Source organism: Sceloporus undulatus, chromosome 4, assembly GCF_019175285.1.
Source record: "Sceloporus undulatus isolate JIND9_A2432 ecotype Alabama chromosome 4, SceUnd_v1.1, whole genome shotgun sequence".
Taxonomy (NCBI): Eukaryota; Metazoa; Chordata; class Lepidosauria; order Squamata; family Phrynosomatidae; genus Sceloporus; species Sceloporus undulatus.
In genome coordinates, this window is record NC_056525.1 from 170,540,856 (window position 1) to 170,602,320 (window position 61,465).

General features: G+C 39.9%; 3 protein-coding genes across 4 annotated transcripts in view; 2 read left to right on the forward strand and 1 right to left on the reverse strand.

The window, feature by feature from the left end:
• Window positions 1-6,303: 6,303 nt before the first annotated feature.
• GCM2 (glial cells missing transcription factor 2) lies at window positions 6,304-13,928 on the reverse strand. Its single transcript, XM_042461781.1, has 5 exons — window positions 13,839-13,928; window positions 11,963-12,215; window positions 10,324-10,436; window positions 9,077-9,202; window positions 6,304-7,176 (listed from the first exon to the last, which is right to left on the reverse strand). The coding sequence occupies exons 1-5, from the start codon at window positions 13,926-13,928 to the stop codon at window positions 6,304-6,306; spliced, it is 1,455 nt and encodes a 484-aa protein (XP_042317715.1).
• Window positions 13,929-22,079: 8,151 nt separating this feature from the next.
• Window positions 22,080-29,914, forward strand: SYCP2L (synaptonemal complex protein 2 like). The gene is made up of 10 exons (XM_042464419.1): window positions 22,080-22,085; window positions 22,267-22,404; window positions 22,690-22,809; window positions 24,117-24,221; window positions 25,152-25,176; window positions 25,765-25,850; window positions 25,972-26,060; window positions 27,907-27,941; window positions 29,456-29,598; window positions 29,858-29,914. Exons 1-10 carry the CDS (start codon window positions 22,080-22,082, stop codon window positions 29,912-29,914), a joined length of 804 nt encoding a protein of 267 aa, XP_042320353.1.
• A 16,774-nt stretch (window positions 29,915-46,688) lies between these two features.
• Window positions 46,689-61,465, forward strand: part of LOC121927681 (synaptonemal complex protein 2-like) — a 22,175-nt gene continuing 7,398 nt past the window's right edge. The window contains exons 1-11 of one of the 2 annotated variants that reach the window (XM_042461500.1): window positions 46,689-46,748; window positions 47,646-47,805; window positions 49,279-49,328; window positions 52,836-52,944; window positions 53,760-53,839; window positions 54,286-54,355; window positions 56,563-56,697; window positions 57,361-57,479; window positions 57,618-57,712; window positions 59,450-59,549; window positions 59,642-59,712. In XM_042461500.1, coding sequence (XP_042317434.1) covers window positions 46,719-46,748; window positions 47,646-47,805; window positions 49,279-49,328; window positions 52,836-52,944; window positions 53,760-53,839; window positions 54,286-54,355; window positions 56,563-56,697; window positions 57,361-57,479; window positions 57,618-57,712; window positions 59,450-59,549; window positions 59,642-59,712 — 1,019 coding nt within the window. In that variant the 5' untranslated portion in view covers window positions 46,689-46,718. The remainder of the gene's footprint in view (window positions 46,749-47,645; window positions 47,806-49,278; window positions 49,329-52,835; window positions 52,945-53,759; window positions 53,840-54,285; window positions 54,356-56,562; window positions 56,698-57,360; window positions 57,480-57,617; window positions 57,713-59,449; window positions 59,550-59,641; window positions 59,713-61,465) is intronic. The other variant, XM_042461501.1, reaches the window with a different exon arrangement.

The following is a 61,465-nucleotide window of genomic DNA, read 5'->3' on the forward strand; positions in this document are numbered from 1 at the left end:
CAGTGTAAGATTAAAAACATACATATTAAAATCCATGTAATCCAAATAATAATCATCATGGGCAGAATGCAATAAATGGGAAGTCTTATTCGTGGCTGAGCGTTTGTTTTTCCGGGAAGGCCTGCCAGAAGAGATCCGTCTTAATGGCTTTTTAAAAGCGCTCTAGACTGGTTATTTGACGGATCTCATCCCGCAGGAGAGTTACATCTGTTTTTCGTTCGGCAAAGAAAGGAGGAATGTGCATCCATCCAAACTGGGCTAATGCCTTCATCGTCCTCTGAGGTTGAGAGTGTGTGATTGCTCAAGGTTACCCAGTCAGTTTCCAAGACTGAGGAGGGATTCAAAGCCTGATCTCCCAATGCTCAAACCACTACACCACAGTGGCTCTTAGGCTTATGCTGACCCTCCCTTAGGGTTTTCTTGACAAGATTTCTTCAGAAGGGCTTTGCCTTTGCTCTCCCCTGGGGCTGAGAGATTGGGACTTGCCTAAGGTCAGATGCCAGCAGAGTTGTGCGTCTCATGCCATCACATGTTGTTGCATGCTTTCAAGTCATACCCAACTTATGGCGATCTGAAGGTGAATGTATCACAAGGTTTTCTTGGCAAGACTTGTTGAAATGCCCAAATGTGCTGTTGTGTGTGTTTTGGAATGGAGGGGAGGGGGTGGTTTGGCCAGAAAGGGATGTACATTTCTGCCATCTGAGATACTCTTGACCTCAATCCTACAGAATCCTGGGATTTGGAATATGGCGAGGCACCTCTGACAGACCATGTTGAGTACCTCACCAATTTTATTATTATTTATTATCTGTCTAGGAATAATGCCAAAATGTCCTCCATTTTGATCATGCCTAAGAAGCATGCATTTATATTAACCTTTAAAAAAATCATCAAATGTTGTTGCGTGCCCTCCATTTTTAAAAAATGTGTCCTACATTTGAAAATGTTATCCTACATTTGTCCTGGTTTGGAGGTCCTGACTTATGGCAACCCTATATATAGAGACAAACACTATACTTGTGCACTGATGTTTATGCATTCAAGTTTACTTGCATGTTGTTCTCCATCTATTTACTTATATTAATCATGTCTGCCGTTTGGGACCGGTTTTATAGATGCCCACTTGACCTTTGAAACAACATCTTGTTATTTATACAAAAATGTTCCTGAAAGCAGAAAAGCAAACAATATATAGAGATCAGTTAGCACATCATTTTGGCCTACAGACAAAACAACAGTCACATATCTCATTCTTGCTGTGAACTGGAAACTAATTGAAAGATAATAGGCAAGAACTAAAGGTCCATGAAGAACAACATGGTTTGCATTTCTGCAAGAGAAATGGAAAACAACACCATCCTGATGCACCTGCACCCTTGCTCATGTTTCACTTTGGCATGTCTACATTATTGGACTCCCAACTTTGTTCAGACCTACACTAAATACAGATTTTTTTAAAAAATCAACTTCAGCATGCATCTCCAGCAATTTAAGAAACAAGTGACAAAAAGGAGTTTTAACGATAAGGTTGAATCTTTTTAATATCACATCTTGAATGCTCTTACTGCATGCTGTCTCCTTGAGTATATCCACACTGCAGATTTAAAGCCCACTGACACCACTTTAACTGTCATGCCTCAATCCTACAGAATCCTGGGATTTGGAATATGGCGAGGCACCTCTGGCAGACCATGTTGAGTACCTCACCAAACTACAAATCCCATGTACAGTGGTACTCTATAGGGTAGAGCAGTGATGGCAAATGTTTTGTAGAGTAATGGCAGTTAAAGTGGTGTCAAACTGCTTAATTCTCCAGTATAGCTACACCCTTTGTTTTCCTTCACTAGATTCTCTTCCATGTTCAGGGAGCAAGAAAGAATAAAAGCCCTTTCTAATTTAATGCTGAGAGAGATAATTGCCAGAGGGGCACAAAAGTGTTTTTTCCTAGATATGTACATTAGTGTACTTTATATCGGTGTTACTTAGTACCTGAGAAGGAAGAAAACGTTTGGATCTACAGACTTGACACTGTGGTGCCATGGAATTTCTTGGACAAAACTGTTGCTGCCTTTAGCACCATCCTCTGAATTTTATGCCCAATCCCTATAAATTCTTTAAGTGCAGTTGCATAGTGTTTATCATTCCCATTCCAAGCCAAAATGATTGCTGCTTTTTATGATTATTTTATTAAATCTATTTCAGTTTTGTATCTACTTCTGGGACCCATGTTCTGTCTGAAAACAATGATGTTCAGTTGCATTTTTCACCTGTAGGAGGGAAGGAAGGAGATCTAACACTACATTGGCTACTGCTGAATAATTTGAATGATCCTTCCATGTCTGCTGCCAAGCTGGTTTTACATACAGTCTTGTCAATTACAGTTTGATCTATATGGTTGTGTCCTATGGGATAATCCTCATTTGACAACTGCTATACAACCCTTTTAATGGAAGAAATTGATTGACTGCCAGATTTATACTTTGGATCAATTGATTGATCTAGACCAAGAATTTTTGTCATTTTCAGTACTGTGATCTACTTATGAACTGTTACAGTATTTGCAATATTTGAAAGCCAATGTGATGTAGTGGTTTGAGTGTTGGACTGAAGCTCTGGAGACCACTTGGCCATGAAACCCACTGGGTGAACTTGGGCAAATTATGTCAAGGAAAAAGCAACATGGGATATACAGTGAATGAAATAAAACATGTATGTGAGAGTCAGGGTGACTCAGCAGAAGCCAATTGGGAACCACACAGGTGTAAATGATAATGGAATTAACAAGTCCTGAATGCCAAGGACAAGAAATATAAAGTGGATAATTGGACACACCTGACAATTGTTAAGTGGTCAAGGCTGAGATGATGAAATCATTAATTGTAGGATGAACCAAGAGAACCAATGAGAATGATGTACACGCCTACTGGGTGAAAACAGACAACAGTGGGTGGTACCATGCATTGACTATAATAATGACTATGCATCCCAATGTATTTTGTGGGTAGTAGTGGGTAGGATAGTGAGGAATAGAGTATTGTTGTGTTGGATAGTTTTGGAGCTGTATATAGTAGAATAAAGTGGATCTTTTATTTAAGACTACTGAGTTGTCTGGTGTCTTGGGTGAAGCTACAAGAACCAGCTGGATCCTGAAGAAGGGTGAAAACTTCTGTGGAAGCAAGAGTGAGAAGGCTTGGAGAGTTTGTCAGGGCCTTCAGCCTATTCTCTGTAACTCTGCTAAGCTATAACCACTGGCCAAAACTGGTCAGCACGGTGCACAACCAGGTGGTGAGTTCAAGCCAGAGGTGAAGAGCTACAACTCCCATCATCCCTGACAAATTACACTGTCTCAGCCTCAGGAAATGACAATGGTAAACCTCCTCTAAAGAAATCTTGCCAATAAAACCCCATGATGGGTTTGCCTTAGGGTTGCCATAAGTTGGAAATGACTTTAAGACACACACCAATACCAATAACAGTATTTACAATGGCAACACCTTTTGACATTTCTCTATGGATCATCAGCTCTGAATGCTTTGGTCACCCTTGCTGTGTTTAAAATGTCGTCATATCCTCAAAGATACTGAAACCAACAAATCTAGTTTATTAATGACTGCAGGAAAGTACTAAATCTGATGTTAATAAAGGCATAGTTCAGTAGAACTAAAAGTTGGATTGTTCTGTGCAAATTAACCAACAGAAAACTGTCCTGCCTTCAATATCTAAAATCTCTTTACAGCTCAAGCTACATTTGGTCCCACCAAAATTGATGTTTCAGCTGTATCTGACACCATGATGCTTTTAAAAAAGAAATTGTTACAACTAAATGTTGACAATGTAATGTAGATAATGCTTATTCATGGCATATGATGTGGCTGTTTTGGAAGTGTTGCAGCATATTGTTTCAGAAAAATCTTTGTCATTTGTAGATACACATGTTCTTCTAAATTATGTTCCTGTGATGTGGCATTCAACTGAGGATCAAAGTGTTCAGAGCCTGTACGCATTTACTGTGGCAAAAAGACTTACATCCCAAAACTGGAGAGATAAACATTCATCATCTGTCATTCAATGGTCAGAAGATCTGACTGATTTAGCTACTCCACAATGCATATTCTATAGAAGTCAAAGAAATGTGTGTGTGTTTCAGAAATCTGATCAGCTTACATTTATTATTATTTGTTTTATTTTATTATTATTTTATTTTATCCCACTTTTCTCCCAATATGGGGACTCAAGGCAGCAAACAGAAGATTTAAAACAATACAATTTAAAAACCATACAGCATTAAAATGTATAAATATAAAATTTAAAAACCAATTAAACCATTTTAAAAGTTAAAGCAGTTATGAGTTAAAATCAAATGTTACAATATAAACCTTAAAATTTAAATGGCACAACTTTCTCAGACCTTATTGATTTGCAAAGGCCTGCCGACACAAGAACATCCTTCCCTGCCACCGGAAGGACAGCAGGGATGGAGCCATCCTGGCCTCTCTAGGGAGGGAGTTCCAAAGCTTGGGAGCAGCCACAGAGAAGGCCCTCTCTCTTGTTCTCTTGAGCCTGAGAAGCTGGTGGGACAGAGAGAAGGGCCTCTCTGGATGATCTCAATATTCTGGGGGGCTCGTACAGGAGATATGGTCCTTCCAATAGCCTGGACCCAAGCTTTATAGTTCAAAACCAGCACTTTAATGTTTATGCCTTTGAGGAAGGTTAGGCTGACCAAATATGACTGGACCAGTAAGTAACATATATTAATGTACAGTGTGCTCGTATCATACACGGGTGCCTTTTATGCAGCTTTCAGCTTATGCTGAAAGCTGCATAATGGAACTAACAATGGTGTGCGCCCCACACTGCACATCATGCATGAGCCCTATTATTTTCAACGGGGCTCAAGCATACACACTTTTTGCCTTAACGTGGGGGTCCGGAACAGATCCCCCCGCATAAGGCAAGGGCCCACTGTATATGCCTTTGAAGAAGGTTAGGCTGACCAAATACTGTATGACTGGACCAGTAAATAACACACTCTCAGCCTCAGAAAACCCTATAATAGGTTCACTTTAGGGTCGCCATAAATCTGAAACATGTTCTTTGATGCTCTCATGAGAAACAATTCGCCTTTTTCTTTCTTTCCTTTTCTCCTTCCTCTTCCCCTTCCTCTCATCCTCTCTCTCCTCCTCCTCTGCCTCCTCCTTTTCTTTTTGCCAGAAAAGATGTGGTGGGAGCTGGGGGGGGGGGGGTTCGGGGCAGGGGAAGGAATCTGAGTCAGAAAAACAGCCTTTAGACACCATGTTTGGATACAGGGCTACATTTTGCCCACCTCTGACCTAAAGACTTCAGAGTCTAACCACTGCATCACCTGGCTCAATAGTTCAATAAAGATAATCAGTGCTGAAGACCCTTATAGGCATTATGCAAAAAAAACAAAAAGCCTTTTTATGCTGTAATATAGAATACACAAAAATAAATCCACTTTATTAATTTTATCACTCATGATAAACCTGCCTCCTATTTAGAAGTATTATGAACACCAAAGAAGTTACACATCTACTCAGAAATAAGCCCCTTTGAGTTTAGTGGAATTAACTCCCAGTTTAAAGTGTCCAAGATTGTATTACCATACGTATAGTGTGTTTTTGTTCCTTATCTTGGATAGCTTTATATTTTGCATAGGCAAAATTGATTGAGATGTTCATCATTGCAGAGAATATAAATTGCCTTCTATAAAAAACATACTGTGCTCACAATAAAGCAGTCATGGTAATAAAATACAATATTCAGTTGCATTACTGTATTTCTTGGTTTCATCCTAAAGTTAACATTTGGATGAGTAGTTCAGAATTTATTATCATTACAAAATACACTTTTTGTTTGATTTTTATTTCACTTTGTTTTGGCTGTTTAGCTGTTTTGTTTCTGAAAAATATTGAAAAGGCTGTATTCTTTAAAAATAACCTGAGAAAGTACAGGTTGGACCAAAACTTAGTCATACTTACAACGGACTCACTAAAATTGATGTCTTCAGCTAGTCATGACTAACACAGAGATCTAATTCACAGAACCTGCTTGTTCTGTTATATATTACACACTGGAATAATTTGAATTTGCCATGTTTTTGCTACTGGGTGATTTTAAAAACTTCATCTTGTGCTACATTTAGAATTAATGACCTGAGCCACAGTGTTGACCAAATCTTCCAATAGATTTCTATTTTAATTTTTTTTATAATATCTTAGTCAATATCTTTTCTTCATTATATTTTCTATAGAAAATTATATCTAATATTGCCATATCTGGGCCTCAGTATTCAGTGTTTTCAAATCCAAATGTCTCTTCTCCATAAGCATTATAACTCTTCTCCATATCAGGATTGATTTGACACGTTTCCACCGGTATTACATGGGCAGCCTTACTAGCAGTCAGAAAGTGTTCCTCAGTTAAATTTGATTTGCCTATTGCCCAGTCTTCTTGAAAGTTTATCTGTGGACAGACGTCTTCTGAAATGCTCTCTGCCATGGAACAGCTCAGAAGATCTTTGGCATCGTGCACATTGTCAACATACCTCAACACAGGAGGCTTGTAGGCTTCAAGGGACATCTTAGTTGTGGTAGTTATAACAGTCTGTAAAGCTGGAACCTCCAGGGAGGAAAGACTACTATATCTACAAGTATATTCTTCACTATAATGGGGATGGCTAGCACTGGCTTCACATGGCCCATAGCTAATCCTTTCCCCACAGTTAGTTTCCCCTAAGGTTTGTCTCAATCCATTATATTTATGGGTGCTGTCAGAGTTCTTTTCATGGACATTTAATGAATTTACATGATACTGGAGTCCATTAAGCACAACATGGTCAGGATCCATTGGAATGTTTATGACATCTTTATGAAATGTTGGGCACAAGCTAGGACCCGCATAGCCAGGAAAGGTACACTCATAGCCAAAGCTCGGTTTAGATGTGCAGATTTTGGGGCTTGTGTAGTTCTGGAATGGTGTTATCACATTCTCTTGGAGGCTCGCAGGATCGTATGTAATGTTGTATGGTTCCGTACTTTGAAACAAATGGTGTGACTGAGCTAGAAGTGGCAAGCTGGTATCAGTGATTATGCCTTCTTCACATGCCAGATGATGAATGTAATGAAAGTGACTGGCATTCTCATTACATCTTCCTGTCTGAAGAGAATATAAATAAGAAGACTTCAGAAGCAATTCTATGTGCAGTGTTAAGGCATATAGATATTTTAATTGTTACTGGTTACAGTTTTAAAATATTTTTGTGCTATGATTTCTTTTTATAACACCAATCTGCTTCTGATTCAGACAAAATCACAAACACTGGTCTGAACTGGAATGATTCAGACAAATCGGTTATGTTCAAATAAAAGTGAGAACCAGAGTTTTAAGCCAATATTTAGCAAAATTAGTTTGGATGGATGCACCAATACAAATAAATTGAGACCTCATATCAGAGATGCACAGTGTACATTTTCACAAGCAAAGTTATGCATTAATTATATGATTCTTATGTAGAATGGCAAAGTTGCACCACTGAACCAAGACATCAAATGCACAATTGCTGGTCAATCGGTATTCAGTGTTTTCAGTCTTGAACTGAATGTGGCCTTTTCACATTGGGCAAAAACATCCAGCCACCTTTGTAAGGGATCTTACACATGTCTAAGACACAAAATGAATTCCAGTCATAATGAGTTTCCAAAAATAATAACATTTCTCTGAAGTGTCCCATGTAAGGAAAACACCAGAGAGGGAGGGAGAACTGAGTGGGTGCAGTTTTGTTACGCTTGCAATCATAGTGGATGTTTCTACCACACCTTCCCTATGCCAGTGAGGACAGGACATATCCAGCATTCAGTATTCTTTGTCAGTTCTTTCTCCAAAAAGCTAGACCGGTAGAATCAATGTGATGTGGGAGGGTGTAACATTTTGTGTTTGCTTGGAAAAAGTCTGAATACCTTTTCTGTACCACTATATTCTCCAAAACTATCACACACATTCGTTTTGTGATACATTCAGTACTTTGGTGTCATTTGAGCAGAACACAAAAGTCTTAAACTGTTTTTAATTGCTCATACTTCCCTAGCTCTTGTACCTATATGCCTGAAATATTACTTATTTCATACCTAGGGACACCTTTATGATTTATGCCATTTTCCTATATTCCTTCCCAAACCACATGGGGGGGGTTCAAATCAGTCTTTCCCACTTGAACTCTCCCCTTCTATCTGTAATTCTAAATCCATTTTTTCCTGAAATTTTGCAGATTTCTTAACTATAACACACACACACACACACACACACACACACGTACCACAGTATGTCATTTTCATAATGACTGCCGGGGCGGGGGTGGGTGGGAATGTGACAGGGTATTTCTTTCTTTGGAAGAAAAAAAGCCAACCTCAAACTGTAAAACTGTCAACTTGTGAAAACAACTATAGAGTACACCTCTTTATCTGAAACCTGGCAGGCTTGATCCTTTCTGAAGATGCACCTATTCTTGCAAGTCTCATCTACTTCTCTTATCCAAGAAATAAGGAACATTGTTGACAGTTTTATTTAAATTGCATTACTATTATTATTTTAAAGTCATATAGCACAAGTAATTTGACTGAAATTTGGCATATGCAGTTCTTATCTAACAGGCTTCTGTGCCTGCACTTTTCATCTAATGCTGACAGACATAAAAATTATATAGCTGTTTGTTGATTTCTAATGATAGTCACTAAATGGCAAGAAGATCTGTATTTCCAGTCTATAATCCTGATTAGACCTCTGAAGTGGTCCAAGCCAAACTGGCTATTTTCTGAATTACTGAATCTATCTGGAAATAATGTTTGTGTCAACGTGGCATCTATGATATTTGTTTGTTTGTTTTCTGATCTCACTTGCTTAATTTAGTGGTATGCTAAACTGTCATTCCATGCATTTATTTTACATGTATGCCTGCATGCATTTGTTACATACATTTATGCATTAACATAGTGGCCCACATAAACATTTAAATGTGATATTTCCATCAACATCTCTAATGATGCTACTGATCTATATTTACCTGAAATTCCAGAAGCCTTTTTTTCTGTGATGAGTGAGAAGATGGTGATTGCTTTTTAAGGGCACTTCTTCTGACCTCCGTCTCGGATTTACTCTCTGGTCTTGGGTGGTCATGCAGTCCCTTGGCCTAAAATATAGACACAAATATTGTTCTTAATGTTATTATCATGTATGATTATAGAGCTATCCATCCAGACCTTACTGGAGTGCTTAGGTATAATTCGGATTGACTGACATCCAAAAGACCCAATTTAATTGTTTTTAGTATCATGCATCATTATCTCATCTTGAATACCACTAAAGCCTTTAATGTTTAATTTCTTCACTAGAAATGGTTGTGTTATTAAATACTGAGTCTGTCATTGATAATAGCCAAGGCCGCCTGACCCACAGATAGTTTGGGGCACAACCCAGCTGCAAGTTCTCTTGTAAAAGCCTCATACAAATTAGAGTTGAGGAAGGTAAAACTATGGCAGAGATGGGCAATTGATGGTCCTCCAGATGTTTTTAGGCCACAGTTTACAGCATATCAAGCCAGCATAGCTTGGGGTGAAGGATGATGGGAACTGCAGCTCAGTTGCAGCTGCAAGTTGCCTACCAATTGATGGAGGCTGGATCAGAGATGGCAACAGTAGGCAGGAGACAAAGACCTACTTCAGTCATGTGTATGGGCAGGTCTAGTGAGATTTATGACCTTTTCTCCTCCGGTCTGAATAGAAACTGCCTGCCATGCAAGGCTGGGAGTTACAGAATGATATTTAGAGCCTCTTGTTGTGTCCACGCAAATTATTTCTGACTTATGACAATCCTAAAGTGAACCTATAATGGAGTTTTCTTGGCAATATTTTTTCACCATTGACCATTGCATTCCTTTAAGGCTGAAGAGCCCTGGTCCAGCACTCAAACCACTACACTACACTGGCTCTTAGGCATGAACAATTACTTATATGACTCAGTCTCCATCTTTGAAAGCAACAGCTTTTAATTCACTAAAGAATGAGTTGAATGACAAAGTTTGTAATTTGACCATTGTCGTGTGATAGCATGAGCCCAACAGAAATTATTTCCTTCTCACACACAAAGAAAGGATGGCCATGGGTCATTGTCATAAGGAAAGAATTCAACATATGCTTTCATTATAATTCCCATTCTGTAGGGAAACAATGTCTTGGTATATTCTCTTTTTTATCACAAAATATAAAGTGTTCATTAAAAAAAATTCAAATGTGCACTGTATTTATACTTTACCTGGAAAAATATTGCTTTGCCATCATGTCTCCAGAAATTAGTCACTGGGTAGCCGCTGTGCCCTCGGCAAGGAATTAACTCAAGAGCTGAACTACAATTTGGACAATGCTTTTCTGTAACACAAAGAAATGAGTTCAGGGTCTTTTTTAAAAGTAATTCTGATAGTAAATCATATGGAAGAATCCTCTGTTCTGAAAAGTCAACCTCAAAACAATGTAAAGAATGTAGATTCTGAAATGGGGAATTACAAAATGATTTAAATTTTCATCAATCTAAAACATTTGCAAATATGTTCTTTGTTTATTATTATTCTGTGTCATCCATGGAACCTACCATCAGCTTCTCCTCTGTACAGGACTCATTGTGATATCAATCAATGGTTTTGAATGTGATTGCTTCTTGTTCTAACAATGGAATATGCTTCCCCTCAGAGATGCAGATGACTAGAGAAAGGCTAGGTTATAAATTTACTTTATCAGGCAAGATATTAGAAGGATAATATACAACAGTGGATGTGACTTTTGTTTTAAATGTTTAAACATATTCTAGATATGCTTGTTAAGCAAGATGGAAGATAAGGATTCACAGTGCTGACTCAAGTATCATGTTTGATACTCACAACAAGATTCACAGGGGGTTCATATTCCAGTTTAATGTTTGGTATTCAACTTAATATTTGGTAGACAAAAGCAATCCTCTAAGCAAGATGGGGTTAAATCAGGCTAGGGAAAATGCAGCCTTCCAGATGTTGCTGGAATGCAACTGCCAGTACACAAATCTCAGGCTGACTTGCAAATGTCAAATGACTATGGGATGCACATCTCAGGGTTTCTACTTTCAACTGGGCTCAATCATACTTGGACTCAATCCACCAATCATACTTAGGCTCAATCCATAGTTGGGCTCAGTTATCAATCAGAGGAGAGACTGTAGTCAAGAAATCAGAAAAACACTAAGAGTTGGAAGGGCAGCTATGAAGGAAGATCCTGAAGTGTCAAGATATCTCATTAAATACTACAGTTAAGACTGTTCATGAACGCCACCAATGAATACCAGGTTATAGCTGCAGGCTATATTTCAGAGGAAGGAACTGGCAGAACCACCTCTTGCCTAAGAGAACCCTGTGAAATTCAGGGGGTGGTTTAGGTCATCAGGTGACTTGAAGACACATACACACACAGAGTACAGTACTGAAAGTAGACAATGGATTTCTGATGGGTGCTCCACCGAGAGCATTGGGTGCTGCACATAGAGTATTAAGAGTATTGTTGGATTTTCTTCATATATTCTTTCCTGGGAAAGTGATGTGGATTCCAATGCAATTTTTCCATATGTAGTTAGGCATACAGTTATAGGATCTCTTCTAAAAGTCATCCCATCTAAAAAACCCTAAACATTATTTTCTAAAGCACAAGATTTCCCCTTCCCAGCTTCAGCCTCTGGGGTTCGTATCTCAGAGCTTCTACTTTCAAACCAAGATCTGACAGAGTAGAGCTAATGTCTGGAATCTAGAGCTCAATTCCCCCCTTTTCTGAACTCTTTGCAAAAAAGGAAAATCTGGGGTGGCGTCCTATCATTCTCAGAGCAGAACCAGACCACCACCACCACCAAGCAGCCCCTCCCATCCCCTTGCTCTCACTCTGTTGCTTTTGTCGAGCCTTATCGCATATAGCAGGGCGAAGCTGCAGCTTGGTCCCATCCGGAAGGATACAATTCCTGGCACACACCACCACACCAAGGCAGGACTTCTTGAGAATTTGGCAGTTGTGGTTGTTAGTGTTGCGCATGGCCCAGCCACTAAGATGCCGCTGTGCATTTTTATCTTCACTGGTGTAGATGAACCGCACATAACCATCTGGCCACTCCTGGAATGAATCAAAGTGCTTGGGCTCCTGGCATCAGAGGCAAATGAATGAACAAAAGAGGGAAAGGAAAATAGATAAAGACTATATTAACATATTTCAGCAAGGTGACAAACAGCAAACCATTGTCTTTTTATCTTTTTTTTTTTAAAGGAGGCCAAATTGAATTTGGAATTCAGCTTTCACAATATCAGCAATGGAGATGTTAATGAATAATTCAATATCTAAATTCCCTGAACATGACTCAAGATAGCCCCTCCATGTTAGTAACATCTATGTTGCCATCTAGGAAGTTGTCTGGGTCAGCTCCATACTCATATAAGGTATGTTAAGTTTTTATACTGAGTTGCACATTCTTAGAAATACTACTTTTTGAGGCACCAGATCTCATTGATTTTGGAAGCTAAGCAGGGCCAGGACTGGTTAGTACCTGGAAGGGGGACTGCCATTGAATACCAGGTGCTATAGGCTATATTGCAGAGAACAGTGATGGAAAACCACCACTAAGTGTTCCTTGCCTCAGAAAATCCTATGAAATTAATGTGTGCATGTTTGTGCATGTGCACACCTTCATGTTGCCTGTTGACTTAAAGCAACCTCATGACTCTCACAGGGTTTTCTTAGGTAAAAAATGCTCAGAGATATTTTGCCAGTTACTTCCTCTGAAATATAGCTTACAGCACTTGATGTGGATTGATGGCCTCTCATCCAAGGAGACCCTGCTAAGCTTTCAAAATCAGACAGGATTTGATGTCTTTAGGGTATTTGGACTTTGGGGTCAAGACTATAGCTACCACAGTGCCTCTTGCTGGCTGGAGAGTTATGGGAGTTGTAGTCCAAAAAAGGAGTTTCCAAGCTTGCTATATTCCACTTAAACAGTGAAATGTGTTATGGACTCGTGGCTATGCAAATGTCACAGTCCCCAAAAGGCATTTTCTTACATTATGAGTGATAAAAACATGATTTTCCCATTCATTTTGTCAACTTCTTTTTAAAATAGTAATGGACACCATTCCATTATTAACCTGCAGCTTGCAGTAGCATCATTTGAATGATATAAATTTAGTTGGGTGTGTGCTTTGCCTGACTATGTGAATTGTAAGCTGCTCTGACAGACTTTATGGCCGAAGAGGTATAAATACGATAATAATAATAATAATAATAATAATAATAATAATAATAATAATAGGGATGGAAAAGGATTCTACTTAGTTTGAAATTCCCAGTGAAAGTATTGATTTCACGCTTCCTTTAACTTGTTGTGAGACAAAGCATGGCTTCCCCAAGCAATGAATACATTTGTGAAGCTGGCAATGTGTCTCAGAGACGTAAAGTATGCTCAAAACCACTAATACTACAGAACAGAGCTGATGTTTACAGATAACAATGCAAACTATTGAAAAACATGCAAAGGCACATTAATGTGTAAAAATGCATATGTTGGTAACAATATGTATCAAAATATACATATATTTCTATGCAGAAAAAAAGACTTTCAGCTAGATACAGAATTAGTATGGGAGGAGGATACTTGTGGGATTTTGAAAAAATACAACAAAAATGATACTGACAGACTGTCCTATCTTTAATAGGCCCTTGGAAAACTAGCCCACAAAATCACCTTACTCCCAAACCCCTTGTCCTGCCCACTACCTGTGGTAACTTGGGGTCATTGATGTCCCACGTTAGCTTCATCCCAAAGGAACAGACGTAGTCAGAGTTCTCAAAGGGGTCCTTTGACATGTTTCCTTATCACTCTGCACCTAGAAGAACAACAAAAAATATGACAAATGATCCACTTTTCCCTTCTTACCCACCAGATGGAAATAACATTTCTATATCTAGCTGTCAAAAGAAAAAAAAATCTTAGTGACAAAAATCTTAGATTGTTTTTCTAGCCCAGTGGATCTCACCAGAAACTTATTGCTGTGTTTGTATAAGAATATATCACCTGCTCTAGTGTAATGATGAGTGCACGGGAAATGAACTTTTTGAAACTTTCCCTCATCAAGTGGTCCCTAAGGTACATCAACACAGTGGCTGCCTAGGTTTCTTTTTGGTGCTGGAGAATATACTGGCGCTGAGATGACACATACAATATCCAATGTGTAAGAATCAATTATGTAATTCTTATGAGAATGGTCACATGTTGCAGTCATACATGCTAGTCTTTAGGAACCAAGTGGAGTGACTTTGATCTCTCCCTTGGACAGGCAGTTATGACATTTGTAGGCAGCCCTGTGAGGTAGGACAGAATTATCATGCTTGTATTGAAGCTAGAGAAAGGAAAGGAGAGCAGAGGCTGAGATAAAAAGTGAATTTACTAAGACCAGACTAGGGTAAGGGAGTGGCTGATGTGAGAATTGAACTGGCTTCCATTCTTTCCCTCCCTCCAACAACCTCCAACAGCTTTTGTGGGTTTGTGGTTAAGACAATGAAGGAGAACTGGAGGAAACCTAAATTCAAATGCCCACTTAGCTGGGATGTTTATAGGGTGACTTTGAACCAATCATTATTAATCATTCTAATTAATCTCCAGGATAAAAGCTGGGTATGATAGAGCCAGTGAGCCAGTTTTTGGCATCATTTTGAATCTTTAAGTGTAATGTGTGCCTTGTATAATATCTGATTTGGCATACTGTTTTGAGGGTTGGACTACAGCTCTGAAAACCGGGGTGCTCAAGCCCCATTAAATACAGACTACATAGTACAATGGCAAAATGGCATAGTACAATGTACATAGTACAATGGCAAAATCAAAGTTTCCTTTTGGAATATATATATATATATATATATATATATATATAATATTTCCAAGCTTTGGATGGTTGAATCCTTGGGGGGGAAATCCATGGATAAGGAAGTCAGGCTGTACTAGTATACAGTATATCTGGATGCAAGACATATACTAGTACTAGTATGTGTCTCACACCTAGATCATTGGAAGAAAGGCAAGATCTGGATGTAAGACATATGCTAGTATCCATCCTTTCACTGCTCCCACATTTCTATCGCAAAAAGAAAACAACCAGAGGAAATTGATCTCTAGCACAAGAAGAAGAAGAAAGAAAGAACCCAAAAGTGGCACAGAGCTCCATGGGGCTTACTTTTGCGTTGAAAGCTACACCTTGCAAGGCCTTGTCAAGTGTGGGCCTTGCCTCTCTGCCCTTTGCTCACAGCCTCTGTCCACCTTCTTTGGTGCTGAATTCAGTCGGAAGCTGCTCTTTCCATCTCGGCCTTTGCTTCTGGACTGCTCCTGCTGGAAAGCACCTTTTCTGCCCCCAGCCTTCACCCTCCCACTTACTTGAGCTCCACCTGGCGAAAGCCACGTGGATTTGGGCTGGTCCACCTCCCCTCTTCAGTCTTAACCCTAAGATACAAGACTCAATTCCTCTTGCTCGACCATAGGGCACACTTCAGAGATCCCAAACGTAATGGTCTTAGGATCTACTCCTTTTAGACGACCATGCTATGTGTTGTTGTTGTTGTTGTTGTTGTTGTTGTTATTATTATTATTATTATTATTATTAATCTTTATTTATGAAGCGCTGTAAATTTACACAGCGCTGAACATACAATCTTTTTGTTGTGTGCCTTCAAGTCGTTTCCAACTTATGGCGACCCTAAGGTGAACCTATCATGGGGTTTTCTTGGCAAAATTGGTTCAGAGGAGGTTTGGCATTGCACTCCTCTGAGCCTGAGAGAGTGTGACTTGCCCAAGCTTACCCAGTGGATTTATATGGCTGAGCCATGTTATGCTACTTCTTAGTATCCCATGCTCTCAGTAGGTGTGTTTTTAACTTACATTTGTTGTGTTTTCAAGTCCTTTTCAAATGATGGCAACCTCAAAAAGAATCTGTCACCAGTTTTCTGGGCTCAGAGTGTGTGACTCTCCCAAGGTTGCCCAGTGGGTTTGCATAACCAGAGGAAAATTGAACCCTAGTCTCCAGAGTCATAGTCCAACAATGAAACCACTACCACACTTAACTTTTATTCCTGACAGGTTAAAGCAAACCCAAGCAGGAAGCCTGTGACTAACATTATCATTTCCCCCCTCCTGTACGATTTTTAACACCTTTGACTGATGAAGAAGCCAGAGGAGCTTCAAAAGCTTGCAACTTATACTTTGTGCATTTTGGTTGGTCCCATAAAGGTATCACTGCTTTGTGCATCACTCAACCCAGCACAAAAAACAAGGCCCAGCAACATGAGTAGGGCCAGATACCACTTGGGACAGATCCATGGTTCTCATGGAAGCCATGAAGTCCTGAGCCACTCCTGAAAGGGTGGTCTCAGCATGGATGTTGAAGCTCTTCATCACTACTAACTGTGAAGACTCCAACCACAAGACCATTCTTGTTACTTCTGAAGGGGAGCAATGGGATGGAATCCCTATTCTGTCCTGGCAACCCACCCATCTTTATGTATGCACACTCAAAACTTGTAGACCAGGGGTGCCCAACTTGGAAGGAGGTAAGAGCTGAAATTAAGATCAATAAAGTTGTTCAGGCCGCCAATAGTTTAGGTGAAATGTAGGACATTCGGGTGAAATGTAGGACATTCAAGAAAAGTGGCTGACATGACCCAATAAAAGCTGGAAGCATATAAATGTAAATCCATACTTCTTAGCCATGCTCAAAATGGAGGACATTGGGGAATCCCTCCCCCTGGACAGGAAGGCTGAGATGGGGGACATGTCCAGGAAAAGGAGGGAAAGTTTGGTCACCCTACCAAGGACAGGGTGTCCCCTTCCTCCCTTCCTCCTTTCTTTCTTTCCCCGCTTCCTTCTTTCTACCCACCCTCCCTCCCTCCCTCCCGTCCTTCCTTCCTTCCATCTTTCTCTCTGCTGCTCCAGAGAACAGGACCCGGAACAATGGATGCAAGCTGCAGGAAAAGAGATTCCACCTCAACATTAGGAGGAACTTCCTGACAGTAAGGGCTGTTAGACAGTGGAACACACTTCCTAGGAGTGTAGTGGAGTTTCATTCTTTGGAGGTCTTTAAGCAGAGGCTGGATGGCCATCTGTCGGGGATGCTTTGATTGAGAATTCCTGCATGGCAGGGGGTTGGACTGGATGGCCCTTGTGGTCTCTTCCAACTCCATGATTCTATGATTCTTTCCCTGCTTCTTTCTTTCCTCCCTTCCTCCTTTCTTCCTTTCACTACTTCCTTCTTTCCTCCATTCCTCCTTTTTTCCCTCCCTCCTTTCCTCTCTCCCTCCCTTCTTTTTTTCCTTCTTTATTTCCTTGCGTCTTGCTTTCCTCCCTCCCTCCTCTTTCTTTCCTTCATTTCCTTGCTTTTTTCCGCGCCCTTCCTCCTTCATGCCTTCCTTCCTTTTCTCCCCCTCCCTCCCTCCCTCCCTCCCTCCCTTCTTTCCTTGTGTCCTCTCTCCCTCCTTACTTTCCTTCCTTCCCTTTTTTGCTTCTTTCTTTCTTTCTTTCCTCCCTCCCTCCCTTCTTTCCTTCCTTGACAGGAACTGTGTAGATTTCTGCACTGTAAATATGATCAGACCTTTTATTATAATTGGGAGTTACACTCTCTCAGCCTCATTGGAAGGCAATGGCATACCTCTTCTGGAGAAACCTTGCCAAGAAAACCCCCATGATAGGGTCACTTGAGGGTTGACATAAGTCCCAAACAACTCGAAGGCATGCAACAACAACACAGGCATCCTCCCAAATTAGAAACACACACCACAACCATCACCCACACACACACACAGAGATTTCGCCCCAACACACCTCTTGTGTGGCGACCAGTTTCCTGGGCCAAGGCTAGGCCTGCCCACCTAGCCAAAAATGTGGCAGCCTCTTTCTCCTCCCCCCCCCCCCCTTTACAGAAACGAAGGGCCCAAAGCCCGAATCCCAGGCCACCTGGCCATTGGGCTGAGAGGAGCTGTAAGCCTGCCCCAGCAAAAGCTTTCCTGGGAAGGAGAGGCAAAGAGCCCATATAGACAGGCCAAAATAAGGCTGCTTTGGGTCACTTTGGAGGTATGCTGTTTTAATGACGCATGCGTCCTAAGAGGCCGGAAGCCAAGCCAAAGCCGTGCTCCAGTCCTAAGGTCTGGAGCACGGCTTTGGTGCAGCCTCAGGCCTCTTAAGATGCATGTGTCATTTAAACAGCATACCTGCAAAGTGACCCAAAGCAGCCTTATTTTGGCCTGTCTGTACAGCCCCAAAGTCTGGGGGAAGACTCCATTGCTTCCATTCTCCAAAGCCTGGCCTGTGTGGTCGGGCAAGGACTCTGGGAGCTGGGACATCCTCCTCCTCCTCCTGACTATTTGGCCCCAGGCGTCCAGAAATCCTTTGGCGGCCACATCTTGGGCACCCCTGCTGCAAACTGTGGAAGAGGACATCTGCTCAGGGGGATGAGATTATGATAGACCACTGCAACTCCACCTCTCCCTCTGCTAGGTCTTGCCTGCTGCTGCTGCTATACAGAGAATCCTGATGGACAGAGCGGAAAGGGAGCAACCAGCCCCACTCCAGCCACCCCATCCTCATTCAGCCAGGTATTTATAGTACAAGCCAGGCCAGCACACTCATCCAGAATCCAATCCTGAATAACCCTGGTTTTGCCATTTACTGGCCTACCATTCAGCAGCAGCATTTTTAACTGGGGCAGTTGTCACCAAGGTTATCCATGCTATTTCAGCTGGGAACCAGTTTTGCTCCCCTCTCCCTTGATATTTTCATTGTCTCCTCCCTCCATATCTCCCTTTCCCTGTACATCTCTGATGAGTGCTCCAGTTAAAGTGAAATCAAGACACTACAATTATGTAGTGTGGAAAAGTCCCTAGGTGTGAGTTGTCCAAAAAGGCAGCTATCCTCAGTGCTTTGGAGTTATCTAGCCTTGGTCCCAAACAAGTCTCATCTTGGAAGGGCTCTGCTCCTCCAACTGGACAATTGGTTCAGGACTTCTGGATGTCTGCAAGAGGCTGGAGGAAGAGCAATGCCATTTGCTCCTCCATTTGAACTTCAGCTCCCAGATTTCCAGACTATTGACCAAGTTGGCAGGGGCTTCTGGGAGCTGGAGTCCAAAAACTGGAAAGACCAAAGTTTGGGAACCCCTGCATTAAAGACTGAACAGAAAACTCTATGAAAGAGTATATAGTATCTTTAAAGGGTGGACTTGCATGGATAGAGCATTAGTTGTAATTATGTTGTGGATTGGTCTTCTTAGTGGCAAATTGTGATTCCCATTATCCACAGATAGAGGGAGATACATGCACGTGTAGAAAAGTCGTAGGACAGAAAATTCAAGTTTTGGTTGCTTAAAATGGATAGATCTCTCTTTTTATTTCCCCCTCCCTGAAAGTCATTGAAAAGAAGATTACAGACTGGACACTTTCCAGTTAAACCAGTGGTCCCCAGACTGTGCTCTTTAAGGGAATTTTGGACTTCAGCTTCCAGAATCCCAGGCTATTGGCCAACATGGCTGAGGCTTCTGGGAGCCGAAGTCCAAACTCACTTAAAGGGCACCATTTGGGGACCACTGCGCTAAATCAAATGGGTCTTGGGTCCAAAACACACTGCAGAAATAATCCAATTTAAGACCACTTTAACTGCCTTGGCTCCATGCTAGGACATTCTGGACACTGTAGTTTTGTGAGACATATAAACTATCGTGTATGTGCGTGTGTGTTTGTGTTTGTAAGCCCACATTATATTGGCCTAGTGGTTTGAGGGCTGGACTCTGCTGGAAAGCAGGGTTTGATTCCAGTTTGGCCATGGAAAGAGTCACACTCTCAGCCCCAGGAAACCTCATTGCCTAAGGCTTAGAGAGGATGGCAATAGCAAAGCCCCTCTGAACAAACTTGCCAAGAAAACCCCTTAGGATCACCATAAGCTGAAAAATGACATGAAGGGACACAGCAACAACAATAGAGTTGTTATGTCTGTCTGTCTGTGTGTATGTGTGTGTGTGATGTGAAGGCACAGACAAAACACAAACAACAAAAGAATATATATATATATATATATATATATATATATATATATATATATATTGTGTGTATGTGTGTGTAAATATATCTATCCATCTATCTGTATAATCACACACACACACACATATATACCACTTGAAGGCACACAACAACAACAACAACAAAAGACTGAATACACACACACATTCACTTTTGGGGTATATATGTGTGTGTATATAAAATGACACACACACACACACACACACATATATATATTTACACACAAATGCACACACACGCACACATATATATACACACACACAAACAGAAGGGACACAACAACAAGAGTGGATATATATATATATATATATATACACACACACACACACACATTCACTTTATGTGTGTATGTGTGTGTGTATAAAATGAGACACACACATATATATACACACACATGACTTGAAGGCACACAACAACAACAAAAGAGTGAATACACACACACACATATATATACAGTTTGTGTGTGTATATGTGTGTCTATGAAACACACACATACACACATATACATACCCACACATAATCAATTTTTATGTGTGTGTGTATATATAAAGAAGATGCACACACATATACATATACACATGTTCAATTTTTGTGTGTTTGTGTGTGTGTATGTATAAAACGACACACACATACACAGCCCAAAATTGAATATGTGTGTGTACGTGTGTGTATAAAATGTCACATATACATAAACATATTCAATTTGTGTATGTCTATATAAAATGACTCAGTCACACACATATACATACACACATGTGTGTGTATATATAGATACATTTGTGTGTGTGTGTGACACACACACAGACATGTATTTGTGTTCTGGGCTGGAGCTGAGGAGCTGGCTGCTGGGTGGAGGCCTAGTGCCCAGGTGCTGCTGCCTTTGCTCTCATTAAGGTTGCACCTGAGCCAGGCACTGCTGCTTTTTAAATTGGCTTTCCCATCCCAGCAGGGATTGGGAGCTTGCCATCATGTTGCAGGCAGGTTTGGAGTGTTCCCTCTCAGGGCAGCTTTGCTGAGGGATAGTGGTGACCAAGACTGTGTCCATGCCTGGGTCACCAGAGGTCCTCCTCACCCCCTCAAAGGAGAGCAAGGCACCACACATTTGGAAAAGAATCCCCCACACATTGGGGACATGACCCAAGAAAAGCTCAAAACACCCCTATGATATAAAAATTCATGCTTCTTAGGTGCAAAATGGAGGACCCTCTGGAATGCCACCTGGACAGAATGTAGGACCTGCCCTGGGAAAGGAGGATGCCTGGTCACCTGGCCCTTTGTTCTTAAAATTACTTTTAGGCCTGGCTTTTCCAACTGTTCTTAATTTGTTCTTAAATAATGTTTGGATTTCTTTGTTGTTGTTGTTTTAAATGTTTTAAATAATTTTAAAGTGATTTTTAAAATATCTGTTGTGCATGACACTAGTAACTATGGTGGACTGGCAGGCAATAGAGTAAATACTAATACACAAAATGGTTGGGACTTTAGCATTGAAATCAATCATTTCACCTCACTCTCTTTTTATTTTCCTTGTCTGAAGGAAGAAGAAAGTAAAGAAAAGGAGGAGGACCTATCTGACAGACGCGAATACCATGTAATGATCACTTTGTTGTTGTTGTGTGCCTTCAAGTAGTTCCTGGGAGTTGTAGTGCAGTTTTATTTATTTTTAAATGTGTTCTTTTAATTTAATTTAATTTGTTGCTTTTCTGCTTCCTGGAGCATTGAAGGTGACCTACAATATGCCAAACTGTGTAACAAACATAGCTAGGAACATTATTATTTTGAAGGGCCACTCACAAAATCCCTAAAATGGCCATGCTAGTTGGAGAATTTTTTTTAAAGTAATAGCAGAGTTTTAAAATCACAGTTTTTGACCCAGGCCGGTTGTATGGTCATTATAGGTACAGTGTTAATATGTTGGTATGTTAATTCTTATGCTCCCATGGCACAATTTTTGGAGGTGTAGGGCTTTTAAAATACATAAATTGTGTTTATGAGATCACCACAAAATAATTAGAGGTGAAATTTTACAATGAGAAATCTAATCCATGAGTAACCAAAGGCTAATTCTGAAGTGTTGCTTTTGCATCTTTTATTCTAGCTAGCATCCTTATTAAATGATGCCTTTATGGGAAAGGGATTTCAGAAAATAAATGAAATGGTACAAGAGAGAAAAATGTATCCTCCTCAGAAGATTAATAAGCAGCTGTTAAACCAACTGGACAAACTTCTTAAAAAGGCAAGTAGGAAAATTTATGTGGCTTAATCTCTGAGGCTTAAATCCAGTTCAAACTATAGTTGGCCTCTTGATTCAGTTAATTCTAGTGGGACTAGTAGTTTTTACTTGGCTGAAATCCCATGGTCCTACAGATGGCCTCCCAGCAGCCCTAGTTTGCATGAGGAATGCTGGGAGTTGCAGTTCAACATTTGCAGAATCCCAACCCCCAATTTAGATCTCAAAATTAAATATATGAAATTGTTTGTTCAGGGCAGTAATGTGTGGGGATTTTTTTTTCCCTCCTAGGAATTAGACAAAAATGAGTTCTCAAATGTTTCTCTGCTGCTGAAATGTATTCGGCTGTACTGTAAAAATGACCCTCAAGAAGGTGTAAATCTGTTTCTTCAGCAAGGATTGATACCAAAGATAAGTAGTTCCATACATGAATGTTGTATTAATTAATCTGTGATATGTGAAGCAGAACTGATTTTTGTGAAACAGCTGCTGATGATGATGTAATCTGAAGACAGCTCTATGTCTCATTATTCCTTATTTCAGTATACTTTGGTTTCAACTCAGATTCCAAAATCTTGTTTAAAATGCAAGCAGTTTTGTCCTAACTTATAAACAAAAAGTGTAGGTTTCATTTCCTCTCCCATTATAGGGCTATTTGGTTATATGGAAAGAAGATATGTGCTATGTTTATTTAGTGTTTTAGAAACTGGGGGGTGGGGGGGAGTCATATAAAATCTGCAGAAAACCTCTTCTTCTATTGGCTGCCTCTGTAGTTGCTGGTATGTCTAGACAGGACTATAAGCAATCATCAGTGGCAAAAGATCAATGGCTAGGACAAACATTGATCTACAGTTCTCTCATAATAACTTATCATTGGATGTGGTGATAAAGGATTTGAAGGTCAAAATATCTGGAAGACTACCTTTGCCTAGTGAGTACAGTTTGGTACTAAGATCAGGTAGACTCAGGATCCATAACTAGCCATGGAGTTATTTGAGTTCATTAAATGTATTCTGACTAACTGATCCTAACTTGCTTTCATTGAGCCTGAGATCCAGGATGAAAAGGCAAGATTTGGTCTTTCAGGTTAATGTGTGTCCACCTCTAGTTTGCTGAGCTGTGAGGATGCATGTCCTCTGGAATCAATCTGTTCTTTCCTCCATCTCAAGGCAAGGGAACAACCCAAAGCAGGGAGACACAAGGAGATCAGTATTCTGTTTTTTTTATTTGGCTGTTCTGGAACTTAGCCCATGCAAACCTACAGTAATGGATAACTTAAGGCAAGAGCTTAAGCAGTGAAATTGCAGTAACTGTCTCCAGAACAGACTTAAAAGAGTTAGGAATTATGGGTGGCAGTGGCTGAGTGTTATGCTAAGCTCTAGGTTTTAATTTTAAGTGCCAAGAAATAGTGGTGATAGTAGAGACAGGGCTAGTAGTAATTTACTATAACCATGGCTATTGTTATCAGTAAAGTTGACTTCTCATTCACCAAGCATGTGTTTGCGCAGTGCTTGCTAAGGTTCCTCCTCCTTTGCCTAATGAAAAAAAGAAAAAAGAGAAAAATCCTTCCTTTTGTTCCTTCCTCTCCCACGCACAAAAACCTTACTATGGTCTCCATATACCTCCATACTTATAGTTATCTTTTTATGACTGGATTTTGCCACAGGATTAGCTGTCAGGTGTTCATTTGACTTAGCTTGTATGTGTTTTGTTTTTACATGGTCACTTGGTTTGAAAGGACAAGAGAGTTCCTAAGCTTGATAGAACCAAAAGAGAGTGAGTTCTTGGTAAATCTTGTTGAAGACTTCTTTCACACAGCTCTGGTAAGTGCATGGAAATGGAAACTTGGGATTGTGTTGTGATTTTATAGCAAACATGTGGCTCATACATACATAGTGGCCCTTGAACGTTGATTTATTTGGTGCAGTGTGGGGCTGCAGGGATATGTTGCATTAGCTTCCAATGGAGTTCAATTGAACTGCAGGAAGAACATTTCAGGCGTGCTGGGCTGTGCAGTAGTGTAACCATACCATGGTAAAATTGTTCAGGACATCTGATTAGCCTTTGTGGCAAGCAGATTCAAATTATCTGCTAATCTTTGAAGAGAAATTGAAGAAATAAGCCATGAGGAATCTATTTTCATGTTGCTGTAAATAAGTATGAACCAGTCCTGGGCCATCATAGCACCAAGTAGATCAGTAGGATTCAAAGAGGTGGTCTGTGGACTGGTGCTGATCCATGAGTTATCAGTTGCTGTTCCCTAGATTTTCTTGGAAAGAGGAAAACAGTTGTAGCCAGAGGGCATAAATATAGTACCAGTACTGAACATGGAGAAACAAAATGCTGGTCTTCCACATTAGATAGCTTAAGAAACATTCAACTAGAAGTTTTAAGAACTCTTAAGAAAACAAGGGCGTAGCGTAGACAATGCATGCAAAATCCTATAAAAGCTTCAAATGTAGCCTATACATGCTTAATTATAACTTATAGTAAGTCATAAATTTGCAGTAAAATCCCTTTGAGTGTTACAGAACAGAAAATAATTCCTTTTTGTTGCAAACAGGTGTTATGGCTTAGCATATTTTAAAGTGCTGTTAGTATCAGTGGATAAGTTTTAAATAATTTGGAGGAAGCTTGAATGTTTTGCATTCTTAGCATGTGTGTCGTGTGTATGCATGCAGAGAGAGAAATATAAGGTATTATTATGGATAACTCCATGTTGCTTCCTCCCCTTCTCTCCACCTTGTTTTCAGGTTATTAGCAAAAGCAACTCTGAAGGTCGGTGGCTAAATATCTTGTATAACTGTCTGATAATTTTAAGTATGTTGTTATTGGCTGCTTAATGGATACCTTTGTGTGACTGTGTTCTTATACAGTCAGCCAACTGAGGCTTTTTTCTGGATAAAGATGTAGAAGATGATACTGTATGTATCTTATTGTTGAGCTTACTTTGTAAATTGCTTTGAGAAAAGGAGAAAACAGAGCAAAAGAAAATAAGGCTACAAACTTGGGCTTAACAGCTAGATAATGATTTCACTGTCTCAAAAGCCATATGTGTTTTAATAATATACAAAAATATATTGAAACAAATATATAATTAACAAATATATAATTGAATCACTTAACAAAACTTTAATTTACTAACATCTGTAGAAACATACATAAATATTTAAAACTGGAGAATCTTTTTAACATGAGAGGAGAATCCGTGAATCTTGTATAGCATTATAAAATACTTTTTGGGCTGATTTGAAGCTGCTGCAGATCCAGTAAGAGAAAGATCACTGTTAAGTCTATTAGTCTTGTCGCCTTTCTACTTGATAATAGCTATCTCGCTTTTTCTGCCCCCCCCCCCACACCTCATAGGAAGAAAACAGTTGCTAGATTCATTCTTACCATATTTGGGACATCTAGCTACTGAACGTAATGTGAACTTGGCCCTTCGGCAGGAGGTTAGTTTTAAACGAAGATTTTGTGGGGAAAAGTATGTGAAGTAAAATAATGACTATATGTTAATGGCTTATTTTTCTGCCTTTTTCTCTTTTTGCATGGCTTTCAATATTTGCAACAAAGGCTATAAGGACCTTAAACGTTCTATTAGATAATGTTCCACAAGAGGAGAAAAAGAAGTTCCCTGTGTCTGAAGAAATGTGCTTGCTTTTGTAAGTTGATTTATAATATGAGGGGCTGTATCCCTCTGGACCATTGCTATTAGCTATCAGGAGGAGTATTCTGTCTCCAATCTCATTGCAAGTTTTGCATTGATCGTATAAAAGGAAGGGACAGTGAAAGATCAGGCAGTACTTCCAGTGGCGGTTTTGTGCTACTGGAACATTCCTGTACAAGATGGAGTGCTCCATTTTTACCATATCCCTATCAAGTGAGGTCTTCTTGCCCTTACTCATCTTGAGCAAGAGTCCCACTGCCTCAAAAAGCAGTTTTTCTGTGGATATGAAGAAAAGTCAGAAAGAACCAGGTAGCAGGGATACTTTCTGTTTTCCCAAAACCACTGTTGGATACTGTGACGTGACCTTCTTCATATACCTTGAGGTTATCTTTTACCTCTCCCTTATAGAAAGCCCCTCGTCAATGACACCTGCCCTGCTTCCACATACACTTTCCCTGAATGTATAAGGAGTAGGTCCCCCTATTCTGTAATGCATATTTAGCTTTTCTGGTAAGTTCAATATCTTAGGTAGCATGTTTGTCTGTGCCTGTATGGCCTAGGATTCACACAGGCAGAGGTTTCTGTTATAACAACAATAACTGTATTGAATAACAGTTGGTAAGAACGTAGCTTAGGTAGAATAGTTCACACTATTCTATCCAAGTATGGTTATATTAATATAACAGTTGCAAGGTATTTCATAGTTTCCTCTTTACAATTCCCCATACATTTTCTCTCGCAGTCAGTATCCTTATCTGACTCTATTGAGACCCTTTGTCTTTTTCTCCAGTTACTGTACTGGCTTGTCAGAATACTGCTCTGACTTTCTCTAGGCCCAGTCAGATTCCGTCTGACCCACTCTCTAGAACTCTTACTCAAGAACATCCCCTGAACTCAAGCCTTCCCTCAACTGTCTTAAAATTCCCTTAAAACTCTCTTAACAGTTCCTCACTCCTCCCTTTTGTATCTACTACTTCCCTGGCAGCCCCTCCCTCACAATCAGCCCAAACTGTGATTACTTGTCAGGAAACCAAGTCTACCCAGGGATTCTATCCCAGATACATTTATGTTTTTTAGAGCAGACCTGCACAACTTAGTAGTAAGTAGGGGCCAAGTAGAGCATCCTTGAAGTCTTTGAAGGCCACCTGAAATCCTTTGGTTGGCAGCAAGTGGCCCACAGACCACAAGTTCTGCAGGCCTGATTTAGAGTATTTATACCCTGTTCTTCAATCACAAAGGCTTTCAGAGGAGTTTACAAATTGTTAATTTTGACAGTTCTCGGCCTTCAGGCTTACAGTCTAAAAAGACATGACACAAAAGGAGAAGGGAATGGCAGTCCGGAAGAGGATGAAATCCAACAGATACTTGTGGTTCTTCTCACTCTCCAAGGCAAGGGTGGTAGCAGTTCAGATCGTATTCCTCTGGGGCTGCAGTACCTGCTTGCAAACCTAAGAGAAAATTTGGATAAAATAATAGTTAGTTCTGATTTTTCTGTACAACAGTTATATTTTATTCTCACTCTCATAAAATATGAAGGACAGGGAAACAGTCATTTTGCTCCCAAAAGATTAAATGGAACAGTCTTGGCATTCTGTTTTGTTATTATTCAAAGACATAGTCATGCTAGTCTGGAAAATCAGTATGCAAACAGATCTTGTAGCATCTTTGAGACTGACGGGAAGGAAGAAATTGTTAGCATTGTTGATTTGAACTATTTTGTAATGCATATTTAGCTTATCAAAATTTTGTAATTTCTGTTTCTACCTTACAGTACTCTGTCAGCACTGCTATTTTTTCTCTTGAGTCATAAAGTTTTTTTTTTATGGGTTATTTTATTTCAGGAAAGAATTTGCAAAAATAATTCTGGATGTTGGTGGTAAGACAAACCTCTTTGATAAAATTTAGGCATAAGGGGGAAAAACCCACTCTTGTATAGGACAGTAGCTGCGAATTTTACCCCTACCTCTCTCTCCACTGTAATCTAGCAATATTTTGGAAAAAGTTTTGCAGAGCTGGGTTTTTGAGTGTGTCTGAGATGCATGCTTGTTGTCTGGATATTACTGAATTTTGAAAAATGGCTGTGTGCACACGCACACACACACATTTCAGGCTCACCATGCCACAAAGGGCTTGTTGTATGTCTTCAAATCATTTCTGACTTATGGTGACCCTAAGGCAAACCCGTCATGGGGTTTTCTTGGCAGGATTTGTTCAGAGGCAGTTTGCCATTGCCATCCCCTGAGGCTGAGAGCATGTGACTTGTCCAAGGTCACCCAGTGGGTTTCCATGGGAATTGAACCCTGGTCTCCAGAGCTGTAGTGAATCACTCCAACCTCTCCGCCACACAAGGGCTATATCTTCCTCTAAAAAACAAAACAAAAAACTGGAAAGGGCATTTCAAGGCAATCAGTTCTGGCTTTTGGAAAATGCTGTTTTGCCCTCCCACCAGAAGTCCCTCCCCTCATCTTAAAATGAAGAATCAAGCCTTCAGTGTTTATGGCAATGTGATTTTTCCCATTTTGGGACTAAAATCAATTTTTATGCCAGTTGCCATGGCAAGCTGTGTGTAGCCTTAACATTCCTCAGGTCCTAGTCCTGCTCTAGTGAATGGAGAATGTTTCCTCTCATGCAAGATGAAGCTATTCATATTTAAACTTGTATAGATTTTTGGTATGTACAAGGGAATGGTTAAATTTTAGAGCAAGCTACACCATAATACGAATCAGCTGATAAAGAATATTTTCATAGCTTAAAGATGTTGGCTATATGACTTTGGGAAGTTGAAATGACTCTTTGGAATTGCTGTCAACAAATAAATGTTTGGTGGATCTTTCTGAATGATGACCATATTTTCGGCCTCTTGTTCTTTTGAAGGATGAAATCGGCCTTCTGGTAGTGAGAGTGTTTAGTGCTATAAAGTGCTTACTACTATAGCATTAATAAGGAATTGGATATACTAGGTGCAACTAATTTTCATGACTTTTAAGAAGCTGATAATGACAACATTTGTTGGGTTGTGACCAAAGAGTTTTACGTAAGGAAGAAAGGAGGGACACATGACATTCATGTAAAGTGTTCTTAAACAAAATTTCAAAAGTGGTAAACCATATTAATCTGCTTCAGGAAATACAGGTACCCATTTTAATTGATGCCTCATGAAGTGGACTATGGTCCATGAAAATTTGTCCCAAATAAAACCTGATAGCCTCAAAGTCTCTGAATATTGTCTAGTGGGATCTGGGGGAGTCCAGAGAAAGTAGGGTAGCTCTTTATTTAAACTTATGGTGCTGGGAAGCAAATACATTTCTTATTGCTTGGAAAAGACTCTTTGAGTATTAGAATGGGCACTGAACACTAATATTTTGAAAATCTCTCTTCTCTGTCCTGGAGACTATGACATCCAGGCTTCTCTTTTGGAGGCCATCTTCAGGGTGATGTTGACTAAGCGGAGAGATGACCTCGTTGTCAATTGGTTCGAAGACCAACACATTGCAAAGGCTTTTAAAGAAATAAGATGCAAAGACTTTGAGACGGTAAAGACTTTGTTTCTTTTTGTACAATGTCAGGGAAGAAGGGCTAAGAATCAAATAGTGCTGGTTGACTTTAAAGCACATCTTCATTGAACAGGTGTTCTGAGTTTGTGTTGATTTGTAAAACTAAGCAGAGGCTCAGTTTATGTTTAGCAATATATATTTCCATGGATGATGTTAGGCAGAAGTGTGGTTTTATTTTTTAAAACAGTACAGGAGCACTTTTGAAAGAGCACATTCTATTTTTCTCTCTCCTTTGAAGGACAGCCGGAAATTTCTTAATGAACTGAATGAAAGACTTGGGGATAAAAGGAGGTAAGGCCTTGCCATGAAGCTACTCCATCCAAGTTTTTTCCCAGGCTTTTGCAGGTTTTGTCTCACCTTGATCACAGATGGCCTTTCACTGACTGGACAGAAAGTTTGTCTTACTTCCCCACTTTTGTGTTCTTTTTCAGGAACAATAATAACAGCAATAATAATAGCAACTACTGCTACTGAAGAAAGGCTTTTTCCCCCCTCTGGGAAGTATACAGGCATTGCCATATAGGACCATAGTGTACCAACCAGGGGGATAAGTCTGCTAAACCTGAATATCATGTAACAACAGAAGTGTGTGTGTGTGTGTGTTTGTGTCTTCAAGACACCTGTCAATTTATGGGGTTTACAGGGTTTTCTTAGGCAAGAAATATTAAGAAATGGCTTTGCTGGTTACTTCCTCTGAAATAATATCCTACAGTTCCTTTCTGTATTGGGCATCTCAATAATGACACTTGTCAGTTAGTAATAGGTTGGTTTTTTTAAAAAAATTAATTTGAGGGATGTTCAACTTAACTATATTTTCAGCTGACATAACTTTAAATGATTTGCAAATAAATTGATATCACAGATATAAAATGAATTATTTTTAAGTTCAAATAACTTAACGTACACTCGAGTGTTCCCTTTGATAAGTATCTAAATATCTAAAATGAGCACTATCTTGTGAGTGAAGTAGTAAGTGGCTTGCTTATTCAAAAGGAGTAATGGAATTGTCCCTTGCATTGTCCAAATAATTGATTTTATATGATTTTTGTGACATTAAAGCATGTTTGATGATAGTATAATCAGTCATTGCTGTGTAGCTCTCTCCAGATGTTGTTGTTGTGCTGGAAGCTGGGACTCATATAAAAATGTCCACTTTCTGTGCTGGTGTTGCAGAGTCTGGAAAAGTTACCTTCTTGGACTAGAACTTTGAAGCAGTCCAAATACCTTTTTCAGGTTCTGTGCCTCACTGGAGTGCCTGTGTAGGAAGGAACCATATTGGCAACCTGTCACTTGTCTCACAGCTTATGCTATAACCTTAGCGGCATGGAAAAGAAGTTACCTTTCTTAATGAAGTGTGAATTGTTGATGGGGCATGGAATGAGATGCGGGCTTGCCTTATTTTCCATGATTGGTTATGTTTACATGAACTGGTGCTGACCTTACTGAAAATTCCTCAGATAGACATTTCTCACGTTCAATCTTGCTTTATGTCACAGTGGTGTCTGCAGTATATTAATTAGCCTCTCAGGTCATGAGGGAACAATATGTCCTGCAAGATGTGCAAAGAAAGTTAGTGGCCTCATCTTTGTATGTGTAGTGGCAGTTCTCACACATTTGCACTTGTCCATTCTCATGGTTGCTTCGCTCTTGATATTGTCAGGAAAGTACAGGTCATAATTTTTACCAGTGTGATGGACCTCAATCAAACAGGAATATTGCTAAAGTTGATCTCCTAGCCTCTTTGCATGGGTGGACATCTGGGGAAGTACTCAGAATTTTCCATCCTCAGCTGCCTCTCTGTATGCGATCTTGTTCTGGGGATGAGTGTATCCTACCTAGGACAGTACTGGGAGCATGGCTTAGCCAAGTAGCTGTAATTGCTATGCAGACATGGATCCACTTCACTAGTGGGATGGTCTTGCAGAAATCTCTGTATGTATATTTTTTTCTGGAGGAAAAGCCCATGATGGAATAATCTTCTTTTGCAGGGTCTGTTCAATTCCATGCAAAGCTGCTCATGCTGATACAAATGAGGTAATTTTATATGTAAATGGTGACACTGTAAAGATGAATGCTAGTATGTCTTACACATACTTCTTCTCACTAGTCTGGACACAGTGGAAAGGGGGAAAGCATTTATTAGGAGATACTCTCCAGTTAAATGGAGAGACGTGGAAGGAGAAATGTTGAATATATGAACTGAGGACACTTTGCAAAGAGAGGGGTGGCCAGTGCTTTGTGCCATGAAGCTTCTGTATAATGTTTGGTTTGCCTCTTGGATTCCCTAGATCAATAAATAGGACAGGGACAGGCTTTTGCCCTTCTTCCTCCTTCCTCATAAGCAGAAATGTTTGCTGATGGTTCCTTTTTCTTTCTAAGTTACATAAACCACCTGATGACGAACTGAAGGAGTTCTGGATTGACTTCAATTTTGGAACTGAAAGCATTACCTTCTACTTAGAATACCCTGAGGTAAAACAAAGCAAATCTAATCCTGAGGCATCGTTAGGGGGATGCAGGGAGCGCAGACCACACTGGGTGACATCTCAGAGAGGAGTGTCACCTGGTGCACTGGTGGGAAGAAGCTGCCTTCTGGGTCTGGTGGCTCTGGGGGCCTGGAGGGAAAGCAAGTCTTCTCCCTTTCTCACCAAGCCAGCAGTTCCACTAGACCTAAAAAACAAGGAGGAGGGATATTAAAAATGTCAAATATACTAGATACACTACTGAAAGATTCTCAGACTCTTTGCTCTTGACTATACTTAAGTAACAGATGAAAATTGGCTTCATATAAGGTTTTTTTTCCAGGGTGCTCTTTGGGAGCCAATGCGATTGCCAAAGGAAGATGTTAGTAGCTTCTGCTTGCAAGGTAAGAATACATGGAAAACTTACTTTCACGAGACTTGTCTGTGCTCAAACTGATCTTATGTCAATCAAGAGTGGCATCTGTTGAAAATACCAACAGTTATCATGAAACAGATATATGATGTGCTAAGACATAATACTCTTTCACTTAATTCTAAATCTGTCATCCTCTAATTCAGCAGAATGGGGGGGGGGGATTCACAAAAGAAAAAAGTACTTCTTTTCATAGCAGTTAGGTAAACTAGGGAGTTTGCTTCTAAAAGATGTAGTGATGGCTGCCAACTTGGTTGGGTTTTAGAAGGGACTGGACAAATTCATGGAAGATATGGCTACTGACGGCTATTGGTTGTAATGCAGACTGTAATGCAGGGATGTGTAAAGAATGGGCCATTGGCTGCATGCCATTCTTAGGTCCCCAAAGACCCCCAGGTTGTTTTTTAAAAAAATTATGCCAGTGTTCATGTCTTTTCTTCTTCTTCTGAAAACCAGCCAAATTACCAGATTATTTCACTTACTCACCTCAAAATCTTGAGGACCTCCCAACCCAGAGGCAAAAAATTGTTGAGAATGTCAGCTGGGAGTGATGTGACATTTCTTTCCGCATGCCAAAATGCATTAGTGCAGCCAGGGGGAGATGGGAGTGGAAGAATGTCCCCCTCCACAGTTGCCAACCTTTGCTGTAATTAGTACCATGGTGCTCTCTTCAGCCTGTACCATTATTGTAGTTACCTAATATTAGTCTTCTGGCCCACTCAATGGATGTGGTTCTCTTCTCTCAGCCCCTTAAAAGCCAGAGAACTGATGAAGGCATCATCATGCTTATTGCCTGACTGGAAAGGACCCTAGAGAACTGTTGTTTCCACAGAAGAAGGGTTAGGAATATTGGCATTGCCTTTAGCATCCTCCAGTCTTCTGTGGGAAAGGAGAGGGGAGGGAAGAAAAGGGCCAATCATGCCATTAAGAAGAATGAGACAGCTGCTTCAGGAGACAGGTATTGGAGGCAGAGGTGGCAGCAGTCCCTCTTCTAAACAGTCCCATTGCCCTCCTTTACAGTAGAGGATATTGTCCAATCATCTATGGTGAAGTTAGTAAATTTCATCTGCCAGTCCAGCCCAGCTCCATATATGAGTTAGGGACCAACTTGCCCTATATCATAGGCAACTGAATTCATTGGCATATGTAGAGTGTTGCTAATGTTTTTACAAGAAGGTAACCAATATTGGGAATGTCTCAAAAAACATATGCCTTCTTTTTTCTTCATAAAGAGGAAGGAGGAGAAAAGATTCTTGAAATGCAAATGAAGAGCCCTACTACAATCAACAAAAAAGAAGTAACAAAGATAAAAATTCACTTTGATAGCCAGTTCGACATTTTGACACCACTCTTAAAAATAATGGGAAATGATAAAATGATGGCAAGTATTCTCCCCCCCTTTGTTCTCTAAGCCTCATTTGGAAGTTTTCTATGAATACTGGGCTTTTTTTAGTATTATTACAAATCCCTCTCAAAATATTTATACTGTACTTCTTTTAGTGGTTGTTGGATTATGATGTTCAAATAATCTGTTTTTACTAATGCTTGTAAAATAGTAATCACTTTTTCAGTATTTTTAATGTGCCTGTATTTGCTTGTTACTGTTAGCTGTATAAAACGTTTTTGTAAAAATAATTTGCTTTAATTACAAAATGAAACAAAACAAATGTTCTTTTTGCAACTTCAGTGAGTTTTTTCCAGTTTTTTTTCCTTTTAACCTTTCCAGATTGTTGGCACCAATAATACTCTTTTTGGAAAAAATAATTAAAACTAGAAAATCATTTTTTTTATTTTTTCCTTATCCCATCCATAAAGTCAGGTCTAACCAAATTTGTTATAAAAAGTGGTCTGTGAGCTCCCCCATAAGTCTCCAGCTGTGGCAAACCTTTTAGTTCAGCTTAATGTTTATATTTGAGAGGATAGTTGGTGTATCTTAGAATTTGTTGGTAGGGCCCAAAGTTTCAGTATACGTCTGCTTCTGAAAGCTGGCCCCACCACAGTCTGCTCAGAAAGCCATAGGCATAAATGGATAGTGGTCATGTGTCCTTCCATATTTTAATTGGGACTACAGGCAGGGACGTAGCCAGGATTTTGAGAAGGGTGGGGTCCAGATTAAGCGCCTCCATTATAATGGGGCTTGGGTGTGGCGGTGCAGCAGCACACACCATTCATTTTATCTAATGGAAGGGGGGGTCCGGACCCCAAGAACCCCCCCCCCCGGCTACGTCCCTGCTACAGGATGAAACTCACAGCATTCCTTGTAAGACTTATGAGAGCTGCAGTCTAAGAAAATCTAAACAGCCACATGATTCCCGCTTCTAGCCTAAATATTACTTTCTAGTCCTAACTAGAAGAGACCTGCTGACTCTCAAGCCAGCACTTACATGAATCCTGTTGACTCAATAGGTCTATTCTGGGTGGGACTAGTATTTAGTGTTAGCCAGAATAGGCACAACTGATTTTGTCTAAATGACAGCCAGTGTAACGTAGTGTCCTTGGGCAAGTCACACTCTCAGCCATAGAAGAAGGCAATGGCAAACCACCTCTGAATAAATCTTGCCAAGAAGATCTTATGATAGGGTTGCCATAATTTGGATTGTGCCTGAATTCACATAGCAACAAATGTGAGCATGCTGCTGCCAGGTACAGTAGCTTTGTAGGTGTTCCTCTGTAAACTTATTTTGGTGAAAGAGGAGGGTAAAAGTCTTCCAGAGAAATAAGTGACCTCATTAGTTCACATCTCTCTGTACCTGGGAGTTCAGGATGGCCCTCGAAAAACATTCTGCATTACAGACTGAAGTTAACTTTTTGGTCTACAGCTGCCCGAATTCCCCATATAGCATTGTTACTGGTTATGCTAGCTGGAGAGGTCTGGGCACTGTTGGCCAAAAAAAGAGAGACACTCCCCCCCCCCCCCAGCTCTATTCTAGGGATGTGCATAGCCTGGCAGAGCTGTTCTGGTTTGAAATGGTCTCTTCCAAGGAAACTGATTTTCTTGATTCCTTCTTGGTGGTCTTTAAGTATCTAGATGGTAATGGTACAGACCTATAGTGGATGGGCCTTTAGTGTGATTCACTAGAACTGTTTTTACATTCCCTTCTACTGCTGGAACTGACTAGCTAGGTCTGGGAGAAAAAAAAGGCATCAGAGCTGTGCTAGGTTACACAATTCTTTTGTGATGGTAGTGACTCAGTTTTGGTACAACTACTGTAAATACAAGCTTATATAAAACACCTGTATCTATCATAATTAACATCAGACTGTTTTAGACTAGTTAAATATTTTCATGTCCTCTCTATTAGTACAAGGCAGCAGCAATTCTTCCCCAGCAATATATGTAAAGATGATTTAGATTTATGAAATGCTCAAGCAAAGTTTGTTCAGGTGGTCTAGACTAGTGTGTATTTATGCATTCTTAGCTTTTTGGACACCTTGTTAGGACTTTGCAGACTTCTGCTGATCATTCTATTAAAGATTGATTTTCTTGAATTAAACTCTGTCTTTCAATTAATTTAACTTGATAGGTAATAATGGACAAAGATGATAATCATGAAAGTGAGGATCAGCCACAGCATAATCCAACAGGTGAGCATCTTTTGAACATGGAGATATTTTTCCTGTTAGAGCCATAAAATGTCACCTTCTTGAACTATTGGTTACCAGAATTCTCCTTTCCATGTTTCTGTACATTGATTGCCCCTGCCAAATTGGGACAATTGGAGAGTTTGCACCCTAGGTGTCCATGCCCCCATCCCCAAAAACAGGGGGTTAAAAAGTATTATTTTTTTCACCTGAAACAATTCTTTTCCCCCAGCCCCTAGGTGACACTAGTGGTCTTTTTGCTGTACTTGGATGTCTCTTTGACCATCCTAAAAAAAAGTTTAGGTCTGATACATTTGGAGATGGTGTATAAAGTGCACACGAATGTAGTGGTCCATAACATTGCATTGGCCACTGTATTTGGAGAGATATTATTCACCATTTTGGGGATGATTTTTTTTAATCCCAAACTTTGGAAGGCACATAATCTGACAACAGTACCTCATGGGGTCCAAGGTGGTCTTTCAACCCCTGGTAGCTGCCCACTTTGTACTAAATAAAAATATTGAATGTGGTCTCCTATAAACTAGTCTCTCAGCAATTTATGTGCACATTCTCAGCCATATCTTTGCTGTATTCTGCATATACATATTCCCACATGGCAAAGAGCAACTTCTTGAAAATCTATCCTATGCTCTTCCTCTCATGTTTACTTCATTTCACAGATCTGAAGTGTTTCTTCCTTGTACCTCTCTGGCTATGCTTCTAGAGATGCTGTTGTGTGGAGTCATCACTTGTCAGCTCTTGTGTTCAGGACTAGTGGTTAAAGAGATCAGCAAGGCAAGGCTGTCCTGTGTTGTGTGGTCCCTTCATATCTCTGGTTCAAAACAACTGGCATTCCAGAACATTCCTTTCTAGTGTTTGGTTTCCCTGCCTTCACAGGGGAAATTAAACTGTAACATGAGATTTGAGGTGTTTGGGTGAGTTATGTTAGTGCCATGCTTCATTTATCCTCTTTCTTTTATGTATGTGAGCTGTGATGGTCTGTTTAATACAAAGGCTGTGCTAATGTTTTTGATGACAAACAGTCAATGTCCCATCTCTCGTTTTATCAATGCCATTCATGGCTCAAAATGAACCATGACAAAGGTGTGACAGTAGTTGGTGATTGTGTGTTTGTCACATTTTTTGTATGATTCAAGGAAATAATTCAAAATCTTCCAAAAACATGTTTTTCCCCCTTGCTAATGTCAAATTCTAGAGTTGGAATGTGTCATGAAGGTCTTCTAATCCAAAATGCAGCAGCAACGGCATCTCTGACAGATAGTCATCCAGCTGCTGCTTAAACACTGCTAATGAAGTATGTGTGGTGTTAAGTGAGATATTTTCCCAGCTCCTGAGGTAGTCTGTCCTACAATTGAACTTTTGCTTAACCTAAGTTTCCTTCCTTCTCATTCCCACCTTCTACTTGCTCTCGGCATGTTTTCTGGGGCAACAGATGACAGGTCTGCTCCATATTCACCATGTAAGATGGCGAAGATTACAGCACTTCAGATGTTTGAAGACTACTTCAGTCATCTCCAGGCTAAACATGGTCATCTCTTTCAGCTCTTTCTTATCATGCCATATGGCTTCCAGACCCACCATCTTTGTTGCTCTCATCTGGATGTGCCCTGGATATAGAACAGTGGGTTTTAAAATATTCTGCTTGCTGGAAACCTTTCCCATACCAGCTCTATTTTCTGGGAATTCAAAGATTCATAGTGCTGGAAGGTGTGTCATGGATCGCCTAATTCAGCCACCTGTCATGCAGAAGTACACAGCTAAAGTGCTCCTCATTTTGAACAATGGCTATTTGTTACATTAAACAGTGCAGTGGGGCCCTGCAAACTATTTAAAAGGTGAATTTATGGTCTTGAATGCTTGGAAGAGGTAATTCAGCATTCTCTTTTAGTCCAGATAAATTAGTCCAGGGAGCCTGGAGGAACCGAGTCAAAGAGAGACAGAGAGGGGTGGTGGTGGTGGTCAGATCTCTTGGATCTCACAGTAACTGTTTGTAAAGTGAAAATATATCCCAACTTCCCTTTGTGGTTGGACCATTCCAAATGGTATTTTATTAATAAACAGTTTGTTCTTTCTCAGCTTGCTTTTAAGAATTCCCAAAAGACCCTCACAGGTGGGCCTCCTTGAAAAACCACTGCTCTAAAAGTTCTATGTATATAATTCCCCCCCCCAATTGTTTTACAGTAGTGAACAGCCATCTGGAAAGAACAGAAGACATTGTGGGTACAGATTCTTTATCAGATATTCTGAAATCACAACCAAGTGATCAATCTCAAACAACAGTAAGTATATTTAGGGCCTGAGTGATATTTAGGGCCTGAGTGAAAGTCTGCACTGTTGCCCAACACTTCAGTCTTTGTTCTTTTGTTAACTATGAATGACAGTAGGCAAGTAATACCCCCAGACCTTCCTTCATCAACAAATGAAAGGAGGATAACTACTGTATGTCTGTCAGCTAGGCAGTCAGTATGACAGGCAGATAAGTAAAAGGTTTATTGTTGTTGTGTGCCTTCAAATTGTTTCTGAGTTATGACATCACTAAAGTGAACCTATCATGGAATTTTCCTGGCAATATTTGTTCAGAGGGGGGTTGCATTTACCTTCATCTGAGGCTGAGAGAATGGCCTGGTACAGACTGGTACAAAGTGCCGGCCTTTGACCAATTTTAGGGCTCAGGAGAGCAGAGCATCCACACGCTCCCAAGCCCTACTGCATTGTCCGAGCACAATCTTGGCTCGCCCCTGTCCAGACAGGGTCTGCCATGATGACGTACACATGGTGCATCATCCAAATGGTATGGTGCCGCTCGGATGTCATCGTGCCAGGAGCAGGTTCTTTTTATGCCTCCCAGAGGATGCGCTGTTTAGTTAGTGCGGCCTCCGTATGGGGCAAAAACGGACAGCTGCAGGCTGCCATTTTGGAGCAGTCTGTACAGCCCCAATATAATAATAATAATAATAATAATAATAATGTTTATTTATATACCGCTTTTCCAAATTAGATCAAAGCGGTGTACAACAGGAAGTACAATACAAAGTAAAAAACAACAACAACATAACAGGCCTCTCTCCCCCTCAAGATGGTGGTCGGAAGGAGGGCTTTTCCTTCTTTCAGGCAGGCAGTTGGAGCTTGCCTGCCTCTCTCCCCCCAAGATGGTGGCTGAAGGGGAGGGCTTTTCTTCGTACAGGCAGGCAGTTGGAGCTTGCCTGCTTCTCTCTCCCCAGATATGACTTGCCCAAGATCACTCGGGTGATTTCCATTGCCAAATGGGGATTTGAATCCTAGTTTCCATAGTTGTAGTCCAACACACAAACCACTACACCACACTGCTGTAAGTAAAACGTAGCAATGCAGAAAAGAACAAAGAAAGACTTGGGTGTGAGGGAGGGAGACTAGGTTAGACCTAAATGGTGAGATATTGTACTTGTCAGAATGTTTGAAGAGGTACTATGGAGGATTCCTTCCACTGCTGCACTGCAGAACTTGTTTGAGCAGGCAGCAAACAGGCACTACATAGAACAGTAACTTGAGTTGTGTTGAAAAACTGGAGGATGACTGTCTATATTCCAACACCTCAGTGGGCCTGAATGCCACTGGTTCTGCCTAACCTAGTTTGTTACTTTCAGTGGGCGTTGTTGAGTTGCTAGCAATGAAGAAGATTCTTTAGTCAAGTCAATTCAGCTTCTGTGTATGGAATGGGAGTCTCATCCTTTGCCCCAAGCAGCACCATTTCATAAGCCAGTCCTGTGTATACAGAACCTCCTAATCAGATGCCTGTAGGCAGTTCTTATTTAGCCACAAATAGGCAAGTACTGGTTTATGACAGTTTCCAATTGAAGCCAAGAAAAACAATTTTTCATTACGGGTGTTAGGAGGTATATTCCTCCTAATAGAGTCTCAAAAATGCAATGTGTGATCATGACTGTCATGTGTGTACATTCTCCCCCCAACCTTATTTATCCCTTTCTCCAGCAGAAAACAAGTGTTGTAGATGCCATGGCAGCTAGAGAGAACCAACAGGCTGCAGAAGAACATGCCAGTCAAGGTCAGGGGGTGGGTGGGTGGGCTGTTGCTGAATCCTCTTTTTATGCCTGATTGTCAGTACGTTGTACTTTTTAAAAAAGTTGGGACTTGCAGCAGAGCAAATGGGTTTAGTCTTCGCTAGCCTTTAATGTTTATAAATTCTCTGCTTATTTAAATTTGGAAATATGTATCCCTCTCTTCTCTCTCTCTCTCTCTCTCTTTCTTCCTCCTTCCCCCTTTTTTACTTAAAAGCTTCCAGTAGTGCAACTGCAGCTTCTCCAATAAATGCACCAAATGCTCCCTTGCTGAATGCAAGTGCATTGAAAGCCTTTCCAGTGAAACAAAAGGATAAGACTGTGTAAGTGCTTTGGTTTTACAAATTGTCCTAAAAGATGGTTGTAATGTGAAAAACAAAACAAAACAGAGGCTTAAGAGCCATTTCATAAGCTATAAAAATAGCCTAATTTTACTTGCTGACTATGTGCACAATGGCCAGGTTGCATATTACATCTCACTCCTTTGGCCTAAAAGCACTTTTCATGCAGTGGAAAGAACATTTTTATTCAGAGACTGAGAAGCTGTGTGGCCCTCCAGATGGTGCAGGTCTGGAATTCCCATTAACTCCAGGCACCATGCTCAGTGTTTTGAGTAATGGGAGTTGAAGTCCAACAGTTCATGCAGGGTACTAGGCTCTCCATCCATTTTTTAGATTATCAGTATCTGGTGTATTTCCCAGTGCCATGGAAGCTATGCATACGGAGTATGTGTAGCATCATATGTGTTGTAAATTATTGAAACAAGGCACTAGGTAAGGAACACTTATGTGTTTCCGTTATGTATGGTATGATTCTACAGGGAAGAGCTATGCAGAGGCAAGGACCTTTCAAGCTGCTGAGAAACATTTTGGTTAGGAAGAGCATTCAGTGGTGATCCTTTGATCCCTATGTCTTGCAAGTTTACCAGTTACACAGAAGCTGTCAAAATGTTTTCTCTATGTTGGCTCTTGCAACCGGTGCTTATACCTGGATTTGAATTACTTCTTCAATTGTGAAAAGCACTTGGGTCAATTTGAGCCAGCCAGTCTCTCTCAGGTTAAAAAAATATCACAGGGGCTGCTACAAGGGCAATGAGATCATACCTGTGCAAAGCATCCTGACCACACAATATTAGTTTGTGCTGGTTGTGTTCATTTCAAGGATTGTGCAGAAGAGCTTGATCTGTGTCCCATGTATGTATGGTGGAAGTGAGTGTGGTTGCTTTTTGGAGTATCTCCTTTGTGCTCCAACATGTCTGGTTTTAAAATATCTCCATTTTCCATGACCTTTTTAAGCACAGAGGTCAAAGTTGAGTGTTCTGAGAAAAGGTGACTTTGGCAGAATGAGGAAAACAAATATGAATACAGGTCATATAAAGTTGTTTCATTTAGGTTGTTGTCAAACCTAAATCACCTAAATCTCTCACTGTTTTGGAAGAGGAGCACTTTGAAAAACTGCAATCCAGACTAGCTTCAGTTTTTCTAATGAGTGATTGGATTTCATGATTGGCTTAGTCATGTTATCATTTTCTCAAATTATATTGGCTGGGATAATTCATTTAATTCTGCTTGTAATAAAATTTGTTTGGAAGATATTTAGCATGTGGATTTAACATGTGGCTAGTAAGTAAAAGGTAAAGGTAGTCCTTTGACATGAATGTCTAGTCGTAACTAAGCCAAAGTCTAGTCTCCGTTACTAAGCCAAAGAGCCAGCATTGTCTGAAGATGACTCCATGGTCATGTGGTCATCTTGACTGCACCGAATGCTTTTACCTTCCCACTGAAGTGGTACCTATTTATCTACTTGCATTTACATGCTTTCAAACTGCTAGGTTTGAAGCAGAAGCTGGGACTAATGGCAGGCACTCACACCATCCTGCAGCATTTGGGCTTTGAACTGCCAACCTTCCAATCATCATAATTGACGTCTTAACCACTAAACCACCACATCCCTAGTGGATAGTAGTTCTATCAAAAAAAGACACAAACTATAAATATGCTTGCAGATAGAGTTGCCTGTATCATTTCTGACAAATACATAAATGTACAGTGGTACCCCGGGTTACGAAAATAATTCGTTACGCCGCCGCGTTCGTAACCCGAAATGCTTCGTAAGCCGAAAAAGCCATAGGCGCTAATGGGGAAAAGCCGCGATTTCGTGCGAAATAGCGCCGAAAAGCACCAAAAAAAATTTCGTAACCCGAAAAAACCTTCGTAACCCGGAACAGTTTTTTCCTATTGATTTTTTTCGTAACCCGGAAATTTCGTAAGGCGGCGCATTCGTATCCCGGGGTACCACTGTATTTGGAAAATCCAATTCAATCTAATGTGATCTTGCAGAATTGACACATAATGGATTTCACCACTTTGAAGTTGGTTGTAGAATTACAGGCACTCAAGATTTATTCTTATTCCATTTCTTCTTTTTGCTACTTTTAGTGAGCCAAGTGTAGAAGGAGAGCCTGTCATCCAGTTTGGAGAAGCAGTCCCTTTAAAGGTATGATGAAACATATATCCAGTTGCAGCAATCTCCCTCTTCAGATGTGTTGGACTACAACTCCTGTCATCCCAGCTGCGAGAACATTTCATAGCATTGTTGATTTAATGGTGATAACTTCTCCTTCAAAAATCATTTTTGTCCCCACCCCCGAATTTGGAGACAAGGCTTTATATCCCCATTCTGCCATAGAGATTTGCTAGGTGACTTTGAGCTTTTGCCCCCTACTTAGATCTTGTGCGATCTTGTGCAAGGATTTGTTGTTTCCTACTTTCTCTGTATGAGTGGTGGTATAGGTGGCAGCTACAAAGAAAAGATGTTATCAGTGGACATCTCATCCCGCAATATCTAGGGCTGACCCAAGAGAAAAGCTATGTTTTGGTTCTAGGTTATCAACTGGGGCTTATATTTGGTTGAAGGTTTTCAGTTGTTTCAGGCTGGCCCAAAACTCTTTGCATCAAAACTGACTGATAATGTGTTTTCTTTTCAGGAAGATAAATTAGAGAAGACAAACAGAGCAAGAAGTCCAAGCAAACAAATCTCAGATGTTAAGTAAGATTTGCTTTTTTTAAAAAAGAGATGGTGTAAATATCTAATGCTACAAGTACTCTCAAATCACTCCCTAGCATAGTAGATACAAAGGAAAAATGCCATTTAATCCTTTAGGGATGTATGGCCATATAAATATGTATATGTCTGAATGTTCATTGTCAGTAGTGGTTCAGAAAAAAGTATAAGTTGGCCAAAGTCATAATTCTGTTTTGTGGATGTGTACATGTGTGAACACCCACTCCCTTTTTTTTGTGGCGGTATTTGAGAATCTTGATTTTATAAGATGGAACAATGTATGTAGGAAGCTATACTCTCTGTTCATATAACTTTTAAGCACCAGTTGATGTTACCTTTTGGATGTGACATAGGTGCTGGGATAGCCTATCCAATTTATTAATAAAATGCATAGTGAAAAAAACTATTTACCATTTGAGAGAAATGCACTGAAGTCTGCTATGCCTTCACATAATAAAGGCTGATCATATGATGCCATGGATACATTAAAATATAGCACAAGAATTTTGGCAGAGATGGCCACCAAGTAGAAGGAGGAGTTCTACTTAAAATGTCAGTCAGGAATCCTAACAAGAAAGGTCATAAGTGAGTGATATTTCTCACACATTTACTGGCAAAGATCCCATGTTCAATCCTCAACATCTTCAATTGGAAGAATCACATAGCAGGTGATATTGAAGTCAATTTGTGTGAAAACCAGGAAAGCCACTTCTGGTCAGTGAGAGCAGTATTAAAATAGCTGTATCAATGACCTTATATAACAGTTTATGAATCAGGCAAAAAGTTAAAAAGCTGAAATAGTCATTTTTCTGGAAAGCTGCCTTTATAGCTTTGTGGAGTCTGCATCTTTGGATTTCATATAGTTAACTAGCTATAAAAATATGTCTTCCTTTGATATTTTTATGAGACTTACAAAGTTCAGTTGTCTATTTCAGGAAAGATCCATATGAATTTGAAAACTCTTCTGACCCTATGGTGCAAAAGATGGTAAGAAACATCATTAGAAAACACTTTCAAAGGACTATTTCTTATAAACAAATTTTATCAGATATTTATCAGCCCCCAAATGGGTTTGCAAGTCAAGTTAATTACATCTGTCTTTACAGCGCCTCCCACTTCTCAGTCATCTCGAATTTGGTTAAAAGAAGACAGTGTAAAACTTTGGTGGCATAAATAGATATGTTCTTAATAATACATAGAATAAAAGTTCATCATTAAGATTTTCACTGCAGTATTACAGGAGACTCACAGATTGCTGCAGAACCCATGGAAGTATTTTGTGCAGCTCTCCCTATGACCCCTATCACTTCCCAACTGGCCAAGAACTGGACAACTGGGCCTTTTGGAGGGCTCTTGGGGGTGCAATTGTCTATTTAAGTGTAATATATGCTCTCAAGTGGCATTTAACAAAACTGGACATGGCCTTCTGCCACTTCAAATTTCATAGCAATGGACACAGATACTCCATGTGGGGTGCTGCTTATGTGGAAAGCAGGGCAAGGAAAAATTCCAGAGCTTTGGCAGATGCCCCCAAATGGGTTTGCAAGTCAAGTTTTCTTCATAATTTCAAACACTTTTTCAACTTTGCAAAGGAAGATTCAGTACCCTTGTTTCCAATAATGTTAACTTAATTTTTTGCAAGGAACTTAACAATGAGTTTTTAATCTAGGCTATTTTGATAACAATGTCCTTGGCATTGTGGAAGGAAAGTCCACAGAGGTACCTCCTCTAAGATTTACTTATAAGGAAATAAATGGGAGACATGATTTAATAGTTACATTTGGAACCTTGCCTTTTCTGGCTGAATCATACACAAATAATCAAGCGTTTTGGTCTTTGCATATACTGTCCATCTCTAATTTTACCTGTAAATTGTTGTGCTTCTCCAGTTTTTAAATATCCCATTTGAAATACTCATTTTTAAAATTCAATTTGCTTTCAGATTTCTGAAATGAAGCAAAAAGTATTTTTCCAGAAGTCTACTTTACGCAGGTATAGGTAATTTTATAGTCAAATTATGAAATGCATCCCATTAGCTAGGTGACATGCCAGAAAGAGATAGGGAAAGCTGAAAGAAATGGATAGAGTGAGGAATAAAGGACTTCAGATTATGTGAGTTTTGTAGCAGTTTGAACAGTGAGAGGCTGTCTTGAGATGCTCTCATTTTGGAAAAAACAGTGAAAAGGGGTTCTGGAGTGTAAACTTTTTTTCTTTTGGTTGTATTAAAAATTTTTGTAATCTGCTCAGAACATCTAGACTGGGATTGATGAACAGTATTTACTGATCTGAATGAAGATCAAAACTATTTGAATCTGGCAGGTGGGGAGTGAAATAATTGGTATTAACTCTTGAATTGGCCAGTGTGGCATAGTGGTTTGGGTGTAGCAGTAGGAATTTGGAGACAAGGCTTTATATCCCCATTCTGCCATGGAGAGTTTGCTAGGTGACTTTGAGCAAGTCACACTATCCCAATCTCCAAGGAGAGCTATGGCAAACCTTCTTTGAACAAATCATGCCAAGAAAACCTTTGCCATAGGGTTGCCCTTGGTCAGAAATGACATGAAATCATACAACAGTTCATATTGAGATGGACCATCATATTGTTTTCTTTGGAAAACACTTCCTGAGATTATACAGGATTACCTAAATAGATCTGTTTCATAAAAGTTTCAAAGATGGATCTGAACAGTCCTTAGATACAGTGCACCTGCACCATATGCGGGCGTGCCATATATGGTTTTAACCTTAAGCCACGGGTGATATAATAGTGCACACACATACACTGTGCAGCACGTGGGAGCACTCCCCCATTAAAACAAATGGGATTTGAGCATATGTGTTTTCCCTCCTACACGGGGCGGGGGGATCTGGAACGGATTCCCCCACATATGGGGAGGGTGCACTGTACTACACTGTTTCCACTTTAAAACGTCTTCAGCTGTAGCAAGCATGGTGGACATTTTGTATCTCTAGGTGTTGGACTACAGCTCTTACCATTCCACATCATACTTTGCCAGCAAGAGATTATGGGAATAGTAGTCCAAAAGCATCTGAAGAGCCACACATTGTCCACTTACATATGATGGGAGAACACTTGCTGTGGTTTTGTACCAGATCAGAACTCCAGGGAAAAAAAATTGGTTGGCTAAGCCCTAGAGACAGCCTACTTCCAAATGGTTTACTTCCCTAGTGACATTAGGTAAAGCCAGAACCCAGAGAAAAGCAAACTTTTCTCTCTGGCACATTTTCTATGTGCTTCTTAATAGAAATGAAGCCAAATGAGACAAAAGAACAGAAGTGTATTGCAGATCCCCTGCAAGGTACAGAAAAAGCTCTGCTAATATGACAACATCACACGCAAGATCTCTGCAGAAAGTTGTACATTTAAATGTTTTTTCTAATGATCTATTGCTGTCTCTTTAACCTGTTTCGTTTACTGTACATAGGAGTTTTGAAAAAACAAGATTTGAAAAAACAAGTATGAAAACAAGCAAGTCTGAGAGAAGGCTGGTAATGTACTCACTTTAGTAGTCCTTTAGACTAGGAATGAGGATTTAAAAAATGAATGATTTCAGACATCCTGAAATTTTGTGGTAAATTTGTTCTTCCTGGAGACTTAAACATTTTATCAGCACTACAGTTCAAGTGTCTCTGTTACTCATAAAATACTTCATGAACTCCAGACTCATTCAGAAGCATTGTGTTTTGGCAAGCCCTGCTTCTTAGAAGCATCTGGATTCAGTGCCACTCACATTGTGGATGTAAATTGATCATGTCTGTTTTTAAGAGTGTGAGCAAGTCTGTATGTGCTAATTATTTTAACCACTAAAATCTTGTACACCACCTTGATTTCTCTGCTTCTAAGTAGAAAGGGGACTCATGAATATTTTAGGTAACTTACTTTTCCCTAACATCCAAAATTCACAAAACAACAATACATTTATTGGGCCAACCAAAATGCACAAAGTACATGATGCAAGCTTTGAAAGCTCCACTGGCTACTTCATCAGGCAAAGGTATTACAAATCATACAGGAGAAAGAAAAAATATAATGATGATAAAATCTACATAAAGCCTACATTTTGTCAAGATGTTGCTGTTATTCTGAGTTAACATGGTATGGAGGCATATCCATGCAGGCAGAGGCCATTCCATTTTGTCATGTGGGCTCTGGGAGACAAAGAGCCTTAAAGTCCAGGAAATAAAATTTAAAGTCCATTAGCAACACAAAAAGATGCTTCTCTTTACCTGTTGAGGAAAATAAAATTGTGAAGTAAGAGCTGTTAAGAATGGCTTTTATTGAACTGGCCGTATGTGTTAATGCTAGCTTTGAGAGGCTTCTTGGGTGAATGGGTTGGATGTATCCAGTCCAGGATGGAGCTGACTCTCATCTTCACCTTTTTAAAGTCTGCCAACTACAAGAGTCATCTCTTCTCAGAAAGTAACAAGGAAAGTCCAAGTACCAGCACAAGTGAGAAAAGCTGGATCCTCAACTCTCAGAAAAAAACAGCACCTAAGATAGCTGATTATACTCATAAAAGGCAAAGGGTCAGAAGTATTTTAAAAGGTAAGATTGGTCTATATTCTAAAGTACTGTACACGATTTTAAATTACCCATCTGTTAAGAAATTTGCTACATATATAAGGGATATAGACAGATTTTTTTTTGGTTTGAAAACAAACCAAAGTAAGTTCAGTGGCACTTACTTCCAAATAGGTATGCAATGATTACAGCTACAGCCTACCAGGTTAGATATTCAGGGCCTTCCTTAGATTTTTATCTCAGCCTCTCCTGTGGCTTGGCTTGCTTTGTTACAACTGTCCTATAATAATAAAACAGGAACAATGCAAAATTACATACATGACTTGAAGATATGCTATCTGTTGTTAAAATATATGTCCATGACAACATACTGACTGGTAGTTAATGTGTGGCAGTGGGAGGGAGGCTGGTCTCTTCTTCATTTATGTACAAAACAAAGGCTTGGTGCTGGGATCTAAAAGAAGCAGTTGTGTTAAAAATGAGTAAAATGTGAAGTGTATCTGCCACTACCTGGGCCCATACGTTGTGTGTGTGCGCCTTCAAGTCACCTGTTGACTTATGGCAAACCCATAAATTTCTTAGGGTTTGCTTAGGCAAGGAATATTCAGAGGTGGTTTTGCCAGTTCCTTCTCTGAAATACAGCCTACAGCATGTGGTATCCATTGGCACTCTCCCATCAAGTATTAACCAGGGCAAGATCAGACAGAATTTGGTGGAAATACAGGGTATTTAGTCCCTATCTATACTTTCACTCAAGAATATTAACAGTAGTGCAGCAGACATGAGAGCCAGTGTGGTGCTGAGTGTTGGATTCTTACTCTGGAGACGAGGTTTCAATCCCCTGGAAGTTTGGTATCAAAGTGGCCATTGGAACTTTGCTCACAGCCAAAAATGATCTGAAAAACTCTGAGTCACCTTCCCCAATTGCCTCCTGTATGAAATTTTGACTCTTTGTTTTGAAACTGGCACTGCAACTTGAATAACAACCCAAAAGACTCAGATTTTGCCAGTGTGTTTTGTTTGCCACAGAAGATGGGCTATAGACATTCTCTTTTATTATTATAGATTGTGTGATAACTAAGCTTGAGATTCTGCATTGTGGGAACACACATGCTGAAAGATGCACTTGCGGTAGTAGAATTACAGTCTTATAAGTTAGAGTAAGTGTATTGCATACTAAGCTCTTGTTTCCTACTGCAGCAAAGCAATAAGCTCTGCTTTGATATAACTAGCATTTTAATACCAGTAAATGGTAGCATGCTGATAAATTATTGTTCTTTTTTATTCAAGTCAAAACATTTAATTGAAAGCTTAGTGATCTCAAAAATTAACTTGGAAAATGAAGGTGTCCGGCTATTGAGTATGAGAGCTTTACTCAGTCAGCAGGAAGTGCTTAGGAAATATTACTCTTGTTACTCAAATTAACAAGTTTGTGAAACCATGTCATGTCTGCACTGTGCATAATGGTTATTTTCTGTTTGTCCTTTCCCCCTCTAGTCTTGCCATTGTCTTCTCAAAGTAGTGACAGTGGTCATCATGAAAAAAAGGTAAAGAAATGCTGAACACTGATTTATTTGTTCTGAAGCTGTATGTGGATGCCAGTATGTTGAATTTTCAGAATTCAATTTGATGTACTGTTCTGATATTGTTATTAATTTGACTGTGGCCTGGTTAGCTTTGGGGCTTCACACAGTCAGAAAGCCCCATGTGTCTTCAATTGAAGCATTATTACGATCTGCTTTCCATCACATCATGCCTCATTTTACAGCTTTGCTGTTTGTTTATCTTTTGTGAATTATTCTTGTTATTCGTATTCTTCTTATTATTATTTTTTATATCCCACCTTTCTCCTAGTCAAGGTGACGAACAGCAGATTTAAAACAATACAATTTAAAAAGAGTACAACATTAAAATGTATAAATATACAATTTAAAAAACAATTAAACAGTTTTAAAAATTTTAAAAGTTATGAATTAAAATAGAATGTGTTAAATACAAACCTTAAAATTTAATTAGCACAACATTCCCAACCCTTACCAATTTGCAAAGGCCTGCCAGCACAAGAATGTCTTTATCTGCCACCAGAAGGATAGCAGGGATGGAGTCATCATGCCTTTCTAGGGAGAGATTTCCAAATCTTGAGAGCAGCCATTGAAGAGGCCTTCTCTCTTGTTCCCTTCAAATGAGCCTGAGAGGGTGGTGAGATAGAGAGAAGGGCCTCTTCCAATGATCCCAATACTCTGGTGGGCTCATACAGGGAGATACGGTCTTTCAAATAGCCTGGATCCAAGCCGTAGAGGGCTTTATAGGTCAAAACCAGCACGTTGAATATGCCCATAAATGGACTGGCAGCCAATGGAGCTGTTGCAACAAGGGAATTGTATGCTCCCTGTAGTCAGCTCCAGTTAACAACCTGGCATAGTTGGCACATGAGTTTTAGCTGTGCAAAAACACTTCTGGTCACTGCTGATACCTGAGCTTCCAGGCTCAGCGTTGAATGCAGAGGTACCCCCAAACTACAAATGCTATGCCAACTCCAATGAAGGTAGGATTCTTAAAGGGCAATAAAAAATCTGAACCTTTGAAGAATGGAGACAAATATAGGACTTGTCCTATACTATACTAAAGCAAAATACTAAGCTTTGTTTCATCAGTTCTTATCGTTTTTGTGTGTGTGTTATTTTGAGAATCTGATGAAAGCTGTGGACACCTCCTCTTGAAAATGTGTTTAAACATTGGCATCCTGTTAGGAATTTCTGTGGGTTAATTTACATTTCCTAAGGCTTCAGCCTTGGCTAAGGAAACAAAAATACTGAATATCAAAAAAGTCAAAGCCAAGCCTGTTAGGATCTAGCTTTAAATTAGCAGTGTAGCAAAAATGTGCTGTTTTCTAACTATGCTTTCCAACCAAGACTCCAAAAACAACAAACACACAGTTTGTAGTTTAAAACAAGTTAATCAATGGCTTTAATCTATATTTACATAGAAGCTATATCTTAATCTATCTGGCAATCAGTTCAGGTAAAAGAAATATTTATCTCACCATCTTTCCAAAGAAAGTTGAGAGAGCAGATGGAAACACAACAGCTTTGAAAGAATGTCACTCCCAAAAGGGTAGTTACCTAAATCACATGGTTAGTCTGAATGAGAGAGAGAGAGAGAGAGAGAGAGAGAGAGAGAGGAGAGTTTGTATGCAGGAATTTTTTTATCTATCTAAGGAAGGGGAAAGAAAATGCAAAAATCTACCAACAGTTTATAATGTCATAAACCAACTTATTATGACATGGTTTAGCACCGTAGCATACCACAACAGTCATACCGTGGAATACCAGCTAGAAAAGGGTCACAATTTCCAAAACAGGACCATAAAGCACTGGTACTCTAGAATGGAAGGCAGTGGAAATCCATGATTGCCCTATTCTTGCCTGGAAATACATCTACACATTTTGCCATTCCCTATTATACATTGGGAGCCTCCATTGTTCTTTGCATCAGTTGTGTATTTCTTTCAGGAAAAAAAACCTTTTTTTAAAATGAACATCTCAAAGTGTTGTTTCTTACTCTAAGAATTGGAAAATAGGTACTTAATAGCTGTTATGTGAAGAAGCCTAAGTGTTTGCTTCCTTTGGTCTAAGTATTCATAATTCTCTGGTAAGAAATTACAATGTCCTATTGCACTGTATCATAGTTAGATTTATTTGTTATATCCTAAGCATAGAATATTTCTTGAGGTGAATAAGTGTTTTTTCTTCAAGAACTTAGACCAGATTTGTTGACCAACCATGAAATAATGAGACCAGACATAATACTTGGGATTAAACAAGGGCTATTTTTATTTTTCTAGAACCTATTTAAATGTTTGAGCAAACATTGGGCTGTGCAAATGAAGGGGCAGCAACCTGGTGCAGGTTTAAATGAGCCATAGCTGTCAAGCTATAACACCTCCTCAGCTACCCTTGGGCAAAACACCAGACCCTGTAGGCAACCCAAAGAGATTGGTTATCCTGGGTGGTCATTTGGGATCGTCAACCTGGAGGGCTCACTCCCAAGTCCTCCAACTCTATAAAAACAAGTAATCCCCAAAAGCAAATTCTTTCACAAGTCCCCCTCCAATCCTGCGACCCATGGAGAAAGTTCCAGAGCCCAAACCTTCACAACAAGGGGGTTCCAAGATGTATACTGATCTGATATCTTCTCCCCCCCGCACCACCACTACCTGCCACAAAGATGCCTATTTAATGGCACCACACATGCCAATTGTCAAAGTCCCAACAGCTACAGTATGGAGTAGGTGAAAAACCCCAGGTAAATGGGGGGGAATTCTACCCAGTCCAAGATGACCAGCAATGCTCACTCTGCAGTGAGGACAGGTGGGTAGGTCCTGGAGAAAAGGGGAATGTGAGGGAATGAGTGGTCCTTAAATACCCTCCTCCTTCACTCTATGCATGTGACTTCACTAGTCTCCATGGGCTAAGTGTAAATCCCCATTTTCTCTCATGGGGGCCAACAAGCAGCCCCTGGCATCAATGGTTGCCACATGGTTCAGGAACCCATTGTTGCTTAACAATGAAATAATGAATCCAGTTACAATATTTGTGATTAGACAAAGACCATTTTTATTGACCTAGAATCTATTAAAATGTTTGAGGTCTGCGGCTGAGCAAATGAAGGTGGGGAACAACTTGATGTGGATTTAACTGAGGCATGGCTGTGAACCTCTCCAGCCACCCTTGGACTAAGCACCAGACTCCAAGGACAATCCAAAGAGTTTGGTTGCTATCTCAGATGGTGATTTTTGAAGGCCAGCCTACAGGGCTCCCTCTCAAGCCCTAATACTTTATAAGAGAGAGTAAGCTAAGCCCCCAAATCAGCCCAAGTGCTCTACGGTCCTGTGTCATGTGGAGACAGTTCAACTTTCAGATATGTTGTCAGAATCACATAGCACTTTGGCTACTGAGTGGCATTTAAATTTGAGGAATGGAATGGAGTACACAATACTCTTTTAGCAGAGATTTTGCCTGGTATGATCTTAACAGACTCAACTTCTTTTCTAGGTGGGGAATTCAGCACTGCATCGAGAAAAAACAAAGAAGAGAATGAAGTCAAACACAAATGAACATAGTGTTGGTGTTTCTTCAACTCCTTTTTCACATGTTAGACAAAGTATGTAATACTTCAAATACACATTTTGCTCCATTTGAATTACCTTTATATCTGCTCCTACTGTGTTGTACCCTGGGATGGGACTTAATATTTTAGTTTTGTTCTGGGCCAGGAAAAGTTAAGTCCCTGGAACTCTAAAGAAGGATAATCTTTATTTTGTATTCTTAAGAGTATTTCTGGATTTGGTCAGGAAATAAACATTTGTGTCTGTCTCTCTTTCTCCCTATCATAGTTGTGTATGTGTGAATATATAATAGTTATCATAGTTAATGGGTGTGTGTGTGTGTGTGTGTGTGTGTATATATATATATATATATATATATATAAGCATATTAATACAGTATTAATAAAATACATTCCTCAATGGTTGACTCACAGTAGTATCAAAATGTGATCACAATATAATTCCACATCACTTAGAATACTGTGCTTGTCACACATATTGCCATAAGAGTGCGTTGCTTACTCATAAATGCCCCAAGTTGTGGTATTTTTTCATTCAACAGTCTAAAACCAAGAGCATGATTTGAATGGTGCTTTATGACCTTTCCTGTAGGCTGATTGTAAGTGCTAAGGTGAATGTGAAGAACTTTGTAGATTATCAAGTCCTCTACTTTGGGCATTTGCTTCTGCTTTCTTCCCTGAGCTTATTGAAATATGCAGAAAAACCAGGGTTACTGCAAGTACTTGGACTACAATGAGGAATCAGTTTTGAATGTTCCTGTTGCTGCTCTCTATTTTATCATACTGATGAGTAGAAGAAAGAAGGAAATGGTTGATGTACCTTAGAAAAAAATTAAAATTTCTTCTTTCAGATGGCTTGGAAATGGTGGATGCCACTTTGCCATTAAACAGCCCTTCTCCATCCGATTACGCAGTTGCTGGAGGATCCACGGTAAAGTCCTAGTAAATATATAGTTGTGTGACTTTGTGACTGTGTGTGCATATATTGACACTGTATTCTCTTGGTGCTGTATTCTAGTGGCTGCATTTCCCCCCAGGAATAATATGTAGCAGTGGCAAGGGAAGGCAGACAAAACCTGCGGGTTCTGGGCAGAATATTTCTGTAAATGCCTTCCTGTTGTCACAGACACTACACCAATAGCCCCTTTCCTCTTGTCACAATGGCCTATGCCGGCATAATGCCTTAACAGATTTGCAGCCATTATCTGTTGTAATATGCTGATAGAGTGTGTGTGGGCATAAATCTATTGTGCTGTTACTACTGTACCATTTCATTATTACTTCATTGTTGCGTTTACACTGCTGGACTATAAAGTGACTCTTCAGTATATTGCAGTCTGAACATTTTCCTATATTATGTTTTTAAACTCCTCTTAGAAATATGAAGCTGCAACAACTGCTCTACTTCAGAAGGATAACGTCCCCAAAGCTAAGCGGAAGCTTCCAGGTAGAATGAGTATTGGAAAATGAGGAGGAAGTTAGAGGGCAATACCAAACTGACACACTAGTGTGAAATCAAAAGGCTTTCATGGCTGGCATCCAGAGTTTTGTGTGGGTCAGGCTATGTGGCCAGGTTCTGGAAGACTTTATTCCTGATGTTTTGCCAGCATCTGAAGATGCCAGTCACAGATGCTGGCAAAACTGCAGGAATAAACTCTTCCAGAACAGAGCCAAATAGCCCAAAAACCACAAAAAACTATGTTACCACTAGCTTTTTTATTTGCACCTTTAAGATTAACTGTTCAAAAGAAGTCATAGTGTAAGCTTTCTGAGATTTGGTCTACTTCCTCAGATGCATGGAGTGAACTGGTGCCCAATGCAAGCATACAACTTCATTTGCACAGTTAGTCTCAAAAATGCTACACGATCCTTTTGCATACTGATATTCCAGAACAACATGGTTATGTCTCTGAATTCTAGCTTTCTTTTTGTTCAAGAAGAGAGGAGTAGCCCCTCCTCGTCTCACTTCTTTGCAGTCTAGGTCCATAAGATTATGTGAACAATTGCTATCATTTCAAAGCAGCAAGCATGGGTTTCTTGATGGATCACATAAAGGATGGGTAGGCCATATAAAGAATGGAGTAGGTCTTCATTGTTGCTCCCTTCCATAATTTTTTCTATCCTTGCATTTAAAAACATGGCACTCCAGGAATTATGAGAGCCTGTGTAATATAATGGTTTGAATGTTGGACACAACAGCATCAGTCATTATTCTCCTTTAAATCATGGTGCACAGTCCCTGCATACCTTGATTTACTTTTTTAAAAAAATCAATAAAAAGTTTTTTTAAAAGGATTTTAAGAAAATCAAAAGAAGTGGACTTTCACTTTCAGTAACAAGGGGTTGATCAGCCTGTAGCTGTTCTTAGGGTAGAAGATCCAGATCTTCCAGAATTGCCCACTTGTGCTGTAAAAGATGGAGTTGTTCTGTCAGAGGATTGTAATGACAGGGTGTTGGTTATCACCTTTAAAGCCCTAAATGGCTTGGGTCCAACCTATCTTTGGGACCACCTATGTCTGTATAATCCACCCTGCGCACTCTGGAAAGAATTTGCTGCAACCTATGAAAACTATATTGTCTGCTACCACCCAGAGGACCTTTTGGGGAATCTCTCCCAGATTATGGAATGGCCTGCTGGAGGAGATCCATCACATCACCATCTTAAACAGCTTTCAAAAGGTTGTTAAGACAGATCTCTTCCGGCAGGCCTTTCCTGAATAGATACTGGCCACTATCACCTGAACTTGTTGTCCCCTGAACTCTGCTATAACCACTACCTGATTTGAATTACTTATTTTAAAGTATGTTTTAATTCTGTATTGTTTAATTGTTATTTTAGGGGTGGGGGATTGGGATATGGGTTGGTATTGTTTTAACTTGTAAGCCACCCCGGTTGTGTTGCACAGAGAGGCAGGATATAAATAACGTATTATTATTATTATTATTATTATTATTATTAACCTAAGGTCACTTAATGTGGAAGTTCTATTGAAATTTAATGGAGTTTAATTTGAAGTTAATATATCTAACATTTATCTTTAAGAAAGTTTAGCTTTGTAAGGTTTGAATCTTTCTTGTCCAAAATTCCAAAATACTCCAAAATCCAAAACCTTTTTCATGGTGGCTGAGATAGTGACATCTTTGCTTTCTGATGGTTCCACTATACACAAACTATGGCCCGGTACAGACCTCCTAAAAAGGGAGGTCTGCCGGCGCCTTTTTCCTCCCTGCAGGGAAGCCGCAGCCACTAAACCGCGCAGCTTCCCTGCAGAGAAAGAACCCACAAAAAGGAGGTTCTTATTGGGCCGTGCCAGTTATGCCCAAGTGTGCCAATGGCACACTCGTGACATAACTGATGCGGCATGATGTGCAGACACTATGCGTCCATTATGTCACAATGGTGGCGGCCGCATACACAGGGCACCACCATTGTTACGACACCGCGCCATACTAGGGTTTGGGACCGTGTGGTTGCAGTCCCTTAACCCTAGTATGCTGCCAGCATGCCGCATTTGGCCTGTCTGGACCAGGCCTTTGTTTCATTCACAAAATTATTGAAAATATTGTATACAGTATAAAGTTACCTTCAGGTTATGTGTATAAGGTGTATACAAAACATAAATAAATAAAGCGTATCATTTTATCTTTGTTTAGACTGGTCTCCTGATCTCAATAGGAAGGACTCAAAATGCACAGAGAGGACACCTAGTAGTGAGCAGTCAACTAGCATTCCTTTTGAACCAAGGAAACTTTTTAACTCCATAGAGATGGAAGAGGAGACTCCAAAAGGTGATGAAAATGAACTCTAACATAAACATTTTATTCATGTGGCAAGTAAATAATAAGCTTTTCTGTAACTGAGTTGAATTTAATTCCTTTCAAGTTATCTGGAAAATCACAAAACAAAAACATAAGTTATTTTAAAGGCCTGAGTATGTAAAAAGGTGTTCAACTGGTGCCAAATAGGGATGGCACCTGGGTAACATTTCTTGTAAAGTTGTTCTATAACTGTACTACACAGTCTCTAAGTTTTACTAGAGCCCTTTCACCTTACACAGTTATCACACTATGCTTCCATTTTAACTGTTCGGGGTATGTCCTGTGAAATCCTGGGGATTGTAGTTTGGTGTGACACCAGAAAGTATTCTAAATACCCTTCCCTAAACTGCAAATCCTAGGATACTATAGGGTGGAACCATCATAGTCAAAGTAGAATCGTAGTGCTACAACTTTGTAATGTGAAAGAGCCCCAGATTATTCCTTTAAAATTTGTTTTGCTTTGGTAGGCGTTTCCTCAAAACATTGAGCTAAAATCTAAGGAATTTTTGTTTTGTTTTGATTCTTTTTGTATACAACTTCTTAAGTTGTGCAACATTTTTGTAACAATTTGATTTCTGTGATTGACAGGCAGAATTAGTCTATGGCTTTTTGTTCTGTTCTTCTTTCTTGCAGGCCAGCATCTGGATAATGATGATGAGTTTGTCTCCAAAATATTAGAGGAAGAAATTGGTGGCTCAGGAGTCGTTGCTGCATTTGAAAGATTTAACAGTGACTTGAAAAAAATGTTTTGGGTAAGTGTATTTTATTAAAATTTCGAACCCAATGCTTTCTGTGTCTCTTGGTAGACTCATTGCAGTTAGGATAGCCGTTTGATATTTTCTGCCTGCTCTAATAACTGTTCATGCTAATGCACTGATACTGTCATTTAGTCTAGGCACAAGACAATTGAGAATTACACTCAAAATTCCTTGAAGGCTCCAGAGCAGAAATTATCAGCATTATTGAATCAGATCCATCAGAGCCGGTAGGTGGTGCCCATCCATTGTAACCGAAGTGTGGCTGTATTTTCTACAGTGATTGCTACTAGTGCCAGAGTGTATATACTTGCAATAGGCATAAAAGCTAGTACAGTCACCCCTCCGTTTTTGCAGACTTGGTGTCTGCATCCCTCGCCCATTTGCAGGTGGCAAACAGAGAGGGACAAAATGGGGTGTATGCCTGTAGGTGCCTGTGGGCGCACACCATGATTTAAGGCAATGAGGCTTGAATATTGGCGAATTTCTGTTTTACCAGGAGGGTCTGGAATGGATCCCCACAAAAATGGAGGGGCGACTATAATTCATTTGTGGTAAGGCTTGTATACAATGTTGCTTACCTGCAACATCCATGGCTATCCAGGCACTTAAAGAAACATTTCTTAAAAGTTAATGAAGCAGAGCAAAGGTAGCATCCTGTACCTTTCATATTTCAGGCAAAGCACTCACCACCACCAAACCTTCACCCTATGTTTTCTAGAATGTTGCCCATATGAAGTGCAGTTCTACAGTAGGGAGTGGGAATGGAATATAGCAGTGATTCTCAACCTTCAGATCTCCAGATTTGGATTTAAATTCAGAATCCATCCATCATCATTGGTCATGCTGGTGGAGGCTTCTGAGAACTGAAGTACAAAAAAATGTGGGAGGATCAGAAGTGGGGAAAAAAACCCTGACTTTAGGAAGTTGGAAGCCCCTGGTTCTTCTTACCCATTTTATCCATAATTTGGAACCGTTGTTGTTCTTGTTGTTTTCATCACACAAACCAAAAAGAGGATTTTTGACATAATAAAATCATTTTTGGCTGCTACTAATCACACAATGCTGTGTCCTTCCTGCTGATGCCTTGCATTCCATTTGTTACTGTTATGCACCTTTTCACTGATGGCCAAAACCCATCAATAAGCTCTCAGTCTCACTGCTATTCCATTACGGCCTAGGTGCAATAGGTCCCTTCCTCTGCTGTTCCACTTCTCGGACAGTTGCATGGTATGAGTGGGTGTGATTCTGCTCCCCTCGCCTTCCACCTTGTAGTGATCACATCTGCCAACATCTTTCTGAAGCAAGCTGCTATGTGTGCATTTGGCTCCAGGAGGTGGTTGGCTACTGTGACAGCTTGTTCCCCCTACCCAGAAAGTGACATTTGGTAGTGCGGAAAACAGATCATACAACCATAGATCACCAAAGTGCTATCATGGGGGAAAGTATGGTAAGAAATGATGCCTAACTGGTATGCTTCCATTTTTAAACTAGTGGGATTGTGGCAGGACAACAGGTAGGTCTGATAATGTCCCTAAAGAATCTCTTTCCAGGTGGATTAGACACAATACTTCACTTGATATTATTTTACATCTTGTTCTCGGCACTTTCAGTTAACATAAGTATGGAGCCAGTTCCTTCATCTGCTTCTTGAATTACTTATTTTTATTTAAGCCATTTACATTATGCCATTCATCCTATTAGTAATTCAGTCCAGTGTAGAACCAATTATATCATAATATAATTAATAACCAGTTAGATCATAATGTTATTAAAGGCAAAATCATAGGGAACTCAAATCCAGCTGGCTGGCTTCTTGGGCAACTGATTCCACACCTAAAAAATATAGATGCCACATATGAAAAGGTGGATAGAAAACAGTGAACTAGGTGATGGAACATATTTTGAACCAGTAGGCAGCAGGGGCTGACACTATTTTGCTGAAAGAATATTATTGTCTGCAACAGGCTGAATCAACTGGGAAACTTCCACAAGATTGTTCTCCGGGAACTCATCAGTCTTGAGAAGAAAACACAGTTTCTCGCGAGTCTTGAAAAGGATACAGTGGTGCGTATTCTGCTTTTTACTTTAGCTGTTGTGTGTCTGTGCTGTGTTTTAATACTTCAGCATCTTACTCATAATAAGAATGTTCATTTCAGGAATTCTGGACTGAGCAATCAAAAAAACTGAAAAGTAAACTGAATGTTTTTTGCGTTCATCAGATGCAAAGGTATTTTCTCTTTTCTTTCTTTTCTTTTCTTTTCTTTTTTGCTGTCCATCCACTGAGCACACTTACTAGCACACTTTTCTTCTGCAGCTTGGATTTGAAAGGGCACTGTTGGCATGCTTCTCTTACCATCACTGAGGGTGTCTTCAGAAGGCACAAGGTCTAAGTAGCAGCAACCACTATCAACTGGATGGTGTGCCTTTTTTTTCACATTAATGCTCTGTGTGCACCAATGTGTGTGAATTTTCCAGATCCACTTATTGAATTAGGAAATGTGTCTGTATCATAGCTACGTTATTTACCCAATAATATTCAAGCCACAAAAGACTGGGTGTGGGTGGTTGGGGATTTGATCTGTACTCCCACCCTCCCCCAACTAGTAGTGAAGCTACTTTGTAAAATATGAGTGGGATGTTCATTATTAATTGACAACAGGCTGTTCAAGGTACTCCTTTACTTTAAGAGGAGTTGTTGATCTCCAACACACCCCACCTCTCCTTATGACTTTATTCCATGTGTTTCAAATAATTTTTTATTTCTTGCTTTCTCATTTGCTAGAATTCATAGAGCAGCTTGTTAAAGAATTTAGTAATTAAAAAACAACTTGCATAAAACCAGGAGACTACAAGGCCATTATGAAACAAAGCTTCCTTTCTCAATCCTCCTGTTTCTGATCATCTTTAAGCCTTGTCTTTTTAACAAAAGTACATTGTGCAGAAGATGCAGTTACTACAGGGATGGGTAAAATGTACACATGTTGTTGGACTGCAGCTCTCAGCAGCCCTAGCCACTGGTAAGGGATGATAACACTGCAGCCTAACAGTACCTAGAGGAGTGCACATTGCTAAGCCCTGATTTTTCACATTGTTTTAACAAGAAAATAGAGTAATTAGCAATAGCAAGTCCTGGTTTGGATCATTGTGTGAGTGAAGTGGTAATCTTTCCTCCTTACCTTACCCACTCACCCTACAAAACTAATCCTAACTGCTCAGAAGTAGATTTTCTCACACAGTGAGTAGAAGCTTCAACAAGGAGGACCCCCCCCCCCCCGGAGTGTGGCTCAGAGGGAGAGATTAAAACCCTCTTCCTTCAAACCTTTCTGGCTTTGTGATCTCAAATATGGATGATACTCCATCCTAGCTTTCCCTGAAAAACTTCTGGAAAAAGAAAAAATACCTATCTTGTCAAACAATGACACAAATAACCTCAGTCCTGGCTGATTGATGCTAAAGGATGGGAGGAAGACTGCAGTCTTTCTTTCATAACAAATTCAGCAGGCCTATGGGTCCTCTGAACTCTAAAAATTTGCTCACATATACAAGATACAGGAAATCAAAAATTCATTGGCTGATACTAAAAGCCACAAGACATCTGATTAATATTGGGACAATTAAAGAACTATAAAAACAGAGGCTTGTTCCAATCTTCTTTAATTCTACATTTAAAACAAACAAAAACAAAATTTAGAGTGTGGTGCTAGAGCTAAAATGGGTCAATTGGTTTATTTAAAACAAATGAACAAACAAACAACAACAAAAACAACAGGTTCAGACTGGAGATTCTCCAGAAAACCCTGGAGAAACTTCAGCTCCATGATTTTGTGTGTCCCTGGTCTTAATTGTAGTTGTTTCTGCATCCCAATCCACCTACCTCATCACAATTACCGTATTTTCCGGCATATTAGACGACTTTTTAACCCCTAAAATCTTTTTCAAAGTTGGGGGGTCGTCTAATACGCCGGGAAGGCTCCGCTGCC

Coding starts and splice junctions, on each gene's coding strand:
- GCM2 (XM_042461781.1), bottom strand. CDS start 13,928: ATGTCAAAGGACCCCTTTGAGAACTCTGACTACGTCTGTTCCTTTGGG. Junction 12,216..13,838: donor ATGACCCCAAGTTACCACAG/GTAGTGGGCAGG, acceptor CTCTGATGCCAG/GAGCCCAAGCACTTTGATTC. Junction 10,437..11,962: donor GGCTCGACAAAAGCAACAGA/GTGAGAGCAAGG, acceptor TTTGTGTTACAG/AAAAGCATTGTCCAAATTGT.
- SYCP2L (XM_042464419.1), top strand. Junction 22,810..24,116: donor AGCAAGGATTGATACCAAAG/ATAAGTAGTTCC, acceptor TTTTGTTTTTAC/ATGGTCACTTGGTTTGAAAG. Junction 25,851..25,971: donor ACTTGGCCCTTCGGCAGGAG/GTTAGTTTTAAA, acceptor TTTGCAACAAAG/GCTATAAGGACCTTAAACGT.